General features: G+C 39.5%; 1 protein-coding gene across 1 annotated transcript; it reads left to right on the top strand.

Moving 5' to 3' along the window:
• The first annotated feature begins 29577 nt into the window (after nt 1–29577).
• On the top strand, nt 29578–51173 carry Btla (B and T lymphocyte associated). Its single transcript, XM_041673205.1, has 6 exons — nt 29578–29662; nt 40325–40645; nt 43750–43785; nt 45019–45177; nt 48200–48246; nt 50925–51173. Exons 1-6 carry the CDS (start codon nt 29578–29580, stop codon nt 51171–51173), a joined length of 897 nt encoding a protein of 298 aa, XP_041529139.1.
• Nucleotides 51174–72089: the final 20916 nt, after the last annotated feature.

The following is a 72089-nucleotide window of genomic DNA, read 5'->3' as shown; positions in this document are numbered from 1 at the left end:
TATGAGCCCAACCCAAAAAGTTATTACCCCAGACAGGAAAAAGCTAATTCAGTCCCTTGCAGTTCCTTCTACAAAAGAAGAGGTTTTATTGTTCCTAGGAATAGCTGGCTTCCTGCATTCCTGGATCCCCTCTTTTTCTCTCCTTGCCTACGCCTTATACGAGGCAGCTCTCAGCTTTCTGCCTGAGCTCCTTCTCCATCCCGTTACTAAACCCTTCCAGAGACTCCAACAAGCCCCTATCCAGAAACCCAGCTCTTCATCTCCCAGATTTAACTCTTTCTTTCTCACTCTACGTAACAGAGAAGGAGGGATATGCCCTTGGGTCCTAGAACATCACTTGGGACCTTCCTTTGTATCTGTAGCATACCTGTCAAAGAAGCTACACCTCACCACTCAGGGCTGGGCACTCTGCATACGTGCTTTAGTGGCTGCTGAGCTGATTCTTGAGTCAAAGAAACTAACTTTTGGGTCACCCACCACTGTCTTCTCCCACCACAATCTGTCCCATCTCTTAACTTACAAAGGCTTACAAACCTTCCCCTCTTCTTGAGTTCTTTCCCTCCAGGTGGCACTAGTAGAAGATGCGACACTCACTTTCCAATGCTGCCCACCCCTTAATATCTCAAATCTCCTATCTCATCCTAACATTAATTATTCTCCATCTCATTCCTGAATAGAAACCTTAGAGGATCTACTGCCCCACCCCTCACATATACAGGAGGGCAAACTGTCCCAGGGCACTTATATCTGATATATAAGTGAAGGGACCCATAGAACAGGCTATGCCATAGTGTTAGATACTGGGGTAGTGGAGGCACACGCACTCCCTGTCCATACCACTAATCAGCAGGCTGAGTTAATAGCCCTTACCTGTGTCTTCCAGTTAGTAAAGAGACAATCTTTAAATGTTTACAAAGACTCCAAATATGTTTTTCATATCCTCCTGTTCCATGCAGCTATCTAGAGGGAGCGTGGGCTTCTTACAACAAAAGGAAGATCCATAACTAACTCAGGTTACATTATGGACCCATTAAAAGCCTCCCATCTCCCCAAAGCTATAGGAATTATTCACTGATGATCTCATCAGCTCCAAAGAAAATAACTGGACTGACCAAGCAGCTAAAACAGCAACATTCCAGAGCCCAAACCTACCTCAGTCACCTCAAAGGGTTCATACAGTACAGCCCATATTCTCGCAGACACCCCCTGACACCCGGCAAATTCTGTCCTACCTACATCAGCTCTTTTATCCTAATAGCAAAGCTCTGTTTTGTCAAGGCTCACCTCCAACCTACCCCTGAGTTCTTAAAAGCTATCACTGCCTCTTGTAAAATCTGTCAAAAGTCAGATCCCAAGACCAAATATCGTAGCTTCCCCTTTCCCACCTACCAGGCCAGGGGTTCCCCTCTAGGAACTGGCAGCTTGATTTTATTCATATGCCCACGGTCAGAGAGTTAAATCTCCTGGTTTTGGGGGACACCGTATCTGGATGGATTGAAGCATTTCCACCATTAGCAAGACGGCCCAGAGAGTTTCCGATGGTCTTCTCAGGGAAATTATCCCGCAGTTTGGAATCCCAACCTCTCTTTAGTCAGATAATGGCCCAGAGTTTACGTCCCAGATTTTTTAAACTTTGTCTAAGGCTCTTAACATCCCCTGGCATTTCCATATCCCATACAACCCTCAGTCTACAGGGAAGGTATAGCAAACCAACCATTCCTTAAAAAAGGCTCTTGTTAAGATGTCATAGGAGCTTCATCTTGACTTGGAAAAATTTTTGCCTCTGGCCCTTCTTAGGCTTAGGGCTCTCCCAAAAAGCCCCCTTTTCATCTCACCCTTTGAACTCATGTATGGTTGGTCGGTTTTAACCCCCCAGCCTCTCACCTAAAACCTCTCCCCTTCCTGATCACCTTCTGATTCTGCTGTTATCCCATCTTTGCTCCCTATTATGGGATTTTACCAACTACTCATTACCTCAACCATGTGCTAATTCATGCCTACTGCCAATTAAAATAGGAGATCAGGTGCTATTCTTTCCCCCAGACCAATGCCCCTCACCCCTTTCCCCTAAATGGCAGGGCTCCTTTAAAGTAATTCTTGTAACTCCCACAGCTGCCAAGCTCGAGGGATTTCCTCTTTGGATTCACCTGTCCCACCTTAAAAGTTTTACCCTTTCAGCTCAAGATACTCCCTCATGTATGGTAACTCAAACAGGAGCCTGCTCCCTTAAGTTCCAGAGGGCACCAAGATCAGCCACTCTTTCTCCAGCTCCAGAAAAATAAGTCTCATTATTGTACATAACTCTCCTGTGCCAAAACTCCATATACTCTCTCTCTTCCTTTCTCCTATCTGCTTTACCAGCTTCTGTATATCTCCAATGTCTTGCTTAAATTTCCAGTTAACCACTCAGCTGTTATTACAGGGACCATCATTAAACATAGAGCCAGAGGTACAGGACAGTCAAAGGCCCAGGTGGTAAGAAACAGTAATGAGTTTGGGGACATTCATAGCCCCAAACTCCAAAAACTCACAAAACAGACTTTAACACTGGCTGCAGTGGTGTCTCCTGGATGTTAAGGTAATACCATGATGCGAAAGAGAAGAAGTGCCTTAAGATTTGCTTCAGGTAAAACATTAAGAGGTTTAATGATTCCCTTTTCCAATAATTCTACCTTCTTTTCCTCCCTCCTCCCCACTGTCTTCCATTTCAACACTATATTATTGTAATCATAAGCTTATAGCATGTCTAAAATTTATTTCTTTTCAGACATTTTTTTCATAAGCTCCAGGGAGCCAATTGTACCTACCTAAACAGACTAGACTCGCCCAGAATAAGTATCATTTAATTCTTCCCTATCATTCCTGGTCTTGGGAACCCTTGGGAAATTCCCTCCTCCACCCCCCAAAACCCCCTCTATCTTTCATCTTGGGACTCTCCTCCCTTAATCACTGGGATCTAATTTTTTTTCCGGATATAATTTTCTGCCTTTCCAGCATCTTGTGAGGTCCAATCTACCAGTCAGCCAGTTCCACAGAGCCTGGAAAAAACACAAAAGTAATCAGCCACCCCAGGATGTGGTCAAGCATCTCAACGCTCCGTTGCCCACAAAATCAGCAAGAAGCAGTCTCGAGAGATGACGCCCCATTCCCACTCATTAAAGACCCCTAAATCCCCAAATTTTTATAATAAAAGGGTGGGATGTAATTATTTCAGCTATATAAGGCTGATACTTCCAGGTCCTAGGGGTCATGCAGGTGCAGACAAGCCCTCAGACAGAAGTGCCTAGTGACCTCTGGGGATGTTAAAGGGCCCCATGTGATCCACGTATGACTCAGCTAAGTCCTTATGTGTATGTATGAGCCCTGTCATCTGCGTATGATATAGTCATGTCAACCCATTTGCACATGTGCTAGGCAGCTTTTACAAGGTGGATGTGCCATCTTCCTCCCTCTCTCTGCACACTGACTTCCCAGGCCTGTGAATGCCCCCTCTAATAAACTCCTAAGTGGGTTTGTTGTGTGTTCTGTGTTTCCTTCTCACTTGCATCAGGTAATTTCACCCCTCTTATTCTCTATAACAAATCATCTAAAACTGGATACTGTATCAAGAAAGTAACCTTGCATAGCTTACCATTCTTGAAGTTGAAGAGGTGACATTTACAGTTGCCGAACTCTAGTGTGGACCTGGTGGTAGATGGTATCAGTGGCAAGAGCACATGCAGAAGAGATTGCATGGTAAGAAAGTAAACACTAGATCCATGCTTTAGAAACAACCTAGTCTCATAGGAACCAAATGACACTGACCAGACTGGACTCAATTTCACAAAACATTTTAATCCATTCCAGAAGGTACAGTCCTATGACCTAATTACCCTTCACTTCTTAATGATTTCCCCTATTTACTGCATGCTGGGGACCAAGCTTTAACACATGGACCTTTGGATACCACACACAAACCATTTTCAAGGTGTGGCAATAGCCACCTAATAACTGTGAGATAGTAATATTGTGGCTTGGGTTTGATTTAGTTGATGGTTGGTGATGGTATTTTTTCATTTGCTTATTAGTTGCTTGGTTTCTTTGGAGAAATGTCTTTTAATTGTCCTCCCTTCCCCATTTTTTACTGCCAAGATTTTCTTCAAAGTAATCAAAATACTTAATATTTTATTTATTGTTTGAAAATTTCATACAAGTATACAATGTATTTTGACCATATTAGCCTCCTACCACTACCTCAATTTATCCTTGATCTACCCCCCTCTCAACTTCATGTCCTATATTTTATAACTTACTGAATCCAATTTATATTGTTCATATATCCATGACAATCAGGCTATTTACTGGAGCATGGTCAGCCTACCAAAGGCTGTACACTTAAAGAAAATTGACTCTCTTTCACCCAGAAGTGATCAGCTGTCAATAGTTTCTTATTTAGGTGTGGTGGCTCATGACCCCTACTTTACTCCATGCTGGAATGTTAACTGGTTTGATCTTGTTCAGTTCTTGTGTAGACAGTCACTGCTGCTGTGATTTCATTCATACTGTAGTCTTGCTATTTCCAAAAGACACAATTTAACCCTGGTCTTCCAGACCTCTGACGCTTCCAATCTTTCTGTATCATCTTCCATGATGGTCCCTACTCTTGGGGAAGGGGAAGAGGTGTAATGTAAATGTTCCATTTAGGGGTGAGCACTTTGTAGACATTCTATAGACTATTTTATATACTTTGACCAGCTGTGAATTTCTGCATCAATCACTGCTCACTGCACAAAGAAATTTTTCTGATGAGCTTTGAGACTTGAACTAATCTATGGGTTTAGAGATGTGAATTTAGAGGGCAGTTTGATACTAGGTCAATTTAACAAAATAGTAGTAGTAGGTTTATCCCTGGGGCCCATGAGCTCCCTAGTCATGGGTTCTTGTCTAGATTTACAGTACCAGTCATGTATTTCCTGTGGAGAAGGTCTTACAAATCTCTTTTCATATTTAAATTGGATAAGTTTTTTCTACTGAATTGTAGACATTTTGTGATGGCTTGAAAGAAAATGGGCCCCAAAGAGAGTGGCACTATTTGGAGGTATGGCTTTGTTGGAAAGGAAATGGCCTTGTTGGGTGGAATTGTGTTACTGTGAGGGTAGGCTTTGAGTTTCTATATATGCTCAAGTCATGCCCATTGTGGCAGACGACTTCCTGTTGCCTGCAAGTCAAGATGTAGGACACTTGGCTACTTCTCCAGCACCATGTCTGCTTGCAGGTCACCATGTTGCACCATGATAACAATGGACTAAACCTCTGAACTTTAAATGAACCACCACAATTGAATGTTTCCTTTATAAGAGTTACATGATTATGGTGTCTCTTCACAGCAATTGAAACCCTAACTAAGACACATTCCTTAACTATTTGGAATCAGCTAGTTGTTTTGAAAATATTTTCTCCCATAATGCCTTTCAATCTTAATTGTTCTATTGATAATTTAAAGTTTTCTAATTACTCATCTACCTCAAGATCAACAAATTATAGGCCAAGGTAGTCAATTACCCTTCAACTGGAAAACATTTAAAAGGACTTATACAAGAATATTCACAGTATCTCTCTTTTTAAAAGATGACAACTGGAAATAGTCCAGGTGGTCTTATGGGAAAACTGATAAACTATGGTGTTTGGAATATATCACTTAAGACATAGGACACTTAAGAGATGCTGTTGCTGCAAAACCTCACCAACATCTGGCAGTATTCATCTTCCATGTTAAACATTCTCTAAGCTCATAATAGTAACTTATGCTCTCTAATATGCATTTCCAAAACTTATAATGATAAGGATAATTTTCATACATTTACTGACCCCATATAGATCTCTTTAAAATAAACTCTATGTAAGCAGAAATTTTAATAAATTGTTTAGTTGTGGTTTTTATATATTCTATATACTGGACTTTTAGCTTATGTACGATTTGTATATATTTTCTTCTATTTAGTGGGTTGACTGTTCTTTTTGATTTTTCTTTTCTTTGTTGTTTTTGAGGTTTTTATTTTTTGTTTTCACTTACTTGTTTTTCAGACAGGGTCTCACAAGGTAACTCCGACTATACTGGTGCTTCCTAAGTATATCAGCTTGGTCTCAAACTCAAAGAGATCCTTCTGCCTCTGTCTTGTGAGTGTTAGAAATAAAGGCATATACCACCATGCTTGCCTTTATTTTCTTAAACATAGTTTTTGAAGAATAAACATTTTAGTTTAATTTTTATGAGGCTGGTTTTCTAATATATATGTATCTAATATATATAATGTATCTAATATATATATTAGATACATACATACGTGTGTGTGTGTGTGTGTGTGTGTGTGTGTGTGGTGCTTCTGTATTCTGTCTCAGAAATCATTCTACACTCAAATTGTTAGTAAAAATTTTGGAGTGTCTCGCTGGAGTCACCCCTGTTACTGAGTAAGCTGGCATCCTCTAGTGAGGTTCTTAGTTTTGTAAATAAAAGACTGTGAAAATGGATTCAACAGAAACCTTGAGAAACTTTATTAGAGTTTAAAAAATAAATGGAACAAGCTGCAAAATCTTGGCTACCAAGAAGAGAGAAATGAAAAAGAAGGAAAAGGGGGTTCTAATTGAGTTACTGGTGAGGAGGGAACCGTCAGAGAATGAGTGAAGTCCAATGTATTGGGGAAAGCATGCTTAGGCTCTGGCCAGCATCTTACAAACATGAAGGACAGGAAAATGGAAAATAAACACATTTCAGAGTTAGGACTCAGAGACCAACAGAGCCTTATATCAGGTCTCCAGGCTCTGTGAAGGGACGAATGCTGGGAAGGAAAAGTACATTATCTCATTACAGGGATAATTATTCTTCCTATTTCTAACATAGCTTCAAACAGACCTTCGCAAGACGAGTTGATTGACCTGGCCACTGGGTTAACCTTTAAGGAAGAAAAGATGATGTGTCTCCACCCAGAGGTAGATTCCACTCTTTATAGAAACAAAATCATGAATGTATTTGTTACATTTATATGCAGTTTTTTTTGATATTGTGGGTCCTTTGAAATTCATATAGAGATAGTTCACTGATTAAGAGCACATACTTCTCTTGTAGAAGACCAGAGTTTAGTTCCCAGTGCTCATGTTGGATGACCCACAATCATCTGTAATACCATTTCCAGGTATCTGACACCCTCATCTGATCTCCAAGAATACCTGCAACCATGTGCATATACCCACACATGAACATGTAATTTAGAATAAAATATTTTTTAGAATATTTAGAATAAAATACATTTCTATAAAGAATATCCTTTTAGATTTTTAAATTGGGATTATTTTGAATTTGGTAGATAAGTAACACTTAAAGAGTGAGTTTACGTTTCATTGCAAGAATGTAGTATAGAAATGGGTCTGTCAGGGAAATAGATATTTTGAAGAAACACATGTGTCCCTTATTTTGGCTTCTAGACTGTTAACATAATTGATTCCAAGATATTGGACTTCTTCTGGGCATCTCATGCTGTGAAGAGAAAAAAGCCTAAAAGACCAACTAGAAGGTAAACAGAAAGATTTACCACTGTTAGACTACCTCTCTGAAGAGAGTAATGGGTGTGCGGAACCATACCTTGGTCAGGACTGCTTAGATGTTCTTACCTCTGGCCTTCACTTCAGAATGCAGAAGACAGACTTGTAGCAGAAGGGTATTTCTTTGATACTCTTTCCACTGTGGCCACATTGAATGCACCTCCCTTTCCTGCTGTTACTAGTAAATTTGGATGTTCTAATCATCTTATTGAGGATGGATGGAGGAACATGGTTTCTTGACCCTAAGATTGGTAATGATATATCTCATTGTTTATTTAGGGATTCTATTTACTTTGATATTTAAAAATTTCTCTTTCTAAATATTTTTAGAATTATTTAATTAACTGCTGCAATATTTTAAAATTATAATTGTTAAATTCTTTCTTCTATGTTTCCTTGATCTTTGTGTTTTATTACAGAACCAAAAAAGTAAGGGCTACACCAGGATATATGAGAAGACAAATGTTGAATTGACTTCATATAATGACATAAATTTCTTACTTTGGATTTTAGGTTAAGAGCATTCAATATTTCATTATCAGAAGATAGATCTCTGTGAGGTTCTTGTGTTCCTGTATCTTGTGCACACAAGCATAAATCACTCTTTCCTATGGACTATACTTTCAAAGATACTTAGTAAAAACTTGGCAGATACAGCACTTAAAGAATAAGGATGTTCTGCTTATTGCCCAATATAATAAAGACAATGTTTCTTTCTTTGGGCAGTGTGATGCATGTTTAGTTACTGTTTATCATAAGAAATCTGGTTCCTTTAGTTCAAAGTTCTGTAATACAAACCATTCCTGACTCTCTTCCTTCCACTCTAAAACCATATAGTTCTTCTGTGCTTTTGTTTTTGTTCTGTCTTGCAGCATCTGCTAATCCGGTCCTTAATGGGACCACCTCTGTGCTTCCCTGGCTTCTGTGGCCTGCCTACACCAGGATTTTTAAGTTGGTCAGCTGACGCAGGTTCCAAAAAGAGTTTTATTTTTCTGTCTGTTAAAATAACGTATTTTATGTCTATGTGATTAGGGGAGTGTTTCCACAGTGTGGTTGTTTTATGTCTGTGTGCTTATGGGAGTGTTTCCACAGTATGCTTCTCTTTTTTCTCTGTGTGTAAGTGTGCATGTTTTAGGATTTGTGAAACTTATAACTTCACATTATAATAGCTCTGAAAAATACGAACATGTGGATGACCTCCCTTTTGAACCCACCACCATCTTGGGTAAGAGTACCCATGTATGCTAGTATTCTTCGACTCATTAAAATATTCCTTTTAATCTTCTTACATGTACTAGCATTGGTAAGTTATAACTAACTGAGTAAAATACATGCCTAAATTTAGCTTATATGTCTAGTTTAAATATAACAGGTAATGACATCTAATTCTCAAGGGCTTTTACAGATCTAAGAGTATAACATTTAAGAAAAAAGCTGCTAATACAGAGACATGCCAGCTCCCACAGTATCCTATAGCTTCTCCAAGAAGATAGATACATGGTTGCAAAAGACCTTCCACCTTGAGGCTTGCCTTTGGGTATGGCCAAGCCACCCGACACAGCAAAAAGCAGCCTTCCACCTCTTCAGTTTCCTGGATGCTACATCCAGCGAGCTTCTTTCTCATCCTGCCAAGACAGGTAGACTAAATCTTCCCCCACAGAAAAATCATCAGGCCTCTTGTACTCAGCAGCTAATGGCAAGAACTGCCTCTAAGCCTGGTGTTCTCCAAGGACTAAGGAGAGACTTGCGATTGCCTACATAGCTAAAAAAGCTGTCTCATTTCTGCTCATTTATCTGCCTTACATCTGTCTAATGGCATTTGATGACTTAAGGTACTGGTAGCTCATTGCTTCATTTGTTAAGTTTCCTGCTAAAATACAGACAGGTGTCCCTCTTTAACAGGCTTCAGAGTCCAGGACTAACAGGTTTCAGGTGTATCTTTAAAAATTCGGAGTTCTCAGTTCCCTCTAATTGTCTTCTAAAATGTTCATGTTCTAGATATCTGTAGGTTCCTAAAATGTTCTGCTGCTTTATCAAAAAATCTTGTCTGATAAAAACTAACAGTCTTGAGAGCATATTTTAACCCCACCCGTTTTAAAGAATATTTTACAGGTCACTCCTGCTGTCTAGGCCAAGACTAGCTTACAAACGGCCCTCCAGACAATGCCAACACCTAGACCAGCTTCTGGGACTTCATTATTGGTACCAACTCTCCTGGCACAAAAGGACACCAACCAACTAAAATTTGTTCTTGTGTCTCACTTATTCAGCCGAGCCTCATCTGTCCAACCAGGGCACTTCTCTGTCCCATTCTTTCCTGCAGTTAATGACTCTTCCCTTGGCTAACCCCATTCATAGGGCCAATAATAACAATATATATTTTCTCCTAGCCAGCTGCCTTCTCATCTCCCTCAAGAAACAGCTGCCTGAGATCTCCAGGACGACAGTAAACAGGATGCCTCTCCAGGCACACCTCTCACTGGGTGTGAGCCCACCAACTCCCAGATCTCCCCTTCCCACTCCCACGTTGCCCTATGACTGCAGGAGTAGCTAGATTTGAGCCAGCACCCCTTTATGAAAGGAGTCTAAAATGTTTGGTTGAGGGGCTTTACCTCAGCTCGCTGGCACCCTTTATCCAAAAAGTCTGGAATGTTTGGTTGGAAGCATCACCTCAGCTCCCTGGCACCCCTTTATAAAAAAGTCTGGACTATTTGGTTGGGGACGTCACCCCAGCTCCTGGCATAAGCTCCCTGCCCTGGAAGTTGCCTCAGTCCAAACTTCAACTCTGAGAAAGCCCACCAAATGGTTACCCCTCCCAAGAGAGGGTCAAGAAAGTCTGTCAAACAGTGACCCCTCCCCAGGGGAGGTCAAGAAAGCCCACCAAATGGTAACCTCTCCCCTGAGAAGGTTAAGACCACTTCCACAGGCTATTTAAACTGCCCCTCAGAGAATGAACATGCAGTCTCTGGGTTTTGCATGCTCTCCCCTTCTCTCTTACTCTCTCCATGTTTTCCCGGAGCCACCTGGGAGTGTTCTCATTTATTAAACCTGGGCATATTTTAATTCGGTTTGGTTTGGTCTGATTGAGATTGTTTGCATCAGCGGAGAGGTTCCTCTTAAGAAAATACTTAACACTTAAATTAAAGAATTGGTAGCATCACGGAGACAATATATGACCAAGCCATCATCAATCAACTGCCACTCAGTACCATTAAAGTGTATTCATGTTTATTCTTATGAACTAAAATGAAAAGGTAAGAATTGAAAGTGAGTTTGCAAAAAATTGTATAAGAATCTAAACAGTATAATTTTTTCTAGCAACTATTATTGATTTTAACATAACAAATTAGGAAGACACAAATGATCCTTTTTGGCAGATGGGCTATGAAGCACTGCAGCATGTCTGTGTGTGACATTTACCCTGAGGAAGTATCTCCTTGGATGTCCACACTGCTCAGGCTGGCTCAGTTACTTCTCTCTCTTCAGCTGTAGTGCCTGGTGTCTGTAGCATAAGCAGATCAGTGCTAGGTCTCTTCTCTCTTTTCCATTCCTATCTCTTGGACCTAGAGAAATGATATTTCTATTGAATTATAGAGTTTTGATTGTGTCTCTATGATAGTACTTATTTTTCACTCTTTTCTACTATAGATTTTTGTGTACATGTAAGTCTCGGTTACATGCTCAGCAGAGGCAGTCCATTGTATCTTGTGCATGTAACAAATAAGCTAAATAAATATGACTATGGATTGCAATTAAAGTGTGGTTTTTTAGATTCTACCACTCCTTCAAATGCTTACAGCAGTTTGTAAGCCATAGCTTATCTGCTCCTTTTTGAGTAGACCAGCCTAGAATCTCTTTGCAACCTCAGTGACATTTCAGCAACCCCTGCTCCATCCAGTGTAAAGGAGAAAATCTCCACCTCAAAGTCACATGAGCTCTACTCTTGTTCTTGAGATGGACATTCTGCTTTCATTCCTTCCTCCCTTATTCTTCCACATTTGATGGGTCTTAAACTGCAATCATTACCCATTTAGAAGAAACTCAATTATCCCAGCTTTGGCTAATGGGACTTCTTCAAGTCTCTTTGACATATCCCTAGTAACTCCATGTCCTTCACATGTGTGTTGGAGGAAATCTCTCATTTTTTCATCTGATAATACACCACAATCAACACAGGCTGTGTGAAGAAGTATTGTTGTAATAGGAGCAGTGGGCTGCTTCCCGCCACCCGGCTAGCTTTACCTGAAATAATTACACGGAAACTATATTCTTTTAAACACTGCCTGGCCCATTAGTTCCAGCCTCTTATTGGCTAGCTCTTACATATTGATCTAACCCATTTCTAATATTCTGTGTAGCACCATGAGCTGACTTACCAGGAAAGATCTTAACCTGCGTCTGTCTGGAGCGGGAGAATCCTTTCTTCTTTCTTCTTCCTTCCTTCTTTCCTTGTGTCCTTCCTTCCTTCCTCCCTTCCTTCTATCCTTCCTTCCTTCCTTTCTTTTATTACGCTAGTGAGGTGAGGCGTCAGTGCTGTTCCTTTTGTGAAGGGGAGTGTGTTCTCAAGGAGGAAGCTGTGTGTGGATATCTTATGACTAAGGGGTGAGCTGTGATAGAAACTGTGTTGGCTCTTCTTGGTAATAGGAACTAGACATTCATTTAGTCCTTCTGGCTGGTGAGAATTCCCTTTCCAACCATTCCTTGCAGCAAAGTGGGACCCGTGGTTAAGTCACACATGCTCCGTGAGTCTTAGGTTTTAGAGTTCCAAAATGCTTCTTTAATGATTGCTACACATCACTGAAGGCCACCATTTTTCTCTATTGCATCTTGCACTAACAACTCCTACAAGGTCCCTGGATGTGAGACCATGAAGCACTCCAGGATGGATCTCTGAGTTAAGATGAAGAGTCAAAAAGACAGAATCAAAAAGACACAAGATTACTGATCAGGAAGGAGCCCCCAGATCAGCCCCACAGTGCCTATCTCTAAGTCTACTTCTAGTGTGAGAAACAACTTTCAATCCTATCTAAGCCACGACTACTTTGCATTTATTTCACTGTATAGAGCTGAACTTTGTCCAAACTAACAAAATATTCAAATGACACTACCCTAATAGTCCTTACATTTGTCATCAATTCTCCAAAGGAAGGTTGGTATGAACTACAGGATGGCTTCCATACTTGTCAGATATCTGATCTTTGCAGAAAGTCAAATAGGTCTTAGAATTCCTCACCTTCTATTCCTCCAGCCCTGTGTAAGTATCTGTGCCCCACTTATAAGGACTGTTGGAAGCTCATCAGGTCTACCTGGGTTACTTCAGGATAAATTAACCTCGATATGCTTGATCTTTTTATTTTGTTATTGGCATAAAGTGTATAATTTGTTTTTTTAATTTTCATGCATAATTTGGTAGTGTTGCTCTTCCCCCTTCCTTGCCTTTTCTCATTCCCTTACTTATCCATCTTCTGTCCCTTGTGGTTCCCTTACTGCTGTCATCTCACATGGTCACATGTGAGTCCTCTTTACCTCAACACTTCCAGTCCAGTGCCCCATTTCTGCTTTCTTGACTTATGCCCACAATCATACCCACATAGTCACACATACATTACAAATAAGAACCTAGTACCCACACATGAGAGGGAACATGCACTACTTGTCTTTGCTACCCTCACTCATTATAATAATTTCCAGAACTGTTCTTTTTCTTGAAAACTACATTCTTTATGGCTAAAAATGCTCCACTGCATATGTATTTTCTTTATCTATTCATCACTTGATGGCCATGTAGGCCCATTTTATTTCCTTACTATTGCAAAAACAATGCAGGAAACAAGAATATGCATGTCTCTCTGTGATAGAGGATTCTTGGGGTAGATGCCCACAGCTATAGTTCTATTTTTGCATCCTCGAGAAACCTCCATCTTGCTTTCCCTAGGTCTTTAAGTTATTCACATCTGTAAAGTGTGTGTGTGTGTGTGTGTGTGTGTGTGTGTGTGTGTGTTGCCATGTAAAGTAGCAGGGGTTCAAGCGATTTAAGGATAAGATATAGGCACATATGAAAGGCTATGAGCTAACCCATTAAATATTTCTAGGTTTCTTGATTAGAGAACATCCAGAGAAGGGTTTTTGTAATTTATAAACAACAGGAATGGATAGCTATGTCAACTTCAAAGAAAACTTCTATAAATCAAAACTTACTATTAAAATGCTTTTTTTCCAGCAAAAACAAACCACACTAGCTATCAAGAATATTTTTTAGTATTCATTTCTTTAACTTTTCAACTCTACTTTGAGAAAGTCACCTGCAAAATACAGTAGAGGAAAATCTTTATGTCGAACATTAGAAAAATGTAATGTCTTACAAGAGAAAAATCTTAGGATCATAAGGTGTCCAGCTATTCAAAACTGTGCCCATTGAGAACATGTTTTCACTTAGAAAAACCTATGACAGAGCAAGAGAGAATTCTGATAGGGCAGCTTAGCAGGTAAAATCTGCAAGGGGTGAAGAAAAATGATACTCAGACCTGGGCTTCTGAATTTCTTTCCAAATTGCATTTCCTTTAGTGACTTAGGTTATTGGGGTTTGTTGGCACTGAGCTCAAATAACACCAAAGAGATAAACATGAGTGACGTTCAATCAGGGCACTACTGTGGTTCTGTCAAGTGTTAAAATTTGTGGGTTGTATTTCTGAACTATTGGCTAATGACAAACAGCTCTTACCCTGCAGTCCTGGGGGTAGTGCCTGCTGTCCTGGCTTTCCTGGGCCCTTTGTTGAGACCTCCATTATGATTCTCTTCTTTATTGAGCAACTAAAATGTCCTTCTTCCAGCTTCCAGAAAGCTGCTACATTGCTCTGGGTTTCATGTGATCTTACTAGTGCCTTTGCTCTACTGATTAATGTATATTGATGTCCATCTTCTATACTCTTTCAGAGTGAACAATCAAATTCTTTGATCTTACTATGCTCTGCAAAAAATAAATAGGCAAATAAACCAACAAATTAAAACAAATCAGCCAACCAACCAATCAACCAACCAAATAACCTTCCACTTTATTTTGCACTGAATTACAGTTATTTGCATGTGCCCTTTCTTATTGTAAAGCCCTATAGGGGCTAGAGGTGTGGCTCAGTTGGTGGAGTGCTCAATTAGCATTTCAGAAACTCAATAGGGCATTGTGGTCCAAGATTCTATGAGCCCTGGAACTCTGGATGCAGAAAAAGAAATAATCAGTAATTTAAGGCAGTCTTGGCTACATACTGAGTTTGGGGCTAACCTGGGCTACATAAAGCCCCACCTAAAAATAAAAAAGATAATAATAAGAGTATTTCATTTCAAGACAAATGTGATAGTATGCATAGTGTGGTTTTGCAATGCACACGTGCTCTTTATTTTATTAAATTCCCCATGTGCTTGTAGATACCATTATTTTTATGGTTAAAGTATTATGAACTTTCCATGGTTCTGTTTTTATGTCTGTTTTGCACATTGGCTAAAATTTAGTTTATCTTGGATTGATCGACTTAATCATATTATTTTTACTAACTTTCTTTAAAATACCTTTATACCTCCTAGAAAACAGATGCCTATTCTGAAAAATCTTGTCTATTGCACAAAAAATAAAGGGACATAAAGAATAATATATTGTGTGTGATATTGGTACACTAGCACAATACTACTACATTAAGAGATGCCAAGTAAGGGTCAAATATGCAAAGATTTTATCATAGGGAAATTCCTGTGAGGAAAAATGGGAAGTAGGAGAACTATTTGCTCATAGTATGAGTTAATTTCAGGCCAAGAAAAATAGGAAGTAGTGTGAGTGTAAGGATCCAAGCCTGCTATGCAAATCAACATTGTAAAGTTCATCAGAGAATCTTGTATCTTCCAGGAATAAGCCTACTTAGGCTTCTCTGTTGGGTTTAGCATAAAAGCAGTGATGAGTTGTCAGAGTTCAGAGCCTGAAGCCTCTTGCTCAATTACCATCCTTATTGTTAGAGACACTTGCATTATAATACTCTACACTCGATGAAAACTGCCTTCCCCCAAGTCTCTTCTGGCAGAAGCATGTCATGGATTCAGATCCTAGTATTTTGCTGAGATCTCAAAGCTGAGACATGTTGAAGCATATGCATATCCACAAAACTAAGACAAAGAGGTATGCTAATATGTCATAATGTTGGTTTTGCAAGGGAAGCAACAAAATAAAGTATACAATGATTAGGTGGGGCAGCGGATGGAGAGTGTCTGACGAGAGATTGTTGGATTTGGAGAGTATGGGAGGTGTGTGGAACCTTGCGCAATGGAAACTGCCTGGAATCTACCAGGGTGACTCTAGTGAGGTCTCCTAGTAAAGAGGGATATGGAGACCGACCAAATTCAGCCGTCTTTAGGAGACAGGCAAGGCGTCCTGTGGTGGGACTGGGGTGCATTTGTGTTGAGTTGTTGGCTGACAGATCCTGTGGAAATCCCTAAACAATTTAGGTTCTGATAGAAGAGAAGATGGCTCTCTGAAAATGACACCAGAGCCCCATTGCTGAAGACACTTCCACTTATCTAATTAAATGTTGAGAGGTCAAACTGTTACCCTCTTGGACTCTTCACCCCTGTATTCTAGTCTCTTAGGCATAAGAAGGTACTCTACAGGATATGCAAAGAGAAACCTGGACAACATCCTTGTCAGAACACCCTTGTCAGATAATCTGTCCTGCCTACAAGATGTTCTGGGGGACAAAACTTGTGGGAGTGGCCAACAATGTTTGGTTTACCTTCAGGCCCATGTCAGGAGAGGGAGCCCTTGTCCTACATAGCTGGATGACCAGGAACCCGAGACTGGATAGCCCAGAGACCTAGGGTAGAACCAAATATACTGGGGGAAAAAAATCAATGAAATGATTCCAACAAATCTCTGCTATACTCATAGATTGGTGCCTTTTCCAGTCGTCATGAGAGAAGCTTCTGGCAGCAGATGGGAGCAGGTGCAGAGTCCCACAGCCAAACATATTGTGGAGAAAGAGCTTAAATTGGAGGTCCCCAACAGGTCCCTCCCCTCAGAGATTGGTGAACCCAATGGAAGAGGGGGATCGAAAGTCAGAGGGGATTGAGGACACCAGGTTAATATGGCCAGCTGAATTGACTAAGCAGAGCTCATACGGGCTCAAAGAGACTGAAGAGGCTGGAAGGAGTCTGGATCAGGTCCTCTGAAAATGTTTGCTGCTAGCTTGATGTTTTGTGGGACTCCTAACAGTTGGAGTATGTGTGTCTCTAACTATTTTGCTTGTTTTGGGGACTCTTTACCTCCAATTGGGTTGCCTTATCCACACTCAGTGTGAGGACTTTCTGTCTTGTTTTATTGTAGCTTGTTATGCTAAGTTTGGTTAATATCCTTGGGAGTTCTCTTTCTGAAGAGGAACTGGAGGGGAAGTAGATCTGGGTGAGAGGGGAATTTGGAAGGAGTAGGAAGAAGAGAAGGGAGAAGAAACTGTGTGGGATCAAAGAAAGGAAAATACATGTATTTGAATCTTTATTCAATTTTTGTTTAGATTTACTATTTTATGTGTATAGTATTTTATCTGCATGAATGTATGTGTACCATGTGCATGCCTGGTGCCCAAGAAGGCCAGAAAAGGGCGTCAGAGCCCCTGGAACTGGAGTTACAGACAGTTGTAAGTTGCCATGGGAGTGCTGGCTATTGATCCCTGTTTTTCTGAAAGATTAACAAGTGCTCCTAACCACTGAGCAAACTCTCCAGCCCTTTGTTCCAGGCACTGTGGTAGTTAGTGTCATACACAATAATTAAATTTTATAATTTTTTATGTCTCTAGTCCTCAGACCATCCTTCTACATGGTTGTTAATATTCATGTTTTACAAATGAAGCAATAGAATATAGATACTATTTAATCTCTGCATTCTAAATTTCAAATATAGAGACTAAAATCTTCAGCCTTGCTCAGGAAAATTTCCATCTTAACTCTTTTGTGTTGTTTAGAGGGCATCTTTTCTGATGATTTATTGATTACACAATTAACAGAACAGTTTATGTTTGTCTTCATTTTCTGTTCCACACTTGTTCCTCCCTTTTTGTTAATTCTTTTCTTAAAAAAATAAAAATTCTGTTGAAGATGTGAGATTAAAAAAAGATATGTAGTTTGTGTTAGATATCATAGTGAGTACATGGAAGAAACATAAAGTATGCAAAGTCTTTTGGTAAAATTGCATAAGATGTTCTTGGAATATTTTGTGTGTGTGTGTGTGTGTGTGTGTGTGTGTATTTCCACCATCATTAGTGTTTGGCTTATTAATGCAGTATGTCTTTGTATCTATCTTTTCTAAATAAAAACTAACCATTGTTTGAGGATAATTATAGATACAATTTGATGGAGGTGGGTCTTGTATCTTATGTGTTGCTTTCATTGGTTAATTAATAAAGAAACTGCTTGGCCCTCTGATAGGGTAGAATTTAGATAGGCAGAGTAAACAGAACAGAATGCTGGGAGAAAGAAGCCGAGTCAGAGTCGCCATGATTCTCCCACTCCAGACAGACACAGGTTAAGATCTTTCCTGGTAATCCAGCTCATGGTGCTACACAGATTATTAGAAATGGGTTAGATCAATATGTAAGAGCTAGCCAATAAGAGGCTGGAACTAATGGGCCAGGCAGTGTTTAAAAGAGTACAGTTTCCGTGTAATTATTTTGGGGCATACGCTAGCTGTGCAGGCAGCTGGGTGCCGGGGATGCAGCCCCGCCGCTCCTATTACAACAGAGTGGCACCCAACATGGTAATGAACTCCATGTAAAACCTGGGAGGGGTTAAAAAGAAGAGAGAGAGAATTTAAGACAGCTTTTTGCTGTTTGTAGGTTGTGTGCTGCAAAGAAATTGTCCTGACTCAGCAGCAGGAAAAAACTGGCTGTTCTAAAATTACGGCTTTCTGGGCTGGGCCGCCATTGCAATCTCTGTCTGGCTCCTGTGGGAGACAGAGCTTTTGAATGCAGCATTTGGAGTAAAGTGCTACGGCTTGCTTGATGGCAATGTGGACTGCTGTGTGCCTGGAACTGTGTGTGGCTCAGGGGCACCAAATGGCTCTGAGGCAGGAGCGGCTCAGCTCCACCATGCTGAACTGTGCTGGTCTCAGGCAGGAACTGCCGTAATTACCATAATAACAGCAGCGCAGTTAAGATTTAGACTGGGCAGAAAACAGGCTCTACCTATTACTGTATTACCCCTACATGGTGCAACTTAAGTTTTTAAGAAGTGCTTAGCATTTTAGGAAATGATCCAGGGTAGTAAAAAAATTACAGATTCACAACAGGACAGATTCAGACACAGGCTTGGGAGAGAGAAAAATATATAGAGAGAATAAAGTTAATGCCTTTAAAAAAAGGGTAAAGTCTTTAAAGAGACAGAATAAAGTAAAGTAATAGAGTAAAAATAAGACACGTAAAAATGGAAGATTCGCAGAGAGTCTGGATTATGTACATTGTGTTTTCTTTAAATTTTTTGACTGTGAAGGAGCTAAATACAGAGAGACATTTTATTGTGCGGGCTGCCAAGCTGAACCAAAATGGATTTCATAAGGGTATTATGACTTCAGAATTTGGGTCTAAGGATATGATGCTTTGGAAAGGAGTTTCTTCTTTTGTTTTCACAGAGGATGAGACCCTTTGGATTGCGTCTATCCCAATATGGTATGATAGACCACGCCCTCCTGAAAGGTTGATGTGAACACCCTCAGAAAATTACTTCATTCAACTGCTGACTGAGATGAATCTAGCACACAGGTTATACCATAAAAGACCTGATTAACAGCGCCCCCATTCAGCAGGAAGCAGTTTGGAGAGAAAAAACTGCGCCCATGTTCCCAAATATTGTTTATAAATGTTCTTTTACATTTAAAGAGGGAAATGATATAGGTATGAATAATTTGCATTGGTATGGATTTTAAGGTCAATTTTGTTATATGTATATGTATTTCTGATCTTGATTAAGGTATTGTGATTGTGTAGTTCATTTTTAAAATGTAATGTATAATTAGGAAATATAGGTTGTTGATGGATAATCACCAATAATAATAAATCTTGTAGTCATGTTAGTTAGATTTTCTAGCTATATAGAGATATATTTTAGTTAGATAGGGATTCTTTATATCTTTCAAAGACTACAGAATATGACATTTAATGTTTTAATAACTTAGGGCTCTTCATGACAATGAGACACTCTGCTTCTGGCAGCACCAATCTACTTCAAGAGGAAGATGGGCATCGAAGCGGATCCTTATGGAGTTGGATAGCCATTTGGGCAAGAAACTGATCTTGCCTGGACTGATGCATAAACTGGACACAGAGAACCCACAGAGAGAGGACTGCTGAACTTACCTAAAGGTGAGATGGTCTTTCGGAGTTCCTGACCTATGAAAGAGTCTATGAGACATTCTGCAGGACACAGCAGAAAGTGACTGAACTGTCTTTGGAATTTCCTGCTTCATGGAAATGTCTGCTGGAAACTATGGGCCTGTAGGCCGAAGATGGATGCCCCAATGGTACAGAGGAATTTTGGTTGACTGTCGAGGCAGTGAGATGTCTCTGTCATTTCTAGAGTTTTGGACTTCTTGTTTGCTTAGGTAATATTATATTCTTCTGGAGTCTTTGATGGAGTTGAAGAATGGATAGTTATAGTTTTCCTTAGTTATGATAAAAGATAAAGTAGATATAAATATTGTAACTGTCATTCTTACTTGATAACTGTTTTGTTATATGTAATTTTACTATGTGAAAGTTAAAGCCTTTCTTTTTTGTTTAAACAGAACAAGGGGAAATGATGGAGGTGAGTGTTGTATCTTATCTGTTGCTTTCATTGGTTAATTAATAAAGAAACTGCTTGGCTCTCTGATAGGGTAGAATTTAGATAGGCAGAGTAAACAGAACAGAATGCTGGGAGAAAGAAGCCGAGTCAGAGTCGCCATGATTCTCCTACTCCAGACAGACGCAGGTTAAGATCTTTCCTGGTAAGTCAGCTCATGGTGCTACACAGAATATTAGAAATGGGTTAGATCAATATGTAAGAGCTAGCCAATAAGAGGCTGGAACTAATGGGCCAGGCAGTGTTCAAAAGAATACAGTTTCCGTGTAATTATTTCGGGGCATAAGCTAGCCATGCAGGTGGCCGGGTGCCGGGGACGCAGCCCTGCCACTCCTATTACAACAACAATTGCTATTCACTATGCATACTAACCTCAGGCAACCAACCAGCCTAAAAGAGTGGTATTATTACCATCTTTATTCAACAAAACTAGCAATAGAGGTACGAGCTGATTTGATTCACTGGGAGCAGATATTAAAATGACTAGGAATCCATTGTTGTGAGATATTTTGATTTTATTCTGACAAATACAGCTTGCTTGAAGTTAGAGGGCAGAGCTAGCCACTAGCTGACCTAAATTAATCATATAGGGTTAGAGGACTGCAGACATAGAGGAGACAGGAAGTAATAAGGTGGAGCAGAGAAGAGAGAGGATCTTGGCCCTTTTGGACAGAGGAATGCTAGAGGGAGGAGTGTAGTAGTAGGAGTGGTGGGGCTGTGTTCCCGGCACCCGGCCACCCGCATGGCTAGCTTTACCCGAAATAATTACACGGAAACTGTATTCTTTTAAACACTGCGTGGCCCATTATATCTAGCCTTTTCTCGGCTAACTCTCACACCTGGACTAGCCCATTTCTAAAAATCTATGTAGCCCACGAGCTGGCTTACCAGGAATGATCTTAACCTGCAACTGCCTGGAGTGGGAGAATCATGGAGACTCTCTGACTCAGCTTCTTTCTCCCAGCCTTCTGTTCTGTTTACTCCACCCACCTATGTTTTAACCTATGAGGACCAAGCAGTTTCTTTATTGCTTAACCAATGAAATCAACAGATTGATATATGACACTCCCCCATCAGACTAGGTGACAGTGACTGATTCCTGCTACTCTGATCTTTCAGGTTCTTCCCCTGATATCTGATTCCCAATATTTTATTGATAAAGATTAATTGGATTAACCACTTAATTTGACATCCAACTCTTGGGTCATGAATTCATAAGGTAGCTGCTTACCCCTGACTGTGCAGCCACTGGCATACACTAGAGCTGGAATTGGGAGCTGTACCCACTGGCGTCACCATGATGACAACCAACTTTTCCTTTTCTTTCTCAAGCACTCTGAGCAAGCACTCTGGAATTTTCCTGCTGCAGCCTCTTACAGCAGTCTCCACAAGCCCCAAACCCCACAGTTACCTGGACCCCAAACACTGCCAGAGTTAGTCCCTCACAACCAGCCAGCTCTGTCATCAGGCAGCTCTGTGCTTATTTTCTGATCGTCACATATGCTTATTTTTCATGGTCCCCTGTGTACGGATTTTAGATGGCTAGTTCTTTGGTTCCTTTTCCCTGTACATTGTTTGTTTTCTCTGCATCTCTTCAGGCTAGGGTTGCCTTGACACCTGCTCAGGTAATTGCACATACTCTCAGCTCACAATTATGCACAATCAGTGGCATATGTCCTCAGTCAGTTTTCTTACAGTGTTCTCTGAAACTGTCCTTAGCTGTACACCACCTGTGTCCTCCATCCAGATATGCTACACAGTGATAGCCAGCCTCACACTTCACTATCTTTGTCAACAGATTTGGTTAGACAACTTGGAATTCTTAAAAGGGGGATTAGGTGAAAAGAGAGAGAGTTTTATACCATCTTAAAAATGGGAAATAATATTATGATGGAGAGAGTTAGGTCTTTGTACAAGTCCAAAATGGATGGTTTGAAAATGGACCAATTGAATGAGGGGATAATTAACTTAGCTGGAATTTATGTAATGTCAATTATAATCATTATCAATTTGGTAATTCTTGGCTGATATCAGTGCCCAATACAAGAAATTGACTGAAGATACAGGCCTTAGAAAAGGTTATGACGTTATGACTAACAAGTTGCAAGTCTTAGAAAAACATATTAAAACATATAATAGAGATCTTCAGATGCAGACAGAGGAATTTAAAGGAGAACCAACCTTACCATTATGTTCTCAAGTTAAAAAGGAACTGTCAAAGTTTATCAAAAAATCAGCCTTAATTTATCCATTCACCATACAGGAACAACTTCCAAATGACATGTATCCCCAAGGCTATGGAAGAGCTCACTGGATTCCTGTGGAAATGCTAAATTTGAGGAGATTTAAGGAAGTGATAATCTCATATGACATGCATTTATGTTTTGGAAAGCAGATGTTAAATTCATGGACAATTAGTAACAGAATTATGCCACAAGATTAGGAAGATGATGTTAGCAGTATTGGAACCAGGTTCTCAATTAAAGTGGAAAACTTGGTGGAAAGATGAGGCTAGAACCATTGAACAGTGAAGTAAGACTAGAGATGCTGAAATTTCCCATAAATATATATTTTAAAAACCATACTGCTCTGTATGATAGAAAGAAGAAAAATAAAAAAAAATTTCAGGAGAAACCATAAAGCAAAATTTTGGCAAATTAATGTAAATTATCAAAAATCAAAGTTACAAATAGGAAGAAATGACATTGGAATTGAAGGTTTGGTAGACACAGAAATAGAAGTAACAATAATTGTACCAGAATCTTGGCATCCAAATTTACCCTTCAGGAGATAAATGCTCAGTTTTTAAGCATTTGAAGTTTATCGCAGGTAAAACAAAGTGTCAGATGGGTCAAATGTATAGGGCCAGAGGACAGAGAGGAAAATTAAAGCCATATGTGGCTAACATAACAATGAATTTATGGGGATGTGATTTGTTACAGCAATGGAATACCCAGATTAGCATTCCTCCAATCTCAGAAACAGACCATAAACTAACTTCTGTTTCCAGGAAAAATACTAAAAGGTATTATAAAGAACAGTCACTGACCATTCGGGTTGTACATAATTAGGGCACAACAGCTACTCATCTTTAAAAGATACCAACATCCCTACCTTTAAAATGATTATCTGACAAACCCGTCTGGGTGGAACGATGGCTTTTGACATCAGAAAAATTACAGATTTTAGAACAACTGGTATAGGAGCTGCTAAATGCTCAACAAGTTGAAGAATCAACCAATCCTTGGAATTTTCCTATATTTTTCATTAAAAGGAAATGTGGAAAATGGAGAATGTTAATAAATTTAAGAGCCATAAGTAAAGTAATTCAGCCAATGAGTTCTCTACAATCTGGAATTCCCCTGCCTTCTCTATTACCTACAGGATGATCTATTATAACAATTGATTTAAAAGACCATTACTTTACTATACTTTTACAAGAATGGGATAGAGAAAATTTGCCTTTACATTGCCTACTTACAATAATTCTCAGTCCATTAAAAGATATCAGTGGAAAATTCTCCCACAAGGGATGCTAAGCAGCTCCACTCTCTGCCAATATTTTGTACAATAGCCTTTGGAAATAATTTGTAAATAGTTTTCTCAGTCTATAATTTACCATCATATGGATGATATCTTACTAGCTGATTTAAATGTAGATACCTTAAAGAAAATGAAGAAGCAAAGAAAATTTTGCTTTGTTGGGGATTGCAAATTGCTCCTGAAAAATTCCAAAGAGGAGATTCTATTAATTACCTAGGATAGGGTCACAAAAAATTCAGCCACAGAAAGTACAACAGGAGAAATCAATTAAACTCATAAGGATTTTCAAAAACGCGTGGAGATATTAACTGACTATGGCCCATAATCAGCATGACAAGTCAAGAATTGAGTAATTTATTTCAAATCTAGCAAGGTGATAAGGGCTCAAATAGTCCAATAAAATTATCATCTGGAGCCAAGAGAGAATTGATTCTGCTAGAAAAGAAATTACAGGATGCACATGTGGATTGTGTAGGTCCAGAACTCAATTGTGTTCTAGATATTTTACCTTTTACACATTCTCACACAAGATATAATCCACAGAGAAAATAATATCATAGAATGGTTAGTTTTTACTATAGAAAAATTAAAGACCTGTGTAGAAAACATTTCTGATTTGATTCTGAAAGGAAAATTGAAACTACATTAATTAACAGGAATACACCCAGCAGGAATGGTGGTATCTTTTAATAATACTGAATTTTTTTTATGGATAGAAAATGAACATTTGCAAAGAGCTTCCAGAAATTTTTTGGCAGAGTGTAGCAACAAAATTCTCACAAGCAGGAGAATTCAGCTTGTAAAAAGAACTAACTGGATCCTTTTTTTTTTTGGTTTTTCTAGACAGGGTTTCTCTGTGGTTTTGGAGCCTGTCCTGGAACTAGCTCTTGTAGACCAGGCTGGTCTTGAACTCACAGAGATCCGCCTGCCTCTGCTTCCCGAGTGCTGGGATTAAAGGCATGCGCCACCACAGCCCGGCTGGATCCTTCTTCATATTGAATGAGCAACACCAATTTATGGTGCTCCTATGTTCTATACTGATGCAAACAAATCAGGAAAGACAAATTATAAGTCAGGGAATTTAAGTAAAGTGGCTCAAAGTCTTTATGATTCTGTTCAAAAGTCAGAGTTATATGCTATTTCATGGTATTATTAGATTTTCCATAAACTTTTAATATAGTTACTTATTCTGAATAGAAATGCAGGTTAATAGTCTGTCACCTATTACAATCAAACTTAAAGTCATGTTAGGTATGTTTTAAATAGATATATTTTAAATAGACAGGTATTCTTCTAACAAGTCAGTGATCTACAGAATACGGCATTTAAGATGTTTTAATAACATAAATTTGTGTGTGTGTGTGTGTGTGTGTGTGTGTGTGTGTGTGTGTGTGAGAGAGAGAGAGAGAGAGAGAGAGAGAGAGAGAGAGAGAATGAGTCATTTCCACTCCTGGAAGCACCAGTCTACTTCAGAGAAGATGATGGGAATCAACAAAAACTCCATATGGAGTTTACTTTCTTTATAGACAAAGTTAGCCATGGGGCAGGAAACTGTTTTACCTCAATAGCTGATAGTTACTGTTCAAACTGAACAAGCAGGACACAAATGGAAGTGGCTGCCTAACTGTGCCAAGGCAAGGTGGAATTGTCCCCCCAAAAGTCTGTCAGATATTCTAGGCCTGAAGGCTGAAGAAGGATGCCCCAATGTTACAGAGGAACTTTGGGTGTTGAGGCAGTCAGCTGTTTGTGATTTCTCACATTTTTGGAAGTTGCTTGCTTGTACTTCCTGTGTATGCAGGTAATATTATTTCCTTCTCGGGTCTCTGAGGGCGCTAAAGACTTTCCTTGTTATAGTTTTCCTTGTTACCAAATTTGGGAAGGAAACTCACAAAAGAGGTGTAAAGTGTATAAGGTTGAGAGACACAAAAAGATAGTTTTGGGTTAGTAATGTAAGAAGTGAATTAGGTACAAAACTTTGGACTCACCAAGATCAATAATGAAGTATTTTCTCTAAATTTGCCTAATGCAAACGGACTAGATGTTGTTAATGTAATTCTTCCCTGTATATATTTGTATATAGATATTGTACTTATTATATATAGTTTTTCTATGCTAGTAAAACCTTTGCTTTTTATTTAGATAAAAAGGTGAAATATTGTATGATAGTTTTATTTTGTTCTGACAAATAAAGCTTGCTTGGAGTTAGAGGGCAAAGCCAGTCACTAGCTGACCTAAATTAACCATAGAGGCTTAGGGAACTGTAAACAGAGAGGAGACAGGAAGCAGGAAGGCAGAGGAGAGAGAGAACCTTAGCCCTTTAGGACAGGAAAGGTAGATGGAGGAGGCCACTGGTTGACGCTCCCTGTTTCTTTGATCATTTAGGCTCTTACCCTATATCTGAGTCCCGATTTTTTTTCTAAAGATGAATTAGACTAACACTTCAATACATGTCTGTTTAAACACAGAGACGAAGCAGGACATGGAACAATCAAATTGTAGTACAGGTCTGACAACCTTGCCAATTCAATGATTCATTTATATCTTGATTTTTAGAGCAAGAACATCCCAGCAGCATTCTATGTTGCATGAAAATACCAATGCTTTGTACACTTTTCTTGGTCCACTGTTGCATGCAGGACATCAAGAACACCATGTCCCTGGGTAAAGTGCTTCTCAACGGAGAACTCACTGAGGGAATTAATATCTGAGACTTGTCTGCCATCCCCAGAGCTAAGAGTAAACACATCTATAGAGGGCAAGCTGTGTGAGGTATCCCTGGGTCTACCTTAGTCTCTAAGAATTTAAAAAGCATGGTAACTAGTGAGTACCAAATATTTGATCCCAAATCTCAAAAATTTACCAACTCCAACAGTCGATTTCTAACCATCCTTTCAATCCAATGTGTCAGAACCAAGTTTGTACTGTTCTCAAAATAGCATTTTGGCCACTGCTCTGTGGGATCTGAATTCAGCACATTAAGGGCAGGAACTAGGAACTGTTCATTTTCTATCATGTACTCAGGCTGATTGTAAAGAGTAGTCGTGTGTAGATGCTACTGCTAGCAATAACATTAGAGAGGAAAGCACATACATTAGAATGACAGTTTTTTTAGATGTGCAGTGATGCTTCTTGTAGAGGCTATGGAATATTATTTGGGTGAGGGTCAAAAAAGTTAGGTCTAAGAAGGGGCTGATGTTACCTACACTATTGCATCTAAGTTTGTGACTGCTGTTTTTTGAACACCTGGAGGAAATACTACAGAAAATAAAGTTGCTTTATGATTTACGAAAGTAACTGAGTCAACAAGAGAGTGGGATAATTTGCTGTGTGAGCAGCTCTTTCAGGGGTTGTGAAGATCATTTGCATTTTGCCAAATTTTCTCTTACTTTTTGTCATTCAACATAAAACCAGAAGTTTGTGCTTTAAAGTTTGTGTTTCAAAAGCTGTTCCAAGTATACAAAGAATCACTTCTAAGAATGTAGCAAACTCTTTAACTGTGTGCATTGACATGGAAATTTACAATTTTCAGATTAAATGGTACATGATTATGGTAGGATGGTTTGAGATAAAAAGCCTAGCTACTGGATAAGTTATAAACACAAAGCAATAGAGACTGACACTGAACAATGCATTTCTGAATCTGGTTTCTTTCAATTCTTTACTAGAATAAAAACAAGAGTGAGATTCTATGGCAAAGTCTTGTCTAATATTGCTTTTAGTACTGCCAGTTGTGAAGAGATAAAGATCCAAATGCACCGATAAACTATCAAAATAGACATCACTTAAAATCCATGAGGTGTTTTGTAAGATTTTTTTCTAGTTTTATCTATTAAGTATAGATTCCTTTATATGAAAAAAGTAATCACTAGACTGGGAAGATGGCTCAGCCAGTAAAATACTTGCTACATAAGAATGAGGACCTGAGTTCAGATCTCCAGAAACCACATACAAGGCCAGATAGGATGGTATCTATTTGTAATCCCAGTGCTGGGGAGTGAGTGACAGATAGTTGAAATTCATTGCCAGTTAGCTCTAGTCAAATTGACGAGCTTCTGGTTCAGTGAGAAACACTGTGGAAAAACAAAAGGTGGAGAATGACTGAGATAGAAACCTGACCCATGAACATAGTTAGGAGACTGCACACAGAATGTCCACGCATTTACATGAACATTTACATACACCACACACACACACACCAAAAGCAGGAGGAGGAAGAGGAGTAGGGTGGAGAACAATCAGAAGAGTAGAGAATTATGAAGGTCTGCTCGTGACAGCCTTTATTTACTTCAGGTTTGCCTGATATCTTGAGCTTTATGATGGATGACTAAAAGTTTTTCTTTTATACCTCCCAGGTCATTTTAGAAGGACAATGATTCTTGCTTCAACTGTCACAGGAATTCTGGGTAGAGAAAAGGAATGAGTTGTATAAAATGCACCATAAAGAGGCTGCCTCCTTGGTCAGCAGTTCAGCTTCTAAGGGCTCCTTAGACTGTATTCCCTGGATACTTCTTGGTTAAGTTTCTTAAATCCAGGAGCAGTTTGTTCATTCATACTTGTATCTTCAGTCATGGGGGCTTATCTGTTTGGGTCAATAAATACACAACTGACTACAATAACTGTCGTTTGACCTTGGATGGATATCACCAACCACTAAGGGAAAGATTTCTCAATTTTTCTCAGAGACTACAAATGCACCGTTGATACAAACCAAGCCTTTTCATTTGGAATTACAAAAGTTCCTGTTGTTAAAAGTTAGTGATTAAAAGTGGGCTGGGACCCTACAGCCTCCCAGCTATCTAATTTAGAACTTTTCCATTTCTTACTTTACTGCTTAATCTAGACAACAATCACATACCAAAAATGGAAGTTTCCTTCAATTGGTATTCACAATCTTATTTTGCTTAGAACTTTAATATTTTGAAAGAACACATAGCCAGTACTAATGGTGATTGTGTTCCATTGATAGACATCTACAGACTGAAGAATGAGGCCCTGTTCTCCTCTGCTGCTGAAGTGCATCCTGTCACTCATTCTCTCCATAACCTCAGAGAAGTCTTTATTGCTTTCATGTCAGTGAGCATTCTCATCTTACTGTGTCATGATGGGGTGGGGGTGAGGGGGTTCTAAGATATACTACACAGAAGTATTATAATCACAACTTATGAAAAGGGGGCATTTATGCTCGCCATAGGTACTTTTAGCATGAATTTTCCAACCCTAATTTGATCAAAATCTAAACCTAAAGGCTGGAACAATTTAGATTTCTTTCAAGTTTAATTGTTCACTTTGAGAAAAACCTCAAGGTCTTGTGAGAATGGTAGCAGGGCGGAAGGAGAAGCAGGGACCCAGCTGCTTTGCACATCAGAGAGCCTGAAAGTGAAGAGCAGATTGGATGAGAAGCAAAACCACAGCACAGAGTCTCTGTTCACTTGCTCTCACAGAATCAATCAGGCTCTTCGTACTGTCCTCTCCCAGCAGTTCTCCTGATTTTCCCCACTAAGATACTGCTAGGATAGAGGATACCATCCAGCTCTGGAGATCCTAGGGAGGAAGAGGAGCCTTTTGCTTGAGGAGTCTGCTCCTGCCTGATAGGTGCTGAGAATGAAGATACCGCCTGCCATGTGTGGGATTCCAGGGTTGTTTAGCAAACTCTTGATCCTGCATGTGGGCTTCTGGAGCATCCTTGGTAAGGCACCTGCTAAGAGGACTTCTTGTTTTCTTTCTCAGTGTTCATTTCAGTGATGGTTTTCCTTGTTGAGCTTGCTAGGGGGAGAGGGATGTTTATGTCCAGCGTATAGCTCAGTAGTTACCTTTGCTTCCTGAAAATGCTAGAGGGTGCAAGTGAACTTAGAATATGGGATTCAACTGCCTACCGAGCAAACACAGAATCCATAGCTTGGCCAAGTTTCCTGGAAACCTGTCCTGGTGGTAAGTAAAGATATTTTAGCAGATGTTATAAATGCTTAAGTACAAATTTGTCACCATTGCTCATGAAGTCTCTCTGGCTGTTGTACTAAAAGGAAATAAATCTCATGTTCTCTCCACATGGATGTCAGCAGGAAGCTGTGGTGCTTAATTGGGTGGGAAAGGTGTTGGATACTTGAGTTCATAGCTGTGGCCACAGCTACTCTCAATGTTCAATCTAAATACAATCCCTCCTTGTTCTCGTGAAATGAACCATGAGAACACTGGACAAGCATCATACTGTGAAGTAGAGCAGCGAGCGCTGGTGTTGTTGTTTCATTGTTGAACGAGGTGACTTGTAAGTGGTTGCCAACTGAACATAGAAAGTGATTCTCCATAGGTGATGCTGGCTCATCCCTACAAAGCCATTTTGTTACCAAAACCTGCAGTTCTTCTTTATCTCTCGACACTTTGCTTCTGCACAGCAACATGCCTTGGAAAAGAATTTTTTAAATGATTATTTAATTTTATTTTATGTGCAATGGTATGAAGGTGTCAGTTTGCCCAGGAACTGGATTTATAGACACTTATATGTGGGTGCTGGAAATTGAACCTGGGTCCTCTGGAACATTAGTCAATGCTCCTCTCTGATGAGCCATCTCTCAGCCCCCACCTCTCTTAATGTGGGTGACAGTTATATGGCTGTGGCAGACTGTGTTTTGAGTTCTAGAATTATGAAGCTGAGAATTCAACTCTGATGTCAGCAGACCACCTATCTGGGGCAAAGTAAAACATCGCCTCAATCATCCAAGCCCCTACTTATTAATGGTCTATCACATAGCTATAGCTGAAGTCAAATATTAAACTAAGTCTATTTAATTCTAAGGCATCGATTGTAGACTGACCTCGGTGGAACAAAGGAAAATTTTAACTCTGCATCACAATTAGGCTGTCCTCCATTCTTCCACCCAGTGTGCTATAACCTTGTATTCCTGCACATAAACTTGGTTGCAGAATTGGATTCTTTAGTGACTCTGCCACTTACATTATAGACCCAGTTAAGTTTCTTTTCCATTCTCAGCTCTACTTTCATTTAAAAACATATAATAATTATACCTAAATGATGTGTCTTTGTTATGTCTATACTGACTAGCTATGGTAAGCACATGCAATTAAAACTTGATAAATGTTAATGGTAAGTTTCCTAAAAGTTCTTTTCATCAGTTCCTCTTACAAAATCCAATTAGATGAGAATTAAGGTTTAACATAAGTACGTTAAGTAGTTCTGGTTTTAAACTTTTCATCATTTTTAAATTGTCAAGCACTATATGTATATATATGAAGTATGATACAGGCAAATATTTTAGAATGTTTAAATCAAGTGAACTAACTTGCCTATGACCTCACATACCTATTGTTCTAAATCTATCCAGTTACTGATTTTAAAATAATAAGCTGCAGTTACTCTGCTGCGACCGAAACTTTTTACTTCTGACCAGTGTTGACTTCATGCTCTGTGATCAATGTTTTCCTAATACTTGTTTCAAAGCTAAAATAATAAAATATCTTGTATACAATTTTTAGATCCAAATGTAATGAATCATAATATATGTAGAAAATGAAACAGAAAGATTTAGACAAGCGCTGTCCAGGTGGCTTATACAGCAGTTGATAAGGTGGATTGCAGTGCTGCTCGGGTTGAATTAATGGATTAGTGGATTACAGCGTCACTCTGAATTACGAATATAGACTGGATGCTGGTGGTAATGGGTAGAGGTATTTGCTGTCAACCTGAAAACTCACTTCAATTTCTGGGATGCACATGATAGAAGGAGAAAACCAACTTCTGCATCCTGAAAGTTATCCTGTGACCTCTATACATGGGTTACACACACACACACACCTGTGCGCGCACACACACACACACACACACACACACCTGTGCACACACACACACACTAAATAAATAAATTCAATAAAATAAAATTTAAAAGAATATAAGCTGAGAAAGGAGCATCTGGTGAGGTTTGAAAGTGTGTCTAAGTGGTAGAGTGTTTGCCTAACTTTCGTGAGGACTTAGGCTCTATCCTCAGCAACCTGCTGTGCCCTACCTCCAAAAGAAGAAAAAAATAATCTTTGATAAATTGTATTATTCTGGACAAAACTGATGGCAGTTCCAGCTCATAAAACTATACTAATGACAGAAAGAGCCTTTATATCTTGAAGAATTCCTATGACTTTCAACAACTACTGAGTGAAGTAGTGTGTTCTCAAATGAATCAAGGATCAGTTAACATTTCCCCCAGTTATAGTAATGTAAAATGATCAAGAGCTGTGCTTTTTGTGTTTCTCAAAAAGAGAAAAAATAGAGGAACTCTCCCCAGTTTCAATAGCATCATTTCTCTCCTGATGGAAATAGAGCATAAACACCTGTGTCACATGAGGCTAGGAAGTTCTGAGTGCAGGTTTTCAGAGATTGCTCCATCTTTGAGGGCCTGAACTACTTATTCAGTTGAGACTCAACTGAGGACTTCAACTTGTGTGTGTGCGTGTGTGTGCTTGTGTGTACGCATGCATGTGCATGTGCATGCGCATGGGCGTTGGGTGTGTGTGTGTGTGTATTGCGTACACGCGCATGTGTGTATGTGTGTTTAATCTGGAATAAAGGTGGTACAAAATCTTTGATGGATCATTGATTATTGTAATAGAAATATTCACAAGAAGGCCCAGTAAAGGGATAACATGTACAGCCTGGCTACAGTCAGAACACAGTGGCTAGAGTCTTGTTGCCTGCTTAGCCTTGGCCTGTGTCTTCTTTCTCTTGAAGGTGAGCATTATGATGTTGCTGTGTAAAGACACTTTTAAACTGGGTCAGAGCAGTCATGCTCCAAGTCAGTCTACTATCCCTTGACAATATAGCATTTCCTCACCTCACTATGCAATGTTTTCAGTTTAATTTATGTTGTATGTATGGATGTATTTGCATCTGCATGTTGTGCATGCCTATAGAGTCCAGAAAAAGGCATTGGATCCTGGGGATCTTCAGGTACAGTGGTTATGAGCTTCCTGAGATGGATGCTGGGACTTGAACTTGGGACCTCTGGAAGAACATCAAATGTTCTTATCTGCTGAGTTATTTCTCCAGCCCCTCTCTGTCTCATCTTCATGGTTCCAGTATTCCTGTTGAAATGTTCACATGAAATACTGGAAGCAGAGATGCATCTTCCCCCAAATTCCAAACACCTTTTGTGTATCAAAAGGTATCAAGATACTTATGCAAATACCCAGAAATACTTTCCTATGCTTCAGGATTTCCTGGATTGAGCACAATCAGATTAAGTTATGTGCTGATTGCCTTCTTAAACTGACTCACTAGCATCTTAGGGCTCTTTAAGTTCCTGTTACTTCCTTTACCGCACTATAAAATTGTCCTCTATTGTATTACTGAAGTTGAAACTATTGCCAAACCTCCAAGGGACTTTCCTACTTAACTTCTATTACCTGGATGCTTTGCTGTAACTTGGAGTTTGAACTTGCTGAAAAAAAAATGTTGAAAAGTATTTGTAATTAGGTTCATAAGATGTGATTGACTTTTTGCTTGCTTTCTTTAACAATCTCTGTTGTGCAGTTGTTAAGGATGGGTGTCTAAAAATAGCTTTGTCAGTAGACCATGGCTGTTATTGGTTATGAGCAGCAGCTCTAGTCCTCAATTTCTCATCTGTCAAAAGAAAATAGTCACGTGTTTCATTGAGGTGTTATGCCGACTAAGTGCCATTTTTTCTGGACAAATACCCAGAATGTTGAAGAGCATAAATACTGTGTCAATTTAGTTAAGAGTGATTATTTGTTATTGTTTTCTTTTCTTTCAAACTTTAATTAGCTTTATTGTTTTCTTAAGTGGTTGGGAAGTGCTATTTCCTTCCAGGCTAGCTCCATGCCATCTGTTTCCATTTTTAGTCAGAATGAGCGCTAATAGGCTTATCTTTGGCGAGTTACTCAGCTTCTCTCACAGTGTCAGTAAGGGGAAGCATTTGTGATTTGTAATTCACTTTTCTCAAGTTCTCAGTTCTCTTACCTTGAAATTACATAATATCGTATCCCTGTCTTATTGCTCTTGCACTTATGGTTTATGTGTTCATCCCATGATAGGAGTGTCTCATGTGCTTGTGTATGTGTAATGTAGGGATGTCTATTCTTTGTATCCTCAGAGTCTGACAAGACATCCCTGTTAAACATGGATCAGGGAAATGTCTGATGGACCAAGTAGGACAGTCACAAACAAAAACAAGTTTATCTGGTAGGTCTCTCTAATACCATTTCCTCTTCCCTAACTGCCACGCTCATCCAACAAACAGCCTGGAATTCACACCTATCACAAATAGTCCATGGTTTAGAAAACATTGTCAGGAGAGTCATTCAAATTTTAACTGGGTGGTCATGGCTCGTTTCATTTCCTTCTGTAATATTAGAAAAGGAAATGAACTCTGTGGAGCAATTGGCAGTTTTGTTTTGTTTTCCCACAAACCAACCATGATTTCCCACAGGTCAACCATGTCTGGAGCTTGAGAGGCACTGAAGTTCAGTGTGCTGTTTCCGCAGACTGTATTAGGGAAGTGAGGAAATATATTGCAGGGAAGTGAAAGTGGACTTTACTGTACCTTTCTTACATAACAAAGTCTTACTGAGCATCGCAAGGAAACACCTTTCCCTGACATTTGTAAAACACAGACTGGTTTCTGATAGAATGAGAGGAGCTCACCAAACACTACTGTCAGTGGCTTCTCTTCCTGAAAGAGATCTATGGACCTGGCATCTCTGGAAGACGAGGCCCACTTATACCAGGTGGTCAGTTTCCCCCTGACCAAAAGCACCTGTAACTTGTCACCATGAATCTTTCTTCTCTGGAGTCACCAAAAGCTTTCTGTTGTCCACTGGAAATATTTATATATTATCTTCCAACCTAACTAAGAGGCATTCACCATTGGCACATAGGATGGACAAGGCTCCATGAAGTGGCATGCATGTGAACCCTGAGCTGTGGAGGAAAGGCAATGACCAACAGGTGACATGAGATGACACTTGCCACCTGGTAGACTTACAATGAAGTACCAAGAGCCACCTTGGAAAGAGAGCCAAAGCTCTTTAGTTTGTAGCTGTGGCAAGCCTTCCTGGTCAGTCTTATTCCATAGCATTTCTATTTATAGGAAAGAATTACATCTTTATACAACATCCAATTTTCAATCTCTCTATTTGTTTGCCTGGCACAGACCCACTCATTACAGACCACTGTTAATCCCATGAAAAGTGAAGTTCACTTTTCAGAACAGAGGTACTTGGGAAGACCTTTGAATTTTTGTTTTGGCTGCAAGAATTATAGTTTTTATGATTTTTGACAATTACTCAACTTATATGTCAGTTTTGTAAATCCATTCTAATATAAAAATTGTCACACTTGGCATTTATTGTTGTTGAAATATAATCTAAGTGTAGTGCCAAGAACTTTTCCTACACATTCCCACTCACAATAAATTTTTGGATAACAGCCTATGCCTTGGAGTGAGCAATGTTCCTGGGTTTAAATTCTAGTCCTGAGTCTGTCTTCCAATAGCTGGTGACTTATGATAAATGGCTTATTTGCTCTAGAATTTAGTTTATTCATCTTAAATGCAAAGATAATGCTAGGGATTACCTCACAATCATTATGGTGATGAACTGAAGCAACACTCTGAGTGATTCCTTAATTAGGACAGCTCAACTTATAAATTATCAAAATTTTACAATGATTTGTAAGTGATATGAAATTAGTAGAGAATACACTTCAAAATTTGAATGTTGGTATTTTCCATGGCTAGCAATATGTGTTGCGATTGTTTTTTGCAGTGCTGGCTATGTCCCTACTCAGCTATGCAATCACTAAGGTAAATGGCCAATATTATTCAGTATACCATGTTGCCAACATTTCTGGTTAAGTGTATTCTAAACTTACATGAAGTACCAAAACTTCACTATGAAAGAGACTTTCTGTTAGTTTATTTGGGCTAACTGCAGGCTAATGTATTCTGAATAAGTTTAAGGAAGGCTAGGTCCAGACACGGTGCTTGGTAGACTGGGTTTACTAGATAAATTTTGGCTTACAACAATGTTAAATCATGATGGGTGTATCAGGACATAAGTACCATAAGGAGTACTTCCATATATGATGCCCAACAGTACTTAGCACGTAGTAAGAACCTGAGAATTGTTTGTCATCTTTCCTTTTGCCTGCTTTTGCCCTGGATCTGGGAAGGGTAGGTGCACACTGATAAGGAAGGGTTAGTGCACTGTGTAACTAGTTATGAATGAGTAGAGAAAGTTCTGGAAATATCTGCCAAACATAGCTTAAACTGCACATCTGCTGCCTGGATGACCTCTCAGGTCTGTGCTTGCCCTACTTTAAGTATTTCTAGGAAAGGAAATACCACAGGCACCGTTGAGTATTTAAAGACAAGTGGTATTGTAATGGATGTGCTTATCCTATACAACTAAATTTAAGAGATAGTCTTTAAATTCTTTCCCAAAATGACATGTCACGGTAACTATTGTACACTCTAGCCCTAGAAGAAACTATGTTCTTAAAAAAACCATATGAAATCAAATTTAGATGTTTCACATATGATTATAGAGATGTTGATGACTTAAGAGGAAAAATAACAGATGATTATAAAATTTCTTCCAATTTTCTTATTTTATAGTCTCTGCTGTGTTTTAAGTGATGTATGAATTCATGCCATGTATGCGCTTCCCATGGAGTTAATTAGTTCCTGGTCAATTTCACAGCAGCCTCAGATTTTATTATATGCTTTATCTCTGAGACCAAGACACAGGGTTTTCCTTCAACAGTGATTCTTTTCCAATTACAGCTCAGATTTTAACTTAGATGTCTATGTATTGCTGTCATTCATACTGCTCTATACATCCCCCAGAATCTCTGGGAATATCTTAGTTATGGAATAGATTCACTTACCATGAAGTAATACATTTATCCAAAACTACAAACCATGAAATGAGCGGTTTCTGAGTGGAGTGCAAATCCCTCACTACAGTTTCATGTTACCGCGGTTCTGATTTTGTGGCTGTGGCAACTAGCTTAGGGCGGGAAATACAATACTGTGCCTTTCTGATGTGGTGCCTGTGACTTTCTCTAGTGTCTGGGCTGATGTCATAGGCTGGTTAGTGTGAAATTACAAGGATGTGCATGGGTTAGGTGGAGGCCACTACTTTAAAGGATTTTTGCATCCCTGTTTTCAAGTAAAGTTGTAGATCTTTCTTTGGTTCAGTGAGTGTAATATCTCCCCACCCTTCATCACTGCTAAGTTTTAAAGTAAGCAGAATATAGTATCAAATATTATCTAGAGACCTTTACTCCTGACTGTAAATATACCATTAATATTAATTATTAATACTCCATTGGTGATATTTTTTTCTAAAATAGTTTACATTTTTATGTTCATCTCTGATATTACAATTCAAATTAATCCAATCTTCATTTTTTCACTAATTTCACTTGGTAGCTTTAACTTAGATGTCTTAGATTTTTGAAATTTCTATAAATTGTAAGAATTTTTCAGTGGAAGCTTGATGGTTGTCTGTTGGAATTTGCTTTAAAATAATAGTTATAATCAAGGCAAGGCAGTTGAAATAATTAAAGAATAGCATAAGGCCTGTTAAGGATTGGAGATGGCATCGTGAGAACAAGACCACTGAGTTTCCCTAGAGGTGGGGTTGGGTTACATCCCTCTTCTTTCATGAAACCTTTCTTGACCAACTCAACCAGAAGAACTCTCAAGGATCTGAAAGGTAGGAGTTTATGTCACATCTAAGATAAAAGTTCTCACACTCCTAATGATGATAGGCACTGGGCTGTCTATACCCTTAGATTATGGGCAACAAGAAGGCACAATATCCATACTATCTATTGCTGATTATCACATGTATGAGAAGTTCTGAACAATGTCCGTGGTAAGACATTTCCCATGAGAGTATTCTTAGTTTAAGTTCTAACTAATTGATATGTTACCACTGAGTTTTGATAATATGTTTGTAATTTGTAAATTAACATATTTGTAATATTTATCCTCAGCATAAATTTCACTCGACATGAAAGTTAACTCAGAACTGCCCAGCTATAGGACTGGCCTTGATCACATATGAATTCAATTCCTTGTGCCTATTTTAAGCATGAATTATACTCAGGAACAATAGAGTTTGATACTGGCCAGTATCCCCCATTCGTTGTGATAGTAAATATTCCTACAACATTTTATTTTATTTTATTTATCTGGTCATTTCATTGATTGTTTCCTTTTGTGATTTCAGAATAGATATTTTTCATATGGAGATAGCAGTTGTTCAAAATAACAAAAACCAGTGTTCTCATTGGCTACATTTGAGGAAAAAAAGAGTAGTACATAATATATTTATTTAGAAAAAGTCACTATTATTACATAATTGTCCCATCAATCAAAAGTAAGCTCATTGGGGACAACAGGTCTTTGACCACAACCACCTTGCTGGTCACAAGTACTCAAGAAAATTAAAAAGGGAAGCGAGGAGGCTGAGGTCTCTTAACTTGGGAGAGGAACGGACTTTGGAGACAAGGTTTCACTTGGCCTTTCCACCTTTGGTTTCCTTGCTTTTTGCTGCAAATCTGACCACATCAGGTACTGTTTTGTTAGGCACTTCCTTTTGTGTCTGTAACCTTATCCTTTCTCTTCAAGCTTTTGAAAACCTCACCCTTAGAACTTTCATTTTGTTTTGCTTACAAGTTTACGCTAAAAAAAATATTGAAGCAACTGAACCATGACTTCTTAAAGTGAAGTTGTCTGAGAATCCAATATAGTCACAAATAAATTGGAGATGCCGAAAGTTCTCTGCAGGTCCCTAGACTCTACCTGATGCCTGAGAATTCCATGAAATTTTAATTGTTCTAAGCAAGAGTTGATGAGATCAGGGTGAAAGTTACAGTGAGAAATTTATTGTTATGAAATAGTTAAAATAAGACCCTAAGCATTCTTCATCTTTAAAAAAAAGCTTTGACTATAATCTCATTTAGGCATCTTTATAGCCTATGATTCTATAAATCTATTTAGAAAAGTATTTGAACATGAAAGTTAGTGAGGAGGTACAGTACGCTTAATGCCATGAAATAGAATAGTTCAAAAGTAAGAGTCCGCCAAAGTGGCACACGCCTTTAAACCCAGCCCTGGGAAAGCAGAGGCAGATGGATCTTTGTGAGTCTAAGGCCAGCCTGGTCTAAAGAGTGATTTCCAGGACAGCAAGGGCTACATAGTAAGACTCTGTCTTAAAAATTCAAACCAAAACAACAAAGCAGCATAACAACAAAGAACGATTAGTGAGGGTGGAGGAAAAAGAACTTGAAATACTTTAAGACCCTGTGTTTAGCCTCATTTTAATGTAAAAAGAAAAAGACGGAAAGTGCCACAAAGTGCATAACAAAAGAAATTTTGGTCTGTTTGCTTATTTTGTTTTACCAGCTTAGGGAATCCCATCTAATAATTTCAAGATGTGGCAGACATAGCCACATATTTCATAATACGGAAATGAAGCCCAAAGGCTTCTAAAGTTGTCATGATCATGAAGATCATGGTCCTTTCCCAAAAGGAACAACACAGCCTTTCAGTTATGAATGAACACATGACTGTTTCCTGAGCAATTGAAGCTTGTGATTTTGAAGTCTCTGTTTCTAAACACCCATGCTGGATGAATATTTTGTGGACCAAATTGCACACGTATTTGTTTCAAGAAAGGGGTATAATTAAACAGTTTTAAGTTTTATGATTTTTTTGTGTTATTAAAATAATACAATTATAGGTTAATTAGTGAATGGTATTAGAAAATGTGATTTCTGGCTGAGAAGTAATACAAACAAAATAATGGTACATGGTAAAGACCTCATTATGACTTTAAAGTCTCAATTTTCCTAATTATTAGCATATAACCATGAACAAGTTCTTTACTATTTCAACCTCATCTGTAAAACTGAACTCATAATATTATTTTTTGGGGAGAATGAAACTAATTAATTAATTGTTTGTATGTTTGTTTTTTGAGACAGGGTTTCTCTGTGTAGCCCTGGCTGTCCTGGAACTAGCTCTGTAGACCAGGCTGGCCTTGAACTCAGAGATCTGCCTTTCTCTGTCTCCAGAGTGCTGGGATTAAATGTGTGAGCCTCCAGCACTCAGTGAAGCAATTTATTTTTAAAGCAAATATTGATTATGTGTAGCTATGCACCACACTGAACTAGCAGAGATAAAGTACTGAAAAAATAGTATTGAGGGAAAATTATGGAATTCTGTTTGAGAAATCTTTGGTGGAAATAATTGCTGTGGTATATATGATTCTTCGAGAAGATCATACTCATTCCAGTTTTCCTTTTGTGTTTTAGGTGAAGAGCCATGTCAAGTACAAGTTACCGTTCCCAGGCATTCAGAATATGCCACAGTGGGAGAGTCCTTTAAAATGGAATGTCCTGTGACATATTGTGCTCAGAGACCTAATGTGACTTGGTGCAAGTACAGTGGAAAAAACTGTTTACCTCTTGAGATTGGACCTCAGCAACATACTGGTTGGGAAGACAAGGACCATGGTTCAGTTTTTACTCTACATTTTGAACCAGTATATCTCAGTGACAATGGGTCGTATGGTTGTTCTGTAAACTTTACTTCTCTGGTTATTAATAGCAACATAATAGCCCTCCGTGTGAAAGGTGAGTGCTCTATCCCCAGACCATCCATAGCTTTTCCATCCTGTTGCTGTGAAAGAGGCAATCCCGACTTTCAGACACTGTGGTTAAAGTTGGAACACTTGTGTCAGATCCACAGTCTACCTCCTCTTCCAGGCTGACAGTAAAGAGGACATAAAGTATTTGTGTAGGGGGAGAGAAGGGTGGGGTCAAGAACAGTAGAGGAAAAAATAATAGAAGTTACTGGTCTTTTTGAGATGGGGTCTGGCTTCCCTGGCGCTCTCTTTGTAAGCCCAGGCTGTCACGGAACTCACAGAGATCCACCTGCCTCTGCCTCCCTCATGCTTGGGTTAAAGGTATGTGCTGCCACAGCAGGACACTTACTGACTGTACTTGTCGTTAGAGATTAAAACATTTATCTCTAAATGTTTCAGAAATGATCACAATGATATCATTTTCTTTTTTCGTCATTGTTTTTTGTTGATTAGAATTTGCAGAAGTTATGCTCACATAAGCAGCAGATTTGGAGCATGAATAAACAAAGAAATTAAGATGTAAAAATACCCGATTGTCATCATCTTGGAAGACTCACTATTATAATGATGACACACCCCAAGATTGAACACCATCTCCAACAAATCAAACTTAATTCTAAAATTCACATCATATTGTGTAACAGACCCTGCGCAGCCAAAATAATCTGCATAAAGAAAGATTTCTCTATTCCAAATTTCATTATTGAAATATAGCTACTTAAATACTGTGGTGAGATCAGCATAGTAGAGTTGAGAGTGTAGAATAAAATTCTGTCTATGATCAATTGACTTTTTCTATTATTTTTATTTTCTGTTAATGGGTGTTTTAGCCTGCAAGTATGTCTGTGTACTACATACATGGCTGGTGCCTCTGGGACTGGAATTACACATGGTTTTTATCTACCATGTGAATGCTGGGAATTGGACCTGGGCCCTCTCGAAGAGCAGCCAATGCTCTCAACATCTGAGTCATCTCTATAGGCTCTCAATTTCCTTTCGGATTTTTTTTTTGTTATTTTTGTTTTGTTTTTTGAAACTGTGTTTTAGTGTGTAGTCTTTCCTGGCCTGAAACTCGCTGTGTAGACTAGGCTGTGCTGGCGCTCAGAGATCCTCCTGCCCCTTTCTCCAAATACTGGGCTTAAAGGTATGAGTCACCTTTTCCAAGACCGTCAACTGATTTAAATATAGGAAATTAACCTACAAAACTACTTTTACATCAAACCATATATCTGCATAAAAAACTAAGTCTTGATCTTGCATTTTATAATCATTTCCTAGATATTACAAAAGCATAAAACAACAGCAAAAGCAGACAGAAAAGACTGTCACAATTCAATACATTTCTGTATCAAAGATCATTATACTGAGTGCAAAGGCACCTCATAGAACATGAGAAAGTGTTTGCGAATCGCATGCTTCATGCGAGACTATTGCCCAGACTATGTAATGACTCTCCAGAGCTTTCTACCTACCTTCTTGGATCACTTCAGGAAGGAACCTTTCCAAGCTTTACAATGCTACTTTCCATTGCCCCATCTTTGTGTGTGCACATGTGCATGCAAGTACACATATATGTGTCTGCACAAGTGTGTATGTGGAAGGCAGAGGGTGACATTTGGTGTCTTCCTCAATTGTTCTCTACCTTATTTTTTGAGACAAGGTTTCTCGGTGAACTCGGGACTTGGTGAAATTGTTAGGCTGGCTAGTCAATGAGAAACTGAGATGCCCCTGTTGCCGCCTTAGCACTGGATTGGAGACAGGAGCTGTCATCTTCTACCTCGTATGTGGACACTGAAGATTTAGCAGAGGTCCTCAAGCGCATACACGTGACCCATCTTCCCAGGTCCAGCCTTCTCTCATCTCCATCATCATCATTGCTATGCCATTCCCATCTATTTCAGAATATCCACTTTTATACCTATCACAATTATCCTTTTCCTTTGTAAGGTCTATGTCCCTCATTCATCACACATCTCCCTTCCCTGTGCATTATATAAAAATATGTCCAGTTCCATCAAAACTTATAGTACCTTACAAATAGGAATCATATCTTGCTTTTGGGGATTGTTGCTCTCTTGTAGAGTTCAAATACATTTCTTTTTAGGATTAATTTAAATTTTAGCTAAATATATAGTCTTCTTTAGGGAAATGGGGATTACCGGGAAAGAGGAAAGATACTGGATTTATTTTTGAACCCAAGAGTACTCAGGGAACTGCCTATGAAATGCAGAAATAAATATGTTCTGGAACTGCTTATAATTAGTAAAATTTGGAAATACAATAAAAGTATTTTGATCGTTCCCCCTTGAAATATCTTTCTGGGAAGATACTGGGAATGCCCCCGTTTTTGCATATGATTCACCTTTGCTTTTTAGGTTCATAATAGAAATTGGTTTGTGTAAAAACCAATGTGGACAGAAGGAGGCTTGGGTATTCTTGAGAAAGCATTTGTCTCCTAGAATGAGGAAAGGCACCTTGTGAAACAAAGCAGAGTACAAGGAGATTATCCTACAGAGCCAGGAACAGCCATCCCAATATATACATTGATTTATAGTTCTGTGCTTCTCAATTGTCCTAGGTCAGTTTCTGATTGGGGACATCAGAAAAATGCAGAGGTCATTATCTGCGCAGGAAGATGCATGTTGTGTGAGAATGCAGGAAGTGAGAGGCACAGTCTTTGTTTCAAAATGAACACCTAGGATCTCACGCAGAACTTCTTTATCCTGTGGTCATTCACAGTCTCAGGAGCACCTGGGGGTTGAATGTTTTATTATATTGCAGGTGTCAGAGGTCACACATGGTCTATGTGTTCATCTACCTGAAGAACGAGGAGGAGAGAACCAAAGAAGTCAGATGAAGGTTATGCTGTGTTGACAGTAGTCTTTCTTTAGGCTTGAAAAGAACTCCTTTGCTTTGTATGCCATGATCTCAGAGTGAAGTTCCATGAATTATGCATGCTGAACTTGGCCGGGATTACTGGATTCTCTGTTGTGGCAACATTGGAGTCCTTTCTAATAACTCTGACCTTAGTTTGAGTACCACCTTTGTGTTTTATCAAGCCATTTTAATACTTGGTCTTATTTTCTGTTTCAGAAAGGACTCAAAATGATTCAGAACACCATCTAACAAGTAAGTATGAAACCAATCAAAATTAGCAAGTTTGTTTGATGATCAGATAAATAATGGGAATAAGGTCTTCTTAATTGGGCTTGTTTGTATTAGATTATCTATTGTTTGCCATCAAACTGCCTCCCCATAGACAGCTGTGTTTACTTCTTGGCTGCTTGCCCAACCTAAACAGCAGCTGCAGTACATTTGCCACCATTCTGTACCATTAAACTATATGCTCACTGTATGTCCTCCTTAAATTACTCCTGATTGTTTGTAACCTCAAAGAAAGGATCTGGGGTCTAGGGGGGATATCACACATACAGTTCAATACTTCTCTGCTTTTGACAAATTGTTAATAGTGACCCCAAAGAAATAGTGTATCTTACATCATATACAAGAGTATACACACATAAAAAGCAAATCCACAAAATCTGTAGACAGTGGAATTTTTGATTTCTGTGCTATGGGAATGGAGGAGTGTCCTGTGCAATGCAAGGGGTTTATCAAGCCCTGGACCTCTCCTTACTGGACGCAGATTCTCTCCCACATTGTGATATCAGAAGTGTCTGCTAAAACTACCACGTGTTTCTGGGGGATGAGAAATTTTCTGGTTGAGAATCACTGCAACAGTGTGTCTTATGAATTCAGATATTTTCTAGTTTGTTTTATATTATTTAAAAAACACTATTTTTGATCCACTGAGCTGTGTCACAACTCATTTATAAGTTAAAATCCAACCTTGATCAAACAGGGATCGGTGAATGTTAACACAGGTCAGTCAGAATGAGCACTAGCTAGATGCTAAGCAAAGCATATTTGGTAAAAATGAAAACATTTGTTGTTTGGAGGTAATGATGACTTATAAGAGGGAGCAAATGTACAGCATCAGAAACCTGCTGGTGTGAGTCCCAACTGCCATTCACGAGCTGTCGGTCTTTGGGCACTATTCAGAACATTCCTTTCAAGTTCTAAAGCTGTATTAAGAAAATGACTTCCATAACACTGAACTAAATAAATAAATGAAAGGGCCTGGCGAAGTGGTTTGTGAGAACTGCCATAGGGATCTTTCTACAATAGCTCATCCAAGCAGAATGTGAGATGTTCACAGAAGTTAAAAATAGTAGTTGATGGTACTGGGACCACCAAAGGAGAAATAGAGGGCTTGGCCTGCTAGTTCCTTCATTCAAATTATGACAACACAAAGAGGTACTGCCAACTCTAATGCTTCTAGGACTTCTTAACTGTTTTCAGCAGTGTCTGATATCCCAGGTGCCACCAATGCCTCAGGACCACCCACCATGGAAGAGAGGGGGAGCAGGACCTGGCTGCTTTACAGCTTGCTTCCTGTGGTGGCACTGCTTTTGCTGCTTGCCTGTTTCTGCCTGGTCTGTTTCCTGAAAAGGCACCAAGGTGGGTTGCAATTTCCCTCTGACCTCATGTGCCACACATTTGGGGTTTGTTTTCCAGGGCTGATGGATTTTTAGCTGGTTAGTATTTTCTTTCTGGATAATGATTCCTGGGGAACTACTGGTTGCCACTGGAAAACTATATGCGTGAATTTGGTCTTGGTCTAGGCATTGCAAGGCACACTCACCACAACCCTAGACTAGCATTGCTGGAACTTTCTCATTCTATACACATCAATCTTAGGTGTGAACAAGAAAGCATTCTCCTAAGCTTTAACCACATTGAAAGGCTGGTTGAAACAATCTCTTGAACCAACATGTTATTTTTTTTTTGAGCCATTTCCACAGCTATTACACATAATTCCAATGATACCCATCCTTACCTAAATAAACTATCATTGTCCCTAGCAGGAATGTATTTGTGCTTTCTATTGCTATTATAAACACATGCTTGAATCCAGTTTTTACTCAGTAGCATTGCATTTGAGAACGTGGAGTTGCCTATAATGAGAGAGCTGTGGTATTCTGAAAAGGGTTGCTTTTTCCTTTTGAAACCGTGTCTTCATTGTCACCATTGAACAGTAAAACTCAACAAAAGAGACATGCTGATCTGGTGCATCTATAGTCTCTATTTCCTTGTTCTTTTCCATGTCCCCCCTTTCTATAATAGGAGCACAGTGTAGCTCTAAAGTGGGTAGGACAGAGCATCCCGTGTTTGACGCCACAAGAGAAAGCTTTGTCTGGGTGGAAGTGCTCCTGGATCCCAGAGCACTTTTGTAGTGCTCAGACATTCCACTGCAAACCCACCTCTGTATCTGTAACTACACAGCCCAAGAAACTGGTCCCCATAAGTTCGTAAAAACATCATAATGCAAAATGCATTTAGTACAAATTCAAAAGTCCCCATAGTCTGTCACAGTCTCAACAATGTTTAGAAGTCCAAAACTCAAAGTTTCTTGTGAGATTCATGCAATCTCTTAACTATAATTCCCTGCGAAATCAAATTTAAAAACAAATCACTTGCAGCATGCCATGGCATGAGATATACATTACCATCCCCAAAAGCAGGTAAGGAATCACAGTGAGGAAATACTGGATCAAAGCAAGACTGAAAACCCACTGGGCAAACTCCACACTCTGCATCTCCATGTCTGATGTTAAAATATTCTTCAGATCTCCAACTCTGGTCAGCTTTGTTGACTGTAACACACCTTTTTCCTCTTGGGCGTCTGCTACTCTGTGTTAGCAGCTTTCCTCGGCAACTGTCCCATGACTCTGGCATCTCTAATGTCTTGGGTTCTCCTAGGCAGTCCAGGCTTCAACTTCACAGCTTCATACAAAGGCCTCGCTAGGCCTCCATTCAGGGATGCTCTTGACACATGTGTTGCCTCAATGGCTTTTTTTAAGATTTTTTTTTTTTTTTTTTTTTTTTTTGGTGCAGAGGCAAATTCTATAACCCATTTTGCCAAGTTTTTCTGCTTACTGGTACCAGAACATGAGACCCTCCCTCACCCCATTCAATTATATCACCACCAACTTTCATTTCTTCACTGCCTTTGTTTCACTGTCCTGAAACTTGCTCTGTAGACCAGTTTGGCCTCAAAACTCAGAGATCTGCCAGCTTCTGCCTTTGCAGTTCTGGAATTAAAGGCGTGCACCACCACACCAATCTCTAAACAAGTTAACAAGTTGGAAATTTAGCTGTACAAAGGCAAAAGCAGCCATTTTCTTCATCAAAATATTACAAGAACAATCTCTAGGAAACATACTAAAATTCTCCTCTGTAACCTCTTGAAGGAGCCCTCCACAGTTCATCAATTCACAGTCAGCTCCACTGTCTTCCATGTTCCTACCAGTATGGTCCATTAGGCAGTCCTTAAAATATCCACTCTTTCCCTAACCCAAAGTACCAAAGTCCAAATTCCTCCAAACCAGAACATGGTCTGACCTATCATAGCAATACCCCAGTCCCTGATACCAGCTCCTGTCTTAGGGATTGTATTGCTGTGAAGAGACACCATGACCATGAACTCTTATAAGGAAAATATTTAATTGTGGTGGCTCACTTTACAGTTTCAGAGGTTCAGTTCTTTATCATGCTAGGGAGCATGGTGGCATGCATGAAGATATATTATGGGAGTAGTGGCTGAGAGTCCTCTGTCTTGCAGGCAACAGGAAGTTGACTGAGACACTTGGCAGTATTCTAAGCATAGGAAACCTTAAAGCCCCCCCCCACACACACACAATGACACAGTTTCTCTAACAAGGCCATATGTACTCCAGCAAAGCCACACTTCCTAATAGTGTCACTTCTGTGAGATTATGGGGCCAATTACAATCAGACAGCCACAATACATATCCCATCGAGTCTATTAGTATTGTTCATATACATATATAGCTGTGGAGATTCACTGGGGAATGAAAACCTATCAGAAACTACACCCCTAAAAGAACTAGCTCTTGCTCAGTTAGCACCCCTCTTCTGTCATCAGACTGAAGGTTGCAGGGCTCCTGAACTGGGATTCTGGCTGGCTTAATCTTACAAAGGTCTGTGGAAGAAATCAAAGATATTGTGAGTTACTTGATACAATGGCATAACCATGGCCAGAAGATAGTTTTCCTCAGTCTGCCCCAACCTCTGGCTTTCACAGTCTTTCTTCAATGTTACCTGAGCCTTGGAGGAGGAGTATGATATAGCTGTCTCATATATCACAGAGATGACAGCAGCACTTTTAACATTGAGTATACAATGACTCCCAACCATCCGAAACTGTTCTTTACTAGATCCCACTCCTTCCTCTTGGATGTGAAGACTGTTGTGTGATATAAGGAGTGAGGGGAGGAAAGTGGGCATGTGCATTCTCACAGACTGAGATGTGTGTGGTACATGCTAACCAACATAGTTAGGAGGCAAAACTAACAATATGATTGCTGGCGTGCAATGGGGTGGGCATAATGGGATAGTTTGCTTTGCTTTCTTAACACTGTTTGATATCCTTTTTCTTTTCCTTTTCTCAATCTTTCAGGGAAAGGAAAGAAGAATTCTGACTCAGCAGGAAAGGAAATTAACCTGGTATGTTTGAAGTATCTATTAAGACAAATACATTTTCTATTATACATATGTATTTTTTTCAGTAAGTTTATATGGCATTAACACACACACTCCAGATTTTTTCACAGTCATGATTGCCTGCATAATACTTATATAATACAAGGCGCATATACAACTTGGTGTGGAGTGGGAGGGGACTCACATGGTAGTCAACAACTGATGCACAGTGAGAGCCAATTTTCAGTGTGGTCATTGTAAATAAACCCTCACCTACATTATTACAAACTACCAAAATGAAATTCATTGGTGGGAAATCTATAAAAATTGAAAGGGAACAAGTTGGGAAGAGAAAGGCGATTGGGAGGATTGCAAAGGGGATAAAAGAGACCAATGGAGGTTGCATGTGAACAAATCTATTGTGTGTATATATACATGCATACATATGTGTGTATATATATGTATGTATGTATATATATATATATAGTTACTATATGGCAATGAAACATAATAATATAACAAAGCTGAAAAGTCCAAAGTTATGATCTTATTTCAAAATAGTCCTTCTAAGGCAGTGGTTCTCAACTTTCCTAATGCTGCGACCCTTTAAAACAGTTCTTCATGTTGCAGTGACCCCCAACCATAAACTTGTTTCCATTACTACTTCACAACTGTAATTTTACCAATGTTTGGAATCAGGATGTCAATATTTTTGGAGACAGAGGTCTGCCAAAGGGCTCATGACCTACAGATTGAGAATTGCTGTTCTAAGGGAATAAATGTGATTATACAGGAAAGTCCACTGAGTCATAATATACTTAAAAGGGTGAGGCTTTTGGAAAGTGAATTATAAATCAGCATGCTTATTTTAAAAGAGCCTTACAACAGCTAAGTACAATAAGTATGTAAGGCGAGATGGCTAGCTCTGTCTAACACCCTTTATTGTCTCTGGCCATCACATTGTATTGCACCTGCCTTGTGATATCCCCTGCCTTCATAGAGTGTCACAGGAGAACTTCAGCGGCAAAGAACCATGCTCGTGCTAACAGAGTTTTCTATGAGAATGGGTCATTCTGGTGAAGAGAGCCAAGTCGAGCTGACAGCCTACTAAAGACTGGAAAGGATAGCAGGGACCTTGGTAGACATACAGAGAATTCACAGTTCTTTATCCATTCACTTGACAATCGTCAGTGTCCCACATGTAGGTTCACTTTGTGTGGGGGCATCTCCATCCTAGCCAACCCACGCTCGACTCTTTCAGACCTCCAGCCATAGTGCTATTTCCAAGCGCTCACCTCATAGGAAAATTGTAGCGGATCGGCAGTTACTGCCTCATTTCTCAAGTTAGGAGGAAGCATATTTTTAGAGCAGAGCTTTCCCCAGCAGATATAAGAGAAATCCTTCTGCAAATGTCACAGTGAGACATTCCAAGCACCATAGGAATATGAATAGTCAAAAGATCAAGAACTTTTAGGAAGAGCATAACTTGACTGACAAAATGGAGATTTTAAAAAGTCAGAATAGAGCCCGGAAAAGGGTCAGGTGAGTATAGCACTCTGCAAGCTTGAGAAATGGGTTTGGATCTCCAGCACTTACATCAAATCTGGGTGTGGTCGCATACAGTTTGAAACCAAGCGGTGGGGAGGATGTGAAAACAGGTTGAATTGGGTTCATTGGCCACCCAGCCTAGTTGAAAGCCTAGTTGAAGTAGAGCTTCAGTGAGAACACCTTTCTCAATAAGTAAGGTAGATGGGAATAGAGGAAGAAACCTGACATTGACCTCTGACCTTTACATGCACTTACGTGGGTGAGTGCACCTTACCTACAAACATACAGACCCACCCCACCCCTCCCATGGCTGAAATTATTAACACATGGCCTTAATATTAACACATCACCATTTTTACCATTCGTACTTTTTGTATAATCAGGAGCAGCTAACAATAACTGAAAAGAGGGAGAAAATAACAGGATTCATTTTAGTTTCCACAACCCCCCTCACCTATCTCACACCATTTAGGTCTCTGGTACTATTTGAAAGTACCAGATTTTGATTTTCTTATGATAGAAATAGCAACTAGAATAATATTTTAGAATTTAATAGAAACTTTATTCTTTCAAAATTGGCTTTCATTTTCCAATTTAGTTCTCTGATCATAATGTGTCTTAGATAACCCATGATGCTTCCTGTTCCTGATCTTCTCAGGAGGTCTCAGGTCTTTCTGCCTTGGGCTTAATCTTTTGATGTTCTATGCTCCACATGCCGATGTGTTATGGACTGCCTAAAGTTTTTATAGGATTAGTTTTCTTTTCCATGAATTGGACTGTGATTTTTTCCATTGAAAGATCATTGTGTGTATGTGTGTGACCTCAAATGGCCCATAATACAACATAAAACAATTGCTTGGGAACTTCAAATGTTTGGCCTTAGGGGCTCAGTGGTAAATGCCTGCCTAACATTCATAAGGACCTGGTCATAAAAAACAAAGCAAAACAAACAAACACAACACTCAAAATCTAACCAGTCCTTTCATCTTTTGATAATACAGTGCTTACTGAAAATGTAGATATTAAGTAGCTTACATGAAGAACAATAGACGGTCTCTTTCAATGTGCATGACATCATGTAGCCTTTTCCTCACAGTCTAATAATGAATATGTTTTGTCACGTCCTTACGTGGTGTATCTCTTCTCTCTCATAGGTTGATATTGCAGTGAGTCCCAGGGAAAATTCCCAAACACTGCCCTCAGAAACTGCCATTTATGATAATGATCCCTGCTCAGGTGGGCAGGAAAGTTCTGAATCCACAACTAATTCACAATCGGAGGGAAACAAACAGGGCATTGTGTATGCTTCCCTGAAACATTCGATTATGGGAAGGAATCCAAGACAGTCAAGCAACATGCAAGAGGCACCCACAGAGTATGCGTCCATTTGTAGGAGAAGTTAAACCTTGCAATGATGCATGGCATGGAGGGCTTGTGAATATCATTGTCTGGACCTCCAGTAGCAAATAACCTTCTTCAACCTGGGATTTTCACCTTCAGATGGTTCGTGCTGGGGCTGTGTCTTAAAGATCCATGGAATACTTAGTTAAAATTTCTCCTGAAAACTCTGAAGGAGTTTTGTACAAGAGCCTTGAAGAATAGACTTTTCTCTGGAAAAACTCATAGCACAAATTGCAGCATAATAGAATGTTTAAGTCTGACCATGCCTTACCCAACATGTGAATTTAATATTTCCCTTGGAACTATCAGAGTGACTTACAGGGAAGAAAGAAGTGTGTTGTTTGGGTCAGCTCACTACACATTCTAGAAAATGAATGGCCCAATTTGACTAACTAATCATAAATACCGTAATGATTGTATGTTCCCAACCAATCTTCCATGATAAGACAATTTTCCATGTCAATTTATAGCTCATGTTTTATTTTTCTAATATAAAGGAAAATAATCTTGGACTCAATTCAGAAAATGATTAGAAAGGATAATTGGTGCAATACAGACACAGAATATGCCAGATAGATGTGGAGGGGGTGTATATTTTCACCACTAAGGTAATAAGATGTTTATCTCTACCCTGTTAGATTGAGAAACTCAGGGAGTAAAGAATTCATCATTGAATAGTAAGTACATTTGTAACCAATGCAGAAGTGTTTGGATCAAGTAATGTATGTAAATGTGATGCTATGCTGCCGAACCAAGGCACATATGAACACATGAATAAGAGTCATGAACAAGATCAGGTATTATAAGGCAAATCAACACTGAACATTTAAACCACCTTGTGCTTTAACTGAGAGCAAACTCGAAGGATGGTTCATGAAAGGAAAGAGTCTGGAATAGTTAGTTGACCAGTAGGGGCTGACATACTTTCATTAATGTCTGTTTCTTGCTTCTTATACAGTGAATCAGGACGAATCATATGTAATGAAGTATGTCATATGGAGATCACTCAGGTTTAAATTCTGACTTTGTAGCTGCTTGAGAGGTTATATTTTCAAGTTTTTTTGAATTTCCAGATTTATAGAGTTTAATTGTTTAAAACACAGATCATAATTTTATTCATCAGCTTGAGGCTTAAGTTCTCAGACTCTGAAACTGAATAGCATCACCATTTTAGTATACAGTGGATGGCAAGAGCTAGAAGCCACTGGAACAAACACGTGAGCTGCTGAATGAGTGAATGTGGTCTATGTAATTGTGCATGTGTGTGTGTCCTGTGTCCATACTTGCTAACGTGCAAACGCAAGATGTGACTTACAGAAACAAGACAAGAGAAACCAATCAGATTGCCATCCTTTTTTTTAGTTTGCTTAGGAGGTACAAAGCACTAGAACAAATTGGTCATTAAAGAAAATAAGGTGAGAAGCGGTGACAATAGGAATGTGATTAGAGAATGTATTCATAAACACAACAAAGAGCCAAAACTCTCCTCACCGAGTGAGTGCTCACATCGGGTTTCGGTTCCCTGGATCTGGAACAGCAGACACTGTTTTCAGATAATGTTGCAACCAACCATAGGTAAGTTGGGTGCTTTTGTGGGCATTTATGCAAAAAAATGCCTTAGAATAGCTGCTTTAGCGACTCATCTTCAAAATAGAAACAGGAAGTATGGGGGATGAGCACAGCACCCTGTCCCTCTTATCAGATCAACATGGGAGTTGAGCAAGTCTGTCAGAATTGTCTCCAACTTTAAAAGCAACATTCTATTTTGTTTAAAACATTCCTTAAAAAATGTTGTGTGTGTCTGTAATCTGTGTATGCATGTGTGTATGTGGTGTATGCACGTGGGTGTGTAGGAGCCAGAAGAGGACGTCAGGTGCACTTTTCTATAGTTCTCCATTCTACTGTTAGGGAAAGGTCTCACTGGACCTGGAGCTAAGCTAGCAGACAGCAAGCACTGTGAGGGATCCTGTGTCTCTGTCCCCCAGATTGCTAGGGTTATAGTTGCTCATGTTGGGTTTTTTACATGGGTGTGGGGATTTCAAACTCAAGCCTCCAAGCCTGCAGAGCAAGCACTCTTACTTGCTGAGCCCTCTCCTACTCCCCCTATTTAAAATACTCTTAGCCAGGCAATGGTGGTGCATGCTTTTAATCCCAGCACTTGGGATGCACAGTTAGGCAGATTTCAGTGAGTTTGAGGTCTGCCTCCTTTACAAAGCAAGTTCCAGGACAGCTCAAGTTGTGACACAGAGAAACCCTGTCTCAAAAAACTTAAAAAAAAAAAAAAAAAAAAAAAAAAAAAAAAAATTAAAGTTCTTATTGTATTTTACAATGAAAGATGAAAGACACTGTTAGAGACTTCACCTCTATAAATGGTTGATTACGTTTATGCTTGTACCATGCTTGTCAAATATCACATATCACTTATGCTCTTATTCCTACTTAGTAAATGCATATATTTCCTCAAATAAATCTGCTCTAGGATTATTTCCATGTTTATTTAAATCACAGATGGTGGATAATTTAATAATTTCCATGAACTTTAAGACTGTTGATTGTTCACAGCGAGAAAGTAAAATTGTTAAAATTTACCTGAAATTGAATAAATGGCAAACTTACAAACCGTTAAAACACCGAAGCAGAAGACCCCCCCCCCCCCCCCCCCCGGCAATCAACTTCCAATAGCTCAGCTGGCTGGAACGGTCAGTGTAAGTCCCTTCCCTATCCATGTGGGACATCGATGACACCAGTCTTGTGCAGGGCTTGCACAAACAACCCCAACAGCTGTTGTGAGTTCACAGGTACAACACTCCCGGCATGTGCAGAGACCAGCATTTTACAACACTCCTTTCCGAATCCCAGCTTGAACGTTCCTTCCCCTCCCTCTTCCTTTACCTTTCTTGAGCATTGAAAGGGTACTACAGAGGTCACATTGATAGATTGCACAACAGACGCTTATATTTGACCCTTTGACCAGCTGTCAGTCTCTGCATTGACCACACCCACCACCTTAAGAAGCTCCTCTGCCCAGGGCTGAGAAAGGGCCAGATCTACGGGTAGAAAACTTCCTTGGCCAGCTGACAATTTACTGAATATTTCCTCTCTTTCTGTTTTTCTTTTATTGAAAATGGGTTTTTTCTTTCATACAATATATTCTGATTGCTGTTCCCCCTTCCCCAATGCCTCCAAGATCCTTCCCATTTCTCCTCCCTTCCAGATACACACCGGTTCTGTGCTTAGAAAACAAAACAGGCATTTAAAGAATAATAAGAAAATAACACAAACCCAACAAATCAAAGCAGGACAAAACAAATAGAAGAAAAGGCACAGGAAATACAGATAGATGCAATGAAACGCATGTTCACACACATAGTAATCCCATGAAAACACAGAACCAGAAGTCATAATATAAACACAAAGGACCTGTAAAGCTAAAAAAATGCTCTAACAAAACCTTATGAGACACAGAGCCCCCAAAGAGTCCATTCAGTTCATTTTGTGTTGTCTACCTATTGCTGAACATGGGGACTGCCTTAAGAGTAGTTTGTATATCTAGTAAGATTATGTTGAGGAAAATTAATTTTCCATTTGTGAGTGGTTATCATTTGGAGGCAGCTTCTGGGTTAGAGGTGGGGCTTGTGTCTCATCTGGTATAGATCTGTGCAAGCCCTGCGCATGTTGGGTCAGAGGTGGGGCTTGTGTCTCATCTGGTATAGACCTGTGCAAGCCCTGCGCATGTTGCCCCAGTCTCTGATTTCATGTATGTGTCTGTCCTGCTCTGTCTAGAAGGTCTTGCTTTCTTGGTGTTCTTCTTTCCCTCTGGCCCTTACATTCTTTTTGCATCCTATTATGTCGGGTGTTATGGAGACATCATAGGACTGAATGTTTCAAGGTCTCTCGCTCTACATATGTCTGGCTGTGGGTCTGTATACTTAGTCCCATTGGCAACACAAAATGAACTCAATGATATTTTTGTAGATGTTTTGTCTCATATTGTTTTGCTTGCAGTTTTTTCCTTACTAGTATTTTGCTCATAAATTATAGTTTATGATTTTGTGTTTTTAATGGATTTTGTTTGTGTTTGCGAATGTGTGTGTTTCTTGGGCTTTTTCTTTTAAAAATTTTCTTTACTCTGCTGTGTTTTCTAAAGAGATAGAGTGTGGAGTTGAAGGGGGACGGAAGATCTGGGAGGAGCTGGGGGAGGGGAAATCATATTCAGAACATATGAAAAAATATTTTCAATAAAACCATTTAAAGAACTAAAGTAATTAAAACTTTTCATCAGAACAAATATTAACAAGAAAGCACAGAAGTTTTCCATGTGTTTTCTGCAGTGTGCACAGCAGACCTCCATCATCATCCTTCTGGAGGAAACTATTGGTTCAATGAGAACCAATGCTGAGATGTCATTACCAACCACAGTTTCTAGTGTGCCTTAGGATTGGTTATTGGTATTCTTGTTTCTATGGAGTTCAGACTTGTAGAATGACCTGTACCCATCATTCTTGTGACATGAAGAATAACTTTATAGAACTGTATGTGACCTGTAGCCATCATCGGGGTGACATGAAGAATAACTTTATAGAATTTACCCTCCCATACACTGTGTTCCGCCTATCTAACCCTTCTGTCCTCTTAGCTCCTGGAAACTGTGTAATCTGTGTATTGTGCCTGTAGCTTTGCCTTTCCCAGAACAGTTGGAGTCACGTCTTATGTGTCTTTTTCATATTGGCTTCTTAGATGCAGTAACATGTTAGTTCCTTCATGTTTTTTTTCACATAGCTTATTTCTGTTTAATGATATTTTATTGCTTGAACAACTTATAGTTGATTCATTCTCCTTCTGAAGGAAATCTTGGTTGCTTCCAAGTTTTGGTAATTTCAACATGTTATAAACATTCATACAGAAGTCTTTGGGTAGGAATGAATTCTTATTTTATTTGGATAAAATCCAAAGAGGATGATCGTAGGCCTGAGGTTGTGTTTACTTTTGTAATAGCTACTACAATGGCTGTACCATTTTATGCTTCCACCAATTTTCTAGCTAACATTTGATGTCCTGTTTTGGAATTTCATCATTTTAGTGTTTGGCTATAATATCTCATGGTTGTTTAAATTTTAAATTCCATAGTGGCATTTGTTCCTTATTATCTTTATAGGCTTATTTTTTTTTCTCTGGATCTTCTATGGTGAGGTATGTGTTCAAATGTCTCATCCCAATGTACAATTCATCTTCTTAATTTCATGCTAATCATTGAATTTATTTGTTTTGACGACTGCCATATTAGACTGCAGACTTAAAAGTTATTTAATATGTATGGCTGTATTGCTTGCATATGTGTATATGCACACAAACTGTCTTGTGCTTTCAAAATCCAGAAAATGACATCAGATCTTCTGGAACTGGAAATAGAAATGGCTTTAAGCAGCTTTTTGGGTGCTAGAAATTAAACCTGTGTCCTCTGGAAGAGCAGTCAGTGCTCTTAACATCTGAGCCATCTCTCCATCTCTATCTGTGGGCTTCTTTTTTGAAATTACTTAAAAAATATTTATTAAATTTACAGTCCTCCTTCCTCTCTTCCTAGTCCCTCCTCCCACCTCCCCTTTGTCCTGCCCACATCCCCTCCTCCATTTCTGTTCAGAAGAGGGCAGGCCTCCCATGGCTATCAACAAAGCACGGCCTATTAGGTTGCAGTAAGACTCAGCACCTTTCCCTTGTAGTCAGTATACAAGGAGAACCTGTATGAGGAATTTCTCATGTTGGATGAGCCATCTCTCCGTACCTACCTGTGGACTTCTTAGGGGTAAATATTGTCACATTCCCATTGAGTTTCACAACCCAGTGCTTGGCGTACATTATAATTAGTGTTGAATGCTTGTGGTGAAACCCCATCCACTTCCTTCATATGCAAAGGGTGATATTATTGACAGATGCATAGGATCTCTTGGGAGCTCATTAGTAGTGTGAGCTCTTCACACCCTAAACAGGAGTCCCCATTTGAACAACATCTCAGACAGATTGTATGCAGTCTGTGGACCTCACAGTTCACTGAGCCTTTGTGAGCCTCTGTCCCCACCCTCAGTCAAGTGCGGTAGGAAGCAAAGGTACGTCTAAAGGAGAAACGAATCTAAAAAGTTCTATTTTAAGCAGGCACAGGAAGACCCTTACCACCCCACTCAGAAAGTAAAAATGGCAACTAAGAACGAAAACCCAACTTTTTTTTAAAGAAGCATGTGCTAAAGAACTTGAGAATATGAGAACTGCAAGTTCTGTGCTAGAAATCAACTTATAGCCTGAAAAGCAAATTATACAGGTTGTTTTTCAAAAAGAGGCTCTGTTCAGAAGTCAGAATGAGGAAACATTCAGTGTACATTGCTTTGCCTGTGTTTATGAGCACGTAGTTGCACCTCTTGGTTTGCTGGCTTGAGACTACGTGATGAACAAGATCGTCTCTCTGCATGACACTGCGAGCAGATGGATCAGCAGAACTGAAGAAAACGTGTAACGCAGCCGCTAAATGATGTTGTATAGGTAGACGCATGTACAAACCCGATGCAGCTCTCAGTCCCTTGAAGGTAAAGCTTGCTTTTTACTTTCCTAGACTCCTAATTCCCTAGGAATGGCCTGGAGGGCTATGAAGAAACCCCAATCCACCACATTCCCTCTCTGCACCAATCTTTAACCAAATACTAAATGGGGAGTCAGACCAGGAGAATTATCAATATCAGAAGTAAAAATGAATTGACAAGCATGGCTTGAGCCCAAAGACAAAACCAGTTTCCTGCAATTTCCTTTCTAAACCCTGCTTGAACTTGCGCTCACAGGCAGATAGAGTTGATCTACAAGAGAGATGCTCCAGTCCTGTGGAGGATGCTACATGCTTTGATTGCGGACCAGGAGGAGGGACCGGAATTACAACTTCCTGATCTTTATTTATTTATTAAAGATTTCTGTCTCGTCCCCGCCACCGCCTCCCATTTCCCTCCCCCTCCCCCGATCAAGTCCCCCTCCCTCATCAGCCCAAAGAGCAATCAGGGTTCCCTGCCCTGTGGGAAGTCCAAGGGCCACCCACCTCCATCCAGATCTAGTAAGGTGAGCATTCAAACTGCCTAGGCTCCCACAAAGCCAGTACGTGCAGTAGAATCAAAACCCCAATGCCATTGTTCTTGAGTTCTCAGTAGTCCTCATTGTCGGCAATGTTCAGCGAGTCCGGTTTTATCCCAGGCTTTTTCAGACCCAGGCCAGCTGGCCTTGGTGAGTTCCCAATAGAACATCCCCATTGTCTCAGTGTGTGGGTGCACCCCTCGCGGTCCTGAGTTCCTTGCTCGTGCTCTCTCTCCTTCTGCTCCTGATTTGGACCTTGAGATTTCAGTCCAGTGCTCCAATGTGGGTCTCTGTCTCTGTCTCCTTTCATCGCCTGATGAAGGTTAATATTCAGGAGGATGCCTATATGTTTTTCTTTGGATTCACCTTCTTATTTAGCTTCTCTAGGATCACAAATTATAGGCTCAATGTCCTTTATTTATGGCTAGAAACCAAATATGAGTGAGTACATCCCATGTTCCTCTTTTTGGGTCTGGCTTACCTCACTCAGGATAGTGTTTTCTATTTCCGTCCATTTGTATGCAAAATTCAAGAAGTCATTGTTTTTTACTGCTGAGTAGTACTCTGATATGTGTATATTCCATACTTTCTTCATCCATTCTTCCATTGAAGGGCATCTCGGTTGTCTCAAGGTTCTGGCTATTACAAACAATGCTGCTATGAACATAGTTAGGCATATACTTTTGTTGTATGATAGGGCATCTCTTGGGTATATTCCCAAGAGTGGTATTACTGGTCCAGGGGTAGGCTGATCCCGAATTTCCTGAGAAACTGCCACACTGCTTTCCAAAGTGGTTGCACAAGTTTGCATTCCCACCAGCAATGGATGAGTGTACCCCTTCCTCCACATCCTCTCTAGCAAAGGCTATCATTGGTGTTTTTGATTTTAGCCATTCTGACAGGTGTAAGATGGTATCTTAAAGTTGTCTTGATTTGCATTTCCCTGATCGCTAAACTTCCTCATCTTTAATGTAAGAGTTTCTTCCCGAGGTTAATGTGGTCACAAGGGCAAGAGCCCTGTCTCTTGGAACCAGCTACACATCCTCTTTCTGGAGGGCATGCCTGAACAGAGAGTAGGCCAGACAAAGAATCTATTTTGTGGCTAGGGTAAAGCCATGAGAAAATCAGAAGAACGATTTCTTGTTTATTTGAATTTATATTAAGAGTGCACAAAACATTACTAATCACTGGGTGGAATAAAAAGCACACTTCTTTGGGAGAGATCAAAGAAATGGGATTTGTGCTTTCTCTTCTCGCCAGAGTAAAGAGAGAAAATTTTAACTGGAGATAGCCACTTTAAGGAGACAGGGCATTTTGAAAACTGTTTCTATTAGTGCATATATACATATATATTATATAGTTATAGATAATATATTATTAAAACATATTAATTATACACACTAATTAGTTTCATTGCCCAATTTTTATACATGTATGTAATATATTTTGATCACATTTACCCTCTGGCCATCTTCCCAACTAGTCCCCCCACTACTATCATGCCCTTTTTGGATTTTGTTAGTTTTCAGTGACTCTATGAGTATCATCAGGGTTACTTATGAGAGCATGGGTGGCGAGGCTGTTTACAGGAGCACAGACACTTTACCAGTGGCTATATCGTTGACGAAAATATCACTCCCTTTTCCAGAAGGCATTAACTGCTTACAGATACTCAGGGTTTTGGGGGTGGAAGGCTTCTTGTGCCCCTCGCTGCTCCATGATGGGATATCGATAGGCCCTATCTTTTGTAAGTACTGGGTAGCTACTCACATTCCTGTGAATCCAAGACTGCAATGATATGGACCAGCAAGTTGGTTCAGTGGGTAAGGCTGTCTGCTACATGATTGGATGGTCGGAGTTTGATTCCTGGGACCCCCAAGGCTAAATGGAAGAATTGACTCCCTCAGTTGTCCTTTGACCTCCACATGTGTGCTATGGCACACACATCTCCCTCCCCGCAAACATAGAAAGTAGAGTCTAATTTTTAAAAAAAGACCTTGATGGTCACATTGTGCCCAGAAGTCTGCACTCTATAGTGTCCTGCTCTGTCTTCTAGTTCTTACATTCTTTTTGCCCCTCTTCTGTGCTATTCCATGAAATGTGGAGTGGGAGATATAGATGTCCTATTTATGACTGAGCACTCAAGGGCTTATCATGAACACGCTGGCCAGTTAGGAGTCTCTGTAGTTACTCCTGTAAGCATTGCATGTCTTGACAATGTTGGAAATGCAAACATTAAGATCTGAGTTTGATACCCCCAATCCACATAAAATAACAGCCAGGCACAGCAGTGCAGAGCTAGGATCTCATCTCTGAGGAGGTAGAAATAGGAGGGTCCCAGGAGCTTACTGACCAACCAATCTTTTCTTTTCTTTTTTTTTTTTTTGATTTTTCGAGACAGGGTTTCTCCGTAGCTTTTGGTTCCTGTCCTGGAACTAGCTCTTGTAGACCAGGCTGGCCTCGAACTCACAGAGATCCGCCTGCCTCTGCCTCCCGAGTGCTGGGATTAAAGGCGTGTGCCACCACCGCCCGCTGACCAACCAATCTTATCAAATCGATGTGTTCCAAGTTTGGTGAGAGAACTTGTCTCAAAAATTAAGGTAGGGAGCAAATGAAGAAAACACCTGATGTTGGTCTTTGACCTCCACATGCAAGGACACATTCATGAACATATACACGTGCAGAAAAAAAAACCACATTGGCAACATGCTTATATAACAATAACTTTCATTTCTATTTACAACAGCGCTATGAACTTAGCCAAATCTTAGTAATTATGTTGATAATTTTATTTGGCAGGCATGGCTAGAATTTCATCAAATCCTGTGAAATAGTAAACAAAGATTAGAAAGTTCAAACTCAGTAACCTAGGATGGCGGTGCATGCCCACCCAAGCACTCAGGAGGATCAAGTAGGAGTATCACAAGCCTGAGACTAGCCAGGTATATAGTGAGCTGCTGTTTGAACCAAACAAATCAAGAGACAAATAAAAATACTAACAACAAAAATTCTTCACACTTTCTTACTATTCACAAACTACTGAAAGTTGTGAAATGATAGCTCCTACCATAGATTATGTTGGTTTTCAAACTTTAGAGAATTTTTATTTTCTTTGAGTGATATTCAATAGAGTGTGGACTGATGTGATCTCCAAGTTCATTCTATGTCTATAAATGCTCAGTATATCTTCTCTTAAACTTAGGAAGACTAACTTAAATAGTATAATACATTTATTCCAATCAGTAGGGTATGAAAGTGAGATTGTGCTATTTAGGGCCTTTCTATGCTCATAACTGTGCATTATGAGCACTACTCTCCACAATGGCAGGTAGCTACTATTTGGCTATTGCTTTTCCACACACCGATGTTGTTTGTTTTACTCTCTTGAATTTTGGGGAGACCACCACAAAGAAGCTTATTCTTCGTTATGAATGCCCAGCCTTTGCTTGGCTTGTTTCTTGCCAGCTTTTCTTAACTTAAATTATCCTGACTACCTTTTGCTCTCTTTTCTTACTTCTGTATATAGTGATTTCACTCTTACTCTGTGGCTGGCTGGGTGGCTGACCCCTGACATGTTCTTCTCCTTGTAGCTCTTACTCCTCCTCGTTTCTCCTCCTATTTATATTCTTGCCTGCTGGTCCTTCTTATCGGCCTTGCTCCTGCCTCACTATTGGCCATTCAGCTCTTTATTAAGAACATCAGGTGTTTTAGACAGGCAAAGAATCACAGCTTCACAGAGTTAAACAAATGTAGCATAAACAAAGCCACACACTGTAAAATAATATTCCCCAGTACACCAAACACTGTTCTAAGAATTTTACATACACAGCTTGTTTAACACTCTCAACCACCATGACAAAGGTGGCCATTGTGCTCATGTGATCAGAAAACCAAGGCACATATAGATCAAATAACTTGCCCATATTCCTATCATTCATAAGTGTAAGGAGTGAGTTGCAAGCTAGCAGATTTGTTGCAGATCCTGTGTTTCTCCCACTCAAGAAGCAACAAAGGAGCTGGGGTTGTGTTGGGCTCTATAGTATGCACAAGAGCTGAGAGCCATGTGATGCCTTAGAGCTGTCTGCTGAAGCTGACTTGGACATAGTGTTTGCTGAGTCCTGTGTGAGATCAGTAGTGTTTGTGATTGTCTGGCTATCAGAGGGAGTTGAGAAGTGGATGGAAAGAATGATTGCCAAGGGAAGTGTAGAACACTGTGGTGGAGTGGGCAGCTTGTGGAAGGAAAGGGCAAAGGGTAAGATGGCCTTCAGGGCAGGTATGCTGAGGAGGAGAAAAATGGGCAGACTGTAAATGAGAGAGCAGTGATCCAAGCAAGAGTGGAGAGAGACCAAACAAATGGTACAGAAAACTAATGTTTACGTTGAGCTGAGGCCAATTACATGTGAGTGTGGGAGCTGTAACATACTCCATACCTAGGTCTGGTCACAGACTGGAGTGCACTTAAATCTGAAGATGAAGATGCTCCAGGTTTTTCTGGAGAAGAGTAATGTGGAATGAGAGAAGGTGGATGCTTCCAGTAACAGTCCTGGGGAAAGCACAGTTTGTAGGCAGAACTGACAGCTCTTACCGCACTTCCCCTCCCTCAAGCACAGATATGTTGGAAAAACAAATAAAATAGGATTGGCAGCAATGCCAAAGATGAAAGTAGAGGCCGGGGAGGGGCAAACTGCTGAACCAAATTTATGGTTAAGGACCAGCCATAACCCATAAGCTAAAAATGAACTCTAGTGGTGTTGGGAAAATCAACAGTTTCCATTTACTAAACACCACATGTCTTGTGAACACCCAGTTTTACTCCCTTTTAGCTGACGACTCTAAAATATGCTGGTCTTGTGGTATACGGTTCTATGAAAACCAAAACAACTTTCAAACAGACACAACCCCACAATCAAGCTGATTTTGTTTTGTAAAATTCCTATTCTGTATTGTAAGATTTGTTTAGCATTTCAGAAAGCCCAGCTAAAAGTATTATTAAAAATATATCTATACACATTCACACATAGATACACAGACACAGGCATTTTCATGGATACATTTGTATATTTAGTTTAAAAAATGAAAACTAAAAATTTTAAAATGGCTACCTCTTGGTGGGAAGAAATAGTGTAGAATAAGCAAAGAAAAATACTGAGTCTTGCTAGGCATGGTGGTGGATGCTTGAAATTCAAGCACTCGTGGGGCAAGGGCAAGGGAGGAAGAAGAGAAGGCAGAGGCACAGGCAGGCATATTTCTGCTAACTCAAAACTAGCTTGCTCTATATAGAGAGTTCCAGGATAGTTGGGGCTACATAGAGATACTCTGTGTCAAAAAATTGAAATAAAAAGAAAATGGGTCTTTAAAAACTGTATTTTGGCAGGGCAGTGGTGGTGCATGTCTTTAATTCCAGCAGAGGCAGTAGGTAGCTCTCTGTTAATTCAAGGTCAGCCTGATCTATAGAGTGAATTCCAGAAGAGACAGGACTACAAAGAGAAACCCTATCTCAAAACAAAAAACAAACAAAAACAAAAATAAAAGCTCATATCTTCTAAAGTTTGACTTTGGAATCCTGGGAATTCTTTGTAAAGTTGGGTAATAACAATACTTCATAAATAACCTTTAAAAAAACCTGAAATAACCTCAAATTCATATTGGGGTGATACCATAGCCAGATAGATAAAATAAATGTGTCTAATGATTTTAATCATCTTGATATGTTATAAGAAAAAATGAGACAGGCATTTTAATCCATATTTTTCATAGTAAAACTAATGTTTTATTTTAGAAATGATACATAGAGGGATAAGAAAATTAATCTGTCAGTATTGTGTTCGCTGCACAAATATAAAGACCTGATTTCAGTCCCCTAGAATCTACATTAAAAGCCAAGTGCAATAATGTCAACCTGTAATCCTAGCACTGGGGAGGCAGAGGCAGGAAGATCCGGGGACTTGCTGGCCTATTTGTCTGACCAAATCTGTAGACTGCAAGTTCAATAAGAAATTTGATCTCAAAACACTAAGATGGAGTGCAAGTGAGGAAGATACAACATCAACCTCTGGCCTCCATGCAAACACATTGTATACAAATGTACAAATATATACAGGAATATATATGTACTTCTGACCCCCACGCAAACACATGCATACACACATATGAACATATATGAAGGCATACAACCCCATGTTTTACTCCCAAAATAAAAATGGACGACATATAAAGAATATAGGGTGTTGCGAGCCTGGATATATGTGGTTGACTGGGAACAAAACTTTCCTGGGTGACAGAAAAGAACACAAGTGTAGGCAGAGATTGCTTGTTCATTTCCCAGCCACCTAGACCTGATTCTTCACAGAAACTATAGTAATTACAGCACTGTTTGGCCAATGGCTTATGCATGATTCTAGCTAGGTCTTGCATCTTGGATTAAGTAATTTCAATTGTGTATTGCCATAAGGCTATGGCTTACCAGGTAAAGTCCTGGCATCTGTCTTCTTCAGTAGCTACATGGCATCTCCCTGTAGACTCAGCCTACTCTCTTTATATATCTCTTCCAGTTTGGCAATATTCTGCTAAGCCATTGGCTGAAACAGCTTTATTCATTAGTCAATAAAAGCAACACATATAGAGAAAGATATCCCACATCATTTCCCCTTTTCTGATTAAATAAAGACTAGTTATCAAGCAAGCATTACAGTAATAATACTTTTTTGTGAGTCTACAATTTCATATCTAATTTATCTTTTATCATAACTAAGGAAAACTATAACTATCTAGTCTTCAACCCCATCAAAGACTCCAAAAGGATATAATATTATCTAATAAACAGGAAGTGTATTGCAAGCAACTTCTAAAACTCTAGAATTGGCAGAGACATCTTGCTGCCTGGACAGTCACCCAAAATTCTTCTGTAATGTTGGGGCATTCCTTTTCAGCCTACAGGCTTATAGTATCTAGCAGACTTTTCCATGAAGCAGGAAATTTGAAGATCAGTTATGCCTATATTAGCAGTTTGTCAGTCACTTTTTTCTACGTCCTGTAGAATGTCTGGCAATTTCTTCTATGAAGCAGGAACCCTGAAGGACCATCCCATCTTTTGGAATGTTTAGCAGTTACTTTTTTTGTGGGTCTTGCATACCCAGTTCATACAGCATACCATGAAGCAGTCCAGGCAAGAACAGTTTCTTGTCCAAATGGCTACCCTTGTCACATTAAAGTTGAAACTAAATTAAATGCAAACACAAACTACTTCTTTAGACTTAGATGCCACACGACTTTTCCTAAAAATTTCAGTATTTAATAAATTCCAATTAAAATATCATGAAGATGTGGCTCTTTTGGACATTATAGGAAAGTTTGGGTCTATCCATTGGCAGGGAAAAAAGTTTGTTTACTAAAGTTAATCTTCTTTGATTCTTTCTGCTTAGAAAATACTGTTGCTTCCCTGTGATCTGAAAAATGTTCCTTCTAAAATAGACTAGGCTAGGGATGTCCTGACAGGAGAACATGAACTGATCAGAGAGATTATTAGTGACTTTGTTCTGGATTTTTTTAATTAATTAATTTATTTATTAAAATTTTCCACCTCCTCCCATTTCCCTCTCCCTCTCTAGTCCTAAGAGAAGTCAGGGTGCCCTGCCCTGTGGGAAGTCCAAGGCCCTCCCCACTCCATCCAGGTCTAAAAAGGTGTGCATCTAAACAGACTAGGCTCCCAAAAAGCCAGTACATGCAATAGAATCAAAACCCAGTGCCATTATCATTGGCTTCTCAGTCAGCCCTCATTGTCAGCCACATTCAGAGAGTCTGGTCTGATCACATGCTCCATCAGTCCAAGTCCAGCTGGCCTTGGTGAGCTCCCATTAGATCTTAGTGGGTAGACGCACCCCTTGCAGTCCTGACTTCCTTGCTCATGTTCTCCCTCCTTCTGTTCTTCATCTGGACCTTGGGATCTCAGTCCAGTGCTCCAGTGTGGGTCTCTGTCTCTATCTCCATCGATCGCCAGATGGAGGTTCCGTCTGGATGGATCTTAAGTGACCTATCTAAAATTGTGCAAAGTTATATAACTAGTTTTCCCTCTGTGCATTCAACCCTATGATGCTGCCTGACAGATGGGAATAAACAGAGAGACATGTGAATGGGAGATTAGGTCAGAGATTAGCATGGCAAGCATGCTTGCCAGAGGTTAGGAGCCATGTCAAGAAAAGTCTGTTTATGTGGTTACAAGGAAGGCTGTTCATATTCAGGTTCTTAGAATTTCCCTCACCCTTGGCTTAGACTCTTGAGTAAAGTAAGTCAGGAGACAACGGCTTTCTGCTGACATCAGTTTTTGTGATGTGGTGTCATGATGCTAGGTGCACACACTGCTAATTAAGAGGGGATCTTGAAGTTTGGTCTTGAGTCTGGGGGCTACTCTTGTCCTTTAAAAAAATTCAGTCTACTTCTGCTTCATCCCACCTCCAAAGCATTTCTGGGTGAGTCCATCACCATTTAGAACCCAAAGACCTGAGGATGGCTGGCTACTGAGAGAATTTCCCTGAATGTTTCAGAGAGGAATGGAAAACACCCTTAGTCAATTCCAGTCTGAGAAATGAGATTGTAAACACAGAAAATATCTCACCAAAATTCCGTGGCTTCACAAATCAACCTGGCTTCATATCTTAGTTACAAAATATTTTTCTTCCAACCCTCTCTTACCCTTACCCCTGGAAATTAACAGGAAGGGATCCGCCTTTCTGTCTTGGCCAAATTTCTTGGACTGTTTCTTTAATCTTGTAAGCAAGCTCATATTCTTGGCCCTACTGTCTTTTCCGGTTTCTGTTTGTCTTTGTGGAAGGTTTCTTCCCACACTCAATTCTGACTGATTCTTTCTAAAGTCGGGGCTCCTTTTATCTCGCTGATATGTGCTATCACTTGCATAGGCAAGTCAGTCTGGCACTGGAATGATTACAGGTCGATGGTAGACTTGCTGGATTGCTTTCTCTACCATGGTTGATAACTAGTTCCTATTAAGTTCTTACTCAATGTCGTGAATTTTGTTAGAGAGGAATTTGTTTTATCAGCCTGCTTTGTGCTTTGCTCATATTTTTTTTTCTGCCTCGTGTGTGCCTCTCTCTCTCTCTCTCTCTGTGTGTGTGTGTGTGTGTGAGAGAGAGAGAGAGAGAGAGAGAGAGAGAGAGAGAGAGAGAGAGAGAGTGTGATGGTGCTGCCATGGAGAACAGAGGAAATCCAAATGGACTCAATCCTCTTTTCCCACCATTAAAATCCTGAAGGTACAGCTCAAACCTGAGGTTCAGCAGCAGGCACCTCTGCCCATTCAATGCTCTCTCCCCGCCCCTTCTCCTTATAGTCTGTTTCTCTAGATGTAAGAATAGATGAAGGTTAACTTCAAAACCCCCTGTGAGGCATGCCAAACCTATGCAATTTGGTTGTAGCTTAAACCTCTTAGACATATTTTCCTGATTTCTTTCCATACCTAAAAGACACCACCCGGCTATAGCCACGGAATCTTAAAGCTAGTGTTGTGTTCTACTTTAAGAGATTATGCACGGGGGAAAAATTTCCATAGCAATCCTGATAACCCGGTGCCCATGAACTCTTTACTTTACTTTAACCTTGAACATCTATCTATTCTTTTCCCATTTTCACTTCATATATTGTACCCTTGGCAGGTAGATTATTTCATACCTAATTACTATCACTTTCCTTCTAAGACTTTTAATAGTTGGTTGATTTTGCTTTTGAGTCAGGATTATATGTTGCTTAAGATGGCTTGTAAACAGCTCTGCAGCTGAGCCTGGCTTCGGATTTCTTGCTCTACCTCTAGATGTTATTGATGTTTAAACTCACATGTTATCTGTAAATTCTTCAGTGTACTCTAATATTATTTCTTAACACCAAGGGAATGAATCTACTCTTCTTATTTTGTTTTTCTTTTATGCACATATCTCTATTTCTAATTTGCTACTCATTGTCTTTTTTCACAAAATTTGCATCTGAAATTCCTTTTGATATTTAAAGTCTGAACCAGTAGATGCTCTGGATCACATTCTACTCGGTCTTGCCAAGAGATCGTTTGCCTTAACTCATATTAATTCCTATTTAATTCATGGTGTGGGAGGTCCTTCTGTCTATGTGCTGCTTTTATTGGTTAATGAGTAAACAAGCTGTTTTGGCCAGTGGCTTAGCAGAACAGAGCTAAGCAGGGGAAACTAAACTGAATTATGGGAGAAAGAAGGTGGAGTTAGGAGAAGCCATGTAGCCTCGCCAGAGAGAGATGCTGAAACTTTACATGTTAGGTCACAGCCATGTGGCGATACTCAGATTATTGGAGATGGGCTAGTTTAGGATATAAGAGTTAGCCAGAAATATATCTAAGCTGTTGGCCAAATAGTATTGCAATTAATATACTTTCTGTATGGTAATTTTGGGTCTGAGGTGCCGGGCAGTCAGAAAAAGAACTAGCACATTCATACTACAAATTCACCCCATAACAGTCCCACAAATGATCCCACATATCCATCAGCATGTGCTAGAGAGAGAATGATTCAATTTTGCCCATGGGCTATGCTTCCAATTTACAAAAAAATGAGATGCTTGGATTGAAGCCCAGAGGAAAGAAAAATTAAAAAGCAATGAAATTTTTACACTTGAAAAGAGGTAAAATTAATCTATTCTTGTGTATTCTATATCCTGAGCATAGTAAAAGCTATGATGGTTCTTAATTGCCATACTATCAGATGTGGAAAATATTCATAAGTACTGGGGAGGCTGTGAATGGTTTATGCACAATGCATTTACTTCTTCTTATCCAGAAAACCAACTCTTCAGGTAAAAATGAACATTTATAAAATCGTTTTAGAAACACTCTTGCCCTTATTATACCATACCCCCAAAGATCAATCTACTTGACATTCTAAGATGTCCCTTTTGTTTGTGAAAACAAAATATATATGCCAGTGTCTTCAGGATGGTCTCTATTGCTCTGAAGAAACACCATGAACACCATAACTCTTATAAGGAAAACCTTCAATTTGAGTGGCATGCTTAACACTTTCAGAGGTTCAGTTCATTATTTTCATTTTAGGGAGCAGGCAGATGTGGTGCTGGAGGAGTAGCTGAGAGTCCTACATCTTGTAGGCAACAGGAAGTTGACTGACATACTGGGCAGTATCCTGAGCACATGAAACCCCAAAGCCCACTCCCACAGTGACACATTTCCTCCAACAAGACCATACTCACTTTAACAATGCCACACTTCCAAATATTGCTATTTCCTATGAGATTATGGGAGCCAATTACATTCAAACTATCATAGTCATGAATTGTGGTTTTTCATCTAATTCCTACATTCCAATTTTTGCTTGGTTTGGTTGGTTTTTTTGTGACAAGTTTTCACATAGCATTGGTTGACTGTAGACTCACTCTATAGAGAAAGGTATCCTTGAACTCCTGGTTTTTCTGTCTTCATAATCCACGTGCTCAGATTATAAGAATGTGTTCCCATACAGGGCCTAAATGTCTTATTCTGTAACTGGTATCTTCATTGTGTGAATATGCCTTGTAGTGAAGAAAGATTAAAATAATTTAGGAGACATTACATGGTTTTCAAGGGGAGTCTTAGCCACAGTTATCCAAAAACAGTGAACAGCACATTTGACCCTTTAAAACATCAAGAAAGAAAGACCTTTGTCCTTTTAGAAAGCATTTAAAAATGCATTTAAAAACATAACTTCAAAAGAATTTATATTTTATAAACCATTAAATTAATTGAATGAACAGATTTAGGCTATTATAGGAGTCAGGCTAGAGTCTCCAAATGGGTCCTCTCACATTGAGACCAATCAGAAGTTTAGCAATGGGTGGTTAAAGAAGGTGACTCTAACCATATATGTCATCCTCCAACTATGTCTTTGGTGTTCCTTCTGGGTACATGAGAAGGAATGGTCAGCTTAGCTCTTATGATTGTGTGTGTCAAGGAGATGTAGCACTGAAGAGCTGAACACCAGACAAAACTAATCTCCAGGCTTAAAGAAGGATTACTCACAGATATTGATCTTGGCTTTTTCTGATGGAAATGTTGTGAAATAGGTAGACAATGAAAGTAGCATCTCCAGATCTAGCTACATGGGCAGGAAGACCTTCCAGAAAAATTTTAACATGCTCTCCTGGCTTCCAATCCAGACAGCAACAAAGATCATTTTTTCACATGATGGGTGTCTCCTCAAGAGGACAATTGTGTACAGACATAGACAGTTTCAGATATATAAGAGATTCAGAAATTCCATTAGGGAAATGGCCAAACTACCTGAAAAGCTCCCTAGGTTCCTTTAAAAGTTTATTGTTTCTTCTATTCCCTGAATCACCCTTCTCTTGGGTGTTGATTTAGATTCTTTTTTTTTTTTTTCAGGCAGTTGGAATAATGTTGACAACGGTTTTTTTTTAATGTAAGGAGAATTACACATTCAAAAAATTACCTATGCATTTCTCTCTTCCTCATATGTAGATGATAACTTGACTAAATTCAAAATTCTTTAGTAACTTTGCTCTTCCCCTTTCAAAATGATGTACTAGTTCTATGTGGTTCTGGAATTCATCATTGACCCAAATTCTGTCCCAAGATAGTTTTTCTTGAGCAATCTCCACCAGAGCAGGCCTGAGGCAGCAACCCACACAGAAGCAGGTACAAGGGACCAACTGCTGAGGGAGCAGGCCTGAGCCAGAGACCTCTGCTGGAGTAGGCCCAAGGGTGCAACCTCAGGAGAAGCAGTTCTAAACAAGCAATGTCTATGGGAGCAGGTCCAAATGACCCCTGGTATTACAGAGTGTCCGTAGGGAGCACTGAGAAATCTCCAGGAACACTGAGTGCCTCCAGGGTGACTGGAACCATGGCCCTGACTGCAGCATGAGGAGTAACCATCTGAGCCATGGATCTACTGGCACTTGGAAGATTAATCACCAGAGATACAGACAGCTCCAACTACACCAATCAGAGGAAAAGATGGGTAGACAAGGTATGAACACATTCAACACCACAAAGAGCAATACAATACCAATAAAAACTAGTAGCCCTACAACAGCATGATTTGAAGAACCAAATATACATGAAGCAGAAGAAAACGACTTAAAAATTACTTTAGGAGAATGTTTGAGGCCCTTGAAGAGGAAATGAATAATTTGTCTTTTCCTCAAAGAAATGGAGGAAAAGACAAAAAATTAGAAGAAATCAACAAATCTCTTAAAGAAAACTAAGAAAAAGCAACCAAACAGGCGAAACAAATGATTAGAGACTTGAAAACCAAAATAGAGACAATAAAGAAAACACAAACCGAAGGAATTATAACAGAAATTATGAGAAAATGATCAGGAACCACAAATGCAAGCATAAACAATGGAATATAAGAGATGGAAGACAGAATCTCAAGTGCTGAAGATACAATAGGGGAAATTGACTCATCAGCTCAAAGAAGATATTAAATCTAACATATGCTTAACACAAAATATCCAGAAAATATGGGATACCGTGAAATGACCAGACCTAAGAATAATAGGTATAGAAGGAGAAGAACTCCAGCTCAAAGGCACATAAAATATAGCCAACAAAATCACAGAAGAAAACTTTCCCAACCTAAAAAAAGATATGGATATGAAGATACAAGAAGCTTACAAAACACCAAATAGACTGGATCAAAAAAAAAGTTCTTTCACTACATAATAATCAAAACACTATACATACAGAATAAAGAAAGAGGCCTATCCTCATGCAACCTCAGTGGAACTCTGAAACACAGCTTGCTCCAATATTGAGCAACTTAAGAGGTGAGTGA

Source organism: Microtus oregoni, unplaced genomic scaffold, assembly GCF_018167655.1.
Source record: "Microtus oregoni isolate MIOR12 unplaced genomic scaffold, Mior012 000023F_ref0000262, whole genome shotgun sequence".
NCBI lineage: Eukaryota > Metazoa > Chordata > Mammalia > Rodentia > Cricetidae > Microtus > Microtus oregoni.
Note: the sequence above shows the minus strand (reverse complement) of the source record. Positions and strands in the feature narration are given on the sequence as shown.

What these genes read in the sequence shown, in the direction of transcription:
- Btla (XM_041673205.1), top strand. Translation starts at nt 29,578, where the DNA reads ATGAAGATACCGCCTGCCATGTGTGGGATTCCAGGGTTGTTTAGCAAA. An exon ending in AATAGCCCTCCGTGTGAAAG is followed by an intron (nt 40,646 to 43,749) that starts GTGAGTGCTCTA and finishes TTTCTGTTTCAG; the next exon opens with AAAGGACTCAAAATGATTCA. An exon ending in CAGGAAAGGAAATTAACCTG is followed by an intron (nt 48,247 to 50,924) that starts GTATGTTTGAAG and finishes TCTCTCTCATAG; the next exon opens with GTTGATATTGCAGTGAGTCC.